This window comes from Cupressus sempervirens, chromosome 1 (genome assembly GCF_028749045.1).
Source record: "Cupressus sempervirens isolate cs-2001-9-10 chromosome 1, ASM2874904v1, whole genome shotgun sequence".
In the NCBI taxonomy this organism is placed as follows: domain Eukaryota; kingdom Viridiplantae; phylum Streptophyta; class Pinopsida; order Cupressales; family Cupressaceae; genus Cupressus; species Cupressus sempervirens.
The window spans coordinates 379,605,735-379,677,823 of record NC_143118.1 but is presented as its reverse complement, the minus strand read 5'-3'; the positions used below and the strand labels follow the sequence as shown (position 1 = coordinate 379,677,823).

Genomic DNA, 72,089 nt, shown 5'->3' with positions numbered 1-72,089 from the left:
TCGTTGTAGTTATATAATTTAACAAGTGCCACGTCATGGCATGTACTTGCCTAATAGTTATTAGACTAATTAGAAATTAAGATGTAATTTAATTTTTTAAAAGTTATTATACAAAAATTAGAAAAATAGAATTAGTATGGAGTTAAGTTATAGTTTTTATACTAATTAAAAATTATAATTTAAATAATAAATTTAACACTTTTACTAAAATATTATGTCTTTATAGTAAATTGAAAAAAATTCTAAATTTGCATTACATTTATAAGGGTATATAAAAATTCTAATATTGGTTAAAATAAAGACAAGAATTTACTAATTTTAACTTCAATTAAAATAAATTCTAATTAGGCACAAAATAATTTAAATATTTTATTAGAATATATATAATTATACAAATATACATTTAAAATAGTTTAATAAATTATTTAATTTTAATTTTAAAAAATGAAGTTAGTGAAGAAAGTTCTAACCAATCCTTCTCTAGATTTAAAATTGTATAATTTATAGATTATTGCATATCAAAATGTTATCAAAATCAGCTAGCTTAGGATTAAGCCAATAAACTCTTTTATCTTGAATTATTAATTTTGTTAATAATATAATTATTTCTTATTCAATTTAAAAATTGTGATATTGAAATCTATTTAAAAGAAAATTTATGTCAAAAAGTATGCAAGAATCTAGCCAAAAATAAATGAACATGGAGGTAGCCTCTGAGAAAAGGGGTCGTATAACACTAAATAAAAAGAACCAATTATCATTCAGATAAATAGTATAGATAATATATGATAATAATAAATTTATATAAAAACTTTACAAATATTGTATAAAAAGAAAAATAGTTCATTTTCATTGGTTGGTTGATTCTAAACTAATTCACTTATTGTGCAAACTGAATGCAATAGTACTAGCCTACCGACAAGTACAATAATATACTAACTATACTCATAATTTAATGCGAGTGGGACCCACGACCCACAGGGCCACCACACCATTCACCGGTGCCATTGGATGTTTATAGATCAACGATCGAAGTTGAGTTTTGGGATGAAAGGAAAAAGAAACCCTATCATTTCAAACGCATCTCAAAAACATGACACGTGTCACTAAACTCCTTGATCGACTAACAAATAACAATGTAGTTTCAATTTGGTGATGATGTGACACTGACATGTCTGACTCGTGATGTGAGTCATCCTGATACTTGACTAGCTTAGTTAATGTGAGTGGGACCCACGACCCACGGGGCCACCACACCATTCACCTGTGCTGTTGGATGTTTATAGACCAATGACCGAAGTTGAGTTTCAAGATTAAAGGAAAAAGAAACCTCGTCATTTCAAACCCGTCTCGAAAACATGACACGTGTCACTAAACTCCTCGATTGACCAATAAATGACAATTTAGTTTCAATTTGGTGATGACATGACACTGACACGCTTGACTCATGATGTGAGTCATCTTGATACCTGACTACCTTAGTTAATGGGAGTGGGACCCACGACCCATGGGGCCACCACACCATTCATCGGTGTTGTTGGATGTTTATAGATCAATGATCAAAGTTGAGTTTCAGGATGAAAGGAAAAAGAAACCCTATCATTTCAAATGCATCTCTAAAACATGACACATGTCACTGCTCAGTTAACACAGTGACATAATCACATTCGACTTGCACCTAACAGTGACGTTATGAATGACATTAATACATTATGATGGGTTAGGTAACACTAGTGGTCCACGATTCCACTCACATTTAAACTGAAAGTGTACTGTGTGACAAGTGTGATGACTATAGACTATAGAGTATAGATTCTACAATTTTGGCGCATTAAGTTTCTTTAATTTTGCAGTTATACATGGTCTGCAGATTTAGAAATTAGAAAGGGGTTACAAATTACAATTTACAAAGTTACAGTGCAACAAAGTTATGGATTCTTAATTTCTAGGTTGAGGATTGTGGTCTGAGGAAAGCAACAGACTATAGTCTCCAGACTCTCAGCTCTCTACAAAAATTGAAACTAAGGGCAACGTGAATGTGAACGGGTAACTGTAACTACTAAAATCCTGAAAATTTACATCCTGCATTTTAAATTTTACAACTTTACTATTTAAATTATATTAAAAAAAATAGTCTGTAAAGTTTTAATTTTGAATCACCCCTGTAGGCTTGTAGCTGTGTTTAAATATTTACCACGATGGGCAAAACAAATACCAAGAATAACATGGGAAAAATAACAAAATTCCACAATATGCTTAAAACACCAGGTTTCAGTGATTTATTCCATGATATACATGATCTTGTTATTCATGGAAATAAGGGTATAATGGAGATAAGATTTGCACTTGAAAACAAGTGGAACGATCCAAATAAGGCTTCAAAATTTTGTCCATTTAACCCTAGTGTAAATGCAACCGCAAACAAAATTGCACCGTGGCTAGCTGGGTCGGCACACATGGCACTACCTCAAGTATTCCCTTGCCCAAAAATTTTTATGCTCTATGCCAAAAATTATGATGAAAATAGAAAAGCAATTGTGAATAAAATTACTCAGGAGGAAATTTTTTCCATAACTGAGAGTGAATTTGCTAGTCTGTTGAACTAGGGTTTCAACAGCAATAGTCAAATGTACATATTGACCTGGGAAAGCTGGCAAATGATTATGAAAAATTAGATGCAGAATAGAGAGATTCTTATATTAGAGGAATAACAAGCAGTTGTAGGCTGAGTCCAAATCACATGCCTCCTTATCTTTTTGAATTTTTACTGCCATCGGCACAGGAAAATATTTTCTTGCTAGCATTTTGTTTGGGATAGGATAGTAACAAACAAGTGGATGCCAACATTCTTGAAATGCTTTATCATATTCATTTTTAAAAAGAACCAATAAGATATCATTTTATTGAGCACATTGTTTGTTGCATGCAAGATCAATTACTAATGATTCAAAGAGGTTCAAAGAAGACATTTAGATTCACAACCTACTTGTGCTATCTTCTCCTAGCAAAGTATCATGCATTATTTGAGGCAAACAAGCTTTGCAGTCAGACTAAATGCCAAAATCCAATATATGAGTGGACACCTCAGATAAGTATGATTGATAACAGAAGGAACTACAAAAATTTTGTAGACTTCTTTTTGGCACCAATGTACCATAAAATTACAGGCACTCTAATGCCTAGATTGCCTGTTACTTGTACAAATTGTATTCAACTCAAAAGTGAACTACAATTGGCTAACTGGTACTTAATGAAAGAGTGCACTGTGTTAAGGTTTTACGGTTCATGGGTAGAACCCTACAAACTTCCAATACATGTAACAGAGAGGGTATTTGCATTGGAATATGTACAACAAATGGAGAGCACAGATGTACTCTTTCATGGTCAACAAAAGAAAATGATATTTCCCTCCTTGCCATTCTCATTTGGAGGGTTCACATTTGAGAGAAGAGGATTCAAAGTGGTAGAATCCTTTTTTCAATTTTTCGATTTAATGTTGACAGTCACTAGCAGTATGATCCACTGAACATAATTGGAGAAAGGCTTAAGGGCATTGGGACTTCTGCAAGCAAACATCAACATGAAAGTATGCCTTTGATTGAAAATTTTAAAAACATGGACTCTTAGGAGGAGGTCAAAAAATAGATGGAGAAATATGCTTCTGAAAATAATATGTCAATATAGGAATTGTCAGCACAAATAATGGCATTGCACAAACAGAAAGGAAAAGTGCAGGGCATGACATCGTCCAATTTCTACAAGAAAGTTGATAAACCATCTACAAAACCTATTCCAAAAGAGCTAATGAAACTCACTCTTTCAAGTATGGAATGCTGACGAGAATGCAGGTCATTTACCATAACATCAAAAAATTTTCCCTTCCAACCAAAGAAGAATGGAACATACTACAGAAACTTATAGTCTCTATGTGAAAGTACTTTCAATTTCAATCATCTCTATATCTTTACTATATATGAATATGTTTCATATTATCCTACATACTATAGTCTAGACTCTAGAATTGAGTTTAAAGTAACAAGTTTGAACTTTTTTTTTTTGAACAGGATCAATGTTGCAGTCTTGCAGATGCTATTGCCTATGCTAAAATTGTGAATTTACTAAATCGACCTGTCAAATGCAGAAATGTACAACTAAAGTTGTAGAGATTTTTTAGACTTGTAGATGTCTTACTGATTTAGATTTTGAGACTTTACATTAGGCAAATCAACTTGAAGCTATTGTTGTTCCCTTTTCTCTATAAAAGGGAATTCAAGGTCATTGGCTTACAAGAATTGTACCATATTAGCTAAATATTGCAAATGAAAACCATTAATAATTATTAATTGTGGAATTGAATCTATGATTCTATCTAATTTTCATGTTTTCCAATTCAATGTATGTTGAATAAATGAATAAAATAGAAAACAAAATTTCATTCAAGAATTTCAAATTCAAATATGAATGATAATTGATGACATGATATAAACTACACTCTACAGTAATAATACTCTTTGTTCTCAAATTTTAATGATGAAACATAATACATTCTAAATTCTTGCTTTTCTAAAATGAACATTGAATGATAGGATATCATATAGTAGTTAATAAGTTCAAAAAATACCTATTGGTTGCCACTGCTAATTTAGCAAAAATTTCTTAAATTTTCCAATTCATCTCTATGTAGTCATCATCATCCAATTCTGGTAGTCCAGTTGCTTCATTGTTCTCTTCATTTTTGTTTGTGTCTTCTTCAACTTCAAGTTCACTCTGACCTCCACTTCTATGACTCGGACTCCAGATCCCATGGCCAGTGCCATTGCCAAATGTACTTGTCCTTCTTGGAGTCACTATAGGAGATTGGTTAATGGTGTTGCCCAGTCCCACCCTTCTTCTTTTGCATCTTTTCTTCCAGATTTTCATTTCTTTTTGAAAAGGAAAAGTATTGACATTATACCTAGATGTGTATACCAGGTAAAAGCACAGATCTGTGTCACCGTTTGTGATACCAAAACCTGTTTTGGTCAAATCTCATTTCTCTATCAAAACTAATTTTTTTTCAAAAACTAAAAATACCCTTTTATAGATCTCAGATTCAATACCATCATTATATCAATTTTTGAGTGTTTTGATTAGTTATAATATGTTATAATCTCAAAGTATTATAAGTTGATATTTCAACATTTTAGAAGATGCTCCCTCAAAAAAGGAAAAAAAATAGTAAATCATATCAAAAAAATTTAAAAATTATATTTATCTCTAGAGGAAAGAATTCTCTTCACGAATATGCAATTTTTTTTCAAGAAGGTATAGATTTGATAGGAAAGTTTTGACAGGAGGAAAAAACTGTTGGATTCTGATAAGGTTGAACTTGATTACTTATAACAAAGAAAATATATATCAAAAAAAATTATTTCTTTTCTTGTGCACTACCTATACATGTCATCTATAAGATATTTTCAAATCAAAATAAAAAAAGATGATTTGCATATACTTGTTTGACGGGAACTACACCCTATATTTTTTACAGTTAAAAAAGGGACTTCAAAATAAAATAAAATGAATAAATTCTTACTCAAAAAAATTATAAAAATTATAGGCATAAAATTCATCCAATTCTACACATTTCATCAGTTTACATCATCTTCATATTTTAAACACAAATACCATTTTTTTGCCACTGATGTTGAACTGTCACATTCTGATATCACATTTCTTTATAAAAGGTGACACAAGTTTGTGCTTTTACCCTACCCTCAAGCATGATTCCAAATTCTTGTCTAGTTTGTTTCTTAGCTTTGATTTTAGGAAGCCCAAAGCATTGAAAACTCTCTCATCCTCCATTGAACCCAATGTTATCATGGTTTGACATAGATCAACAAGCTTGAAGTACTCTGAAATTTCTTCACGCAACAATGTGCTCTATTTTAGTTCTTTCCAAAGCTTTGTTGCCGAGCCCTCTTCATGTGGGTTACACATTAATTGATATTGATGCTTCATGGTCCTTGCAAAGGTGCTTGATTGTTGTCTAAGAAGACCCTCATCTAATATTCTGTTGATAGTCACTCCATTGAATTCTATAGATTTGCAAAATTCCTTTATCAAAATCAACAGCCTTCTACAATAATCTTCCTTATTGTTGAAGGACCAATATTGAGGAAACACAATTCCCATGGCCTCAATCAGTTGATCATATGGGAATCGTGATATTATTTCAGAGGAAACTCTATAGGCTATGTCCCTTGTAGTAGATGCTATAGACTCGACGATCTTGGTAAACTCTTCCCTTGTAACTCTTGTAGCTCACTTCTTTGGGGCACTATAGTACATTGGTATCTGAAATCCCCTTACATAAACACATAAATCTCTATTTTCAATGATCTCTAAATAATTATCAAGATCATCCAAATCTGTTAGCTTCTGCCAGTGATTAAATCTATCATTAGATAAATTTAGGTTAGTATGATAGAGACTATCGAGGGCTCGGCATGACATTTTATGCAACTGAGCATATTCTACAATATACATGGCTCTTTGCTGGGCTTTTTTCATAATTAGCCTCATTTCTTCTAGCATGGGAAGAAGAGATGCCAAAGTCTAAAGTGTCTCTTTATTTCTTAACCTTCGAAGCAGGTCGCCCCATCTCTGATTTTCTACATTGTCCCAATTTTCGTACATCAGTCCAATCAAAGATTGATATTCGAAAAATACTCGATGCGCTGGTCCATCCAAAGAGATTCATTTGGTATCAACATCTTTTAGAAGCTTGTTTCCATTAGTAATTCCATCAAAAAAGTGTTGAAATTCCCTAAAATGGTTGGGACTTCGACAAAAAATATGCATACAACTCTCTTACTAAATCTTCAACCTTGTAACTAAAGGAAACTTCTTCACAACTCTAAAAGCAAGATTCATCCTATGGGCCATACAGTGAATGGCAACAACATATGGTGAACAAGAAGCCTACATCTTTGTGCAAAGACCATTCCTTTGACCTTGCATTACTGAAGCTCCATCCGCTCCAACACAAACCAACTTCTTCGCTATTGTCAATTCATCCATAGCTCCATATTCAATAAAATTGCTCTTTACTAACTAAAATAAAGTTTCTACTATCGCATTGTCTCTCAATTTAGCAATAGATAGTAGATGTGGTTGGCGAACATTATTTTGTACAATATAACCATGCATGCATACCCATCACATATTATCTATCGCTGTAACTTTTTCTAAGGACAATGCAATAAAGCTTGACTCTTTTATTTTTCTTTGTAGATCCTCTATTTCAACCTGCGCAATACAACTTGCCCATTCCCATCCATTGTTTATCGACCAATGACTGACAGGATAGTTAGGAACTTTAAGAAAGTGTAAAAAACCACTCATTTCTAGATAGTCTATCATTGGACGCCCTCTGCTCAAAATATAGAAAACATTACTTAATTGAATAACTTTTCCACGTTCTTCTACTTCACTTGCTTTTGCAAAAATAACATTAATAGAACCTTGAACTTCACCAGGCTTTGTCTGAAATTTTTGAAACATATAATATTCTTCAGCATTCCTTTTATGTTGGCATTGCTCCTTTGTTTTATATATTACCACTTTTATTTCCTTACCATCTACAGTTGAGGTTTCGTAAATCTTACCAGCATGTTTCTCTATGGTGTCTAGTTTAAGCTACAACCACTTTTCCTTTTTATACTTCCAACTACAAATTGCACATCTGCATTCTACTGGTGGCTCCCACTGATGATCAATTTTTTTTTTGATTTTCCTCTCGCTTTAGTGTCACTGTTACTATTAATTGCACCATCATCATCATCGAAGTCGATTGATTCATCTTGTTACTAGTTATTTACTGGATATTCTTCTTCAAGGTCATCTTCATTAGAGATATCAAGTTCTGCAACTCCGTCACCAAATTTATTAGGCTCCCCAATTTGTTGAATGGACTCCTATGCAAGTTGAGATTGTACAGGCTCCTTTGATGATGTAGCTTCCTTACTTTGACCAACACTGTTGCGTCTACCCCTGCCAAAGTATGAAGATATATTTTTGCATTTCGTTGGCCTCTCTTGGAAATCTCCACCTACATTAGTCCTACTCCTCTTTTTATTTAAATTTGACTATGACATCTCCACCAAATTAAGGCTACAATAAAATACTATGGACTCATAGTCGTAGTAATTCTGGTTCTCTACTGATCACAATACTATGAAAAAGGCTCCTTCTTTTGGCATGTTTCAATAATGAAACTCATGTCTTAAATAGACAACTACAAATAAATTGTTTTCATTTTGGCGAATGGGTCGACCATTACAAATGATAAGAACTAATATTTGGCGAAGCCCGCATAATTTCAAGTAATTGAGTGGGTGAATAGGGCAAGAATTTGGGACCCCATTGTGTGTGATGCATGGCAAATTGGGCCCTAGGACAAATAAAAATTTCACATAGGAAAATGGGAATTTGGCGAATGATGATCGTTGAAACAGACACTCAATTAATTTCATGGTGAATAAGAGTAAACATTAAAGAGAAATATGGGTGAAGAACATGAATACCAAATTGAAATTACGTAATAATAGTGGTGAATGTTCTGACCACTATATAAGTATTTTATAAAATTTGGGCAAACCGGTCAACTAGTATACAGTGTTTTTTTGCCAATTTCTATAGCTCGATCAGGACATATTCACCAATTGGCGACTAATCGCTACTAAAAAAATCCTTGACTACCAAGCCATTGCCTCAAATAAAATGGCTTCTCCAAAAAGGAAAATATCATCTAAAAACTGCTCATAAGTAGTGGGAGGAATATTAAAGACAAATTTAACACCATGAATAAAGATGGAGATCTTGAGTCTATTCAGGTTCCTACTTAGGACATCCACCACAATTATGAATAGATGGGAAGAGAGAGAGAGGGTTTCCTTTCCTAAGGCCAATTCCTATAGTAAAGACCCCAAAGGAGCTCCATTAAAAAGAACAACATAACTCATAGAGGTTACATAATTCATAATCATCTTGTGGAACTTTCTAAAAAAACCAAATCTAGTTAGCACTTTTTCATGGAAGGACCATTTCACCCTATCATAGGATTTAGAAATTTTGGGCTTGAGAACCATGACCATTTTATCATTAACATTCATAATATGTAATATCTCATAAGTTTAAATAACCACATCCATAATATTCCTCCCACCAAAAAAGACTTTTTTATTTATTGAGATGATTTTCTCTAGGATTAGCTTCATTATGTTCACTAAGACCTTGGTTATAATTTTGTAAATAGTATTGTAGAGACTAATAGGACAAAATTATTCCATACAAATGTGGTTTTTTTATTGGAATGAACACAATGTAGGTTTTTTTATTCTTATTCACAATGATTCCTATTTTGAAGAAGTGACAAACTACTTTGAAAACATCATCTCCAACAATATCCCAATATTCTTGGAAGAACAATGGAGGGAACCCATCAGGACCTAGAGATTTGAAACCCTAGGAGGAGAAGGAAACACATCTAACTTCATCTCTAACAACATTTTTAGACATAGCAATATTGTCCTCTAGGGGGGGGTAAGCTTAGGAATGCAACCTAACAAGTCAAAAGTGTCATTAGCTCCATCATCGATCGCTTCCCTTTGATGAAAATAGTTGATAGATTCAGTGTTAATGTCATCTTCCTCTAAAACCATCATATCATTGACAACTTTAAGAGATCTAATTTTTTTTGTACTCTTGGCCCAAGATAGTGTTTCACAGTAGTAAGATGGAAGAATTTAGTATTCCTCTCGCTGTGTCTAAGCTATTGGATCTTAGACCTTTTTTTCCAAAAGGTTTCTTCCTAAGAAGAGATAGTTAGCCATTGGTCCCTATAAGATCTTAATAATTTTTGAGAGTCCATATGATTTGGATTATCTTCAAGTTTCTTTTGAGAAACCACTAGTTTACCTTCTAAATCCTTTTTCTTATCAAAGATGTTACCAAAGGACACTTTGTTCCATTTCTTAACCTTGTCTCTAATCACTCCTAGTTTAAAGTTTAAATTAATCAAAGGATAAGACTTAGCTAGAGTTTTCCACCATTCATATATCAAGTCTCTTAATTTTCTATTGGATTGCTACATAATTTCAAATCTAAAAGGGCCAGAAATTATTTTTCCTAATTTCCATTCAAGGAGGATAGAACTATGGTTTGACCTTGTTCGAGGTTTAGCTTCCAAGTTGAAGTCATCAATATTACTCTAGTTAGAAGAAAGAAAAAACCTATCCAATATAACTTGGATAAGGCTTTTTTCTTGTCTCCTATTGGACCAAGTAAACCTCACCCCTTTAAGGTCCAAATCTATCAACCCAGTAGACTAGAAGAAATCTCCCAAGTCCACCATACTATCAGAGATTTTTTTAGAGACACCCAATTTCTTTGAAGGATGTAGACGAGTGCTAAAATCTCCAGCTAGCATCCATCTAATGTTATGACTATTACTCATCATATTTTCAAGGAAATCCCATTATTTCTATCTGTTCCATCTTGAGTTTGAAGCACAGATGTTTAGCACATTCCACTACCATATAGTAATAATATCATGACAATCTAAAATGATGGAGTTCTCATTAGAGTGTAAAAGAGTACCTATTATTTTGTTCACATTCCACACAATCACCACGCTACTAGAAGAACCATTAGATTCATGTGAGATTGAAGAGGGACTGAGCCAAACGTGGGACATTTCCTTGTCCAAGTTATCTTTACTCATCTTTATTTCTTGAATGTGAACCATATCAACTTTAGATTCAAGTAAAGAAAACTTTAACATATGTTACTTAAGGTGACTATTAAATCCTCTAACATTTCAATAAAGGATTCTAACCATGAAATTATTATTAATATGGCATTTAGAAGACAAAGAAAGTTCAAGCAAATTCTAATTTCAGAGTATGTGGAATGCCAGCAACGGTACTTATTATATTTATCAAATAGAAAATTCTGGTAGAGTCAAACATTAGTCTATTGATTTGTAGAAGGTCCAAGACCCTAATGAAGATCCAAACTAAGCTTAGCTTCCTACATTTGTGAACCTAAATTATTATTACCATTACTGTTACTAGTATTCTCTTTGTGTTTTTGTTCTGCATCTGCAACGACTTCCTGCTGTCGAATCTTGAGCAAGTTACTCAAGTATATTGGTTGGAAGGGCAAGGGCAGTGCTGAGAAGCTTCCTAAATCATTTGATGGAGACTCCAAAAAGTACTTTTTGGAGAAGATGACGTGATTGAGGAAAACCCAGAGCCAAATTCTTTGCATTGTGGAGTGGCATAACTCAATGGATTGCTAGCAGGCAGGCTGGTTGCAGAGCTTTTATTAATGGCACAAGATGGGTATTCTACATTGTAGCCAAAAACATCAGGAATGGGTTGAGTAATGGGAATAACTATGTTAGAAGACCAGGGACAATGAAGATCGGAGCCAGGAAAAGGTTGCAGGCCATATAAATTAGGTTTACTGCCATAAAAGTTAGGGTTACTCCAAGACAAATACGTGTTACTGCCATATAAATTAGGGTTACTGCCACATCTCCTACTGCTTCTACTGGCCTTAATGAGAGCTCTCTTTGCCTTATGTCTCTCCTCCTTATGAGCTTTCTGGTGCCCTCCCAGGGCCTGTGAATTCACAAACTCTCTGCAACAGTATTCGCATTCGTACTTTCGGGTCTCTGTAGTCAATCCAGAGGAGTTACCGCCAATAGAAGCCTTCATAAAGTCCTTACTTTTCTTACTATGATCCATGGATGTCTCTTTCTCTACACTGCATTCACATATGTTCTTCAATTCATAGCCAAACAGTTTGAGAGGAGGCTTAAACTTAGGCCCAAAGGTTGATCTCAACCCTTCATTCACCCTGTTGCTTCTTTGATCTAATTTATTGACCCTTGATTCTCTATGCTCAGCTATCTCCTTCCCCATGGAGGTTTTTTTTGATACTATTCAATATTGTTGCTTTTTACTAGTATCACGATATATGAATTTCCTCTCACACATTGAAATGATTGCCAAGGGAAGTATACTAGTATTTGTACTGGTTATTCATTCGCTGTCCTTGTTTTCCATTGATTCTTCTTTGCATGAAGTATAGAAACTAAAATCCATAATAAAATGTATTTATCAAAGAAGAGTGGTGGACTGACTGCATGCTGCTTGGATGGTAGGCCATATAAACCCGAGTTGGGTAAGCGTTCTGCAATCTTCACCACGTGTCTTCTCCAACATTAAATTGTCGAACCTCCTCTTTCCTTGCTTAATAATGCTTGCATTTTAGACACAAATACAATGACATGCATCTAGTTTGGTCAAAGATATTTTTGGCGTGCTTTGACTGTAGTGTGATTGGAAAAAAATTCAATTGCCTGACGGGGCACTAAAAATAATAAGAGTTAAATGCTCTTTAGATTCATTCTACGTTTTTCCAAAGTTAACGAGGGGTTCACTTAGAAGAAGCTAAATTCTAGGTCATCGGACAGAAGCCTTTATTTTAAAAAATAAATTCAATTTTCATATGACATATGATTTATACTTCTCCGTGTTCTGAACTCTTAATTTCGTATCCATGATTGTATAGTAAAGGAGGTGGATGATAAACTTCTAACTATCTCAGATAATACTAAAAGAGATGGAAACAATGAATCTCGAGGCCCCAAACTCTATGATAGTAAAGGAGAGATTGAACAAATGAAATCAAGAAATTACTAATAAAAATTTAAAACTTTACATATATAGTATATATGTATATGTTATATGTATGTACATGGATACATATATATTTATTTATGTGAATAAATGTTTTTATTAATTTTAAAAAGTTTTACATAATTATTAAGTAATTTTTTTAAAATATAGTAGATAGACATTTAAAGTAAATAATTCAATGAGTGCTAAACTTAGGTTCAATGAGTGCTAAGTGTGTCATTCATTCTTATGAGAGATGGGTTCATATGAAACACTACTCATGAAACATAGGTCAGTGAGGTTGACTAAAAAACTACACAGCCAAATCTCGATAGCAATATTACAAAATAATTCAAAATTAATATTTCTTAAGTCTTTTTAGATAAATTTATTTAAGATATCTACAATATTGATAAGTTGTTTTATATTTTATCTAAAAATTTAAATATACCTAAAATACATAACTATTTAAAATTGATATTTATTTTAAATTTAAATATTTAACAATTATTGGAACCTAGTTAGAAATTTTCCAAAGATGCGAATGGTAAACTAGTTAAAGGGGAGTGGGACCTATTTATGTTGTTTCATCTATTAAGTTGATTTGGAGGTGTGTTCTTACTACTGTAATGGAATATACTTGGCTTGACAAGGGATATGATAGAGCTCATACCAATCACTTTGTGCTTCTTAATCACTTTAGATATATAAAAAAATGAGTGTTTTCCCTTCTATCTATTGTGTTCATTGTCTCATAGTATTAATGCTTTAAGATTCAATCCCAACAAACCCATCTTGCATAAGTATTTGATGAGGATGATCCATATTTATGCAAAAAAAAAAAATTCCTGGCCCTATTCTGAGGAAGATTGAGAAACATAGTGGAAAAATGGCCAGTTCAAGAGAAAAGGTGGGTAAAGGTATTTAAGGATTTTAGGGTAATTAGGTATGGGTTCCACTAGTTTAACTAAAAGGAAGAAGAATAAGGTCAATTATTCATACCTTGTGTTAGAATCTAAAGAAGAAAGTAAATATGAAGAGAACAAAGAGGAGATAGACACGAAAAATTTGGGGGAAGTTGAAAATTGTGAATTAGTGGAAATAGTGTTTGGGGGTTGTAATTTCATGGCTTCCCCTCCTTCTTTATGTTTGGGTCAAAATGAAATGAGTTCTCATGTGGTACTAAAGGAATAATGAATTCAAGCTAATCATGATGATACGATCTCTCCTATTGTGATCAAGGAAAAAGAAATTCAAATCTACCATCATAATGTTGAGGATGAGGAGCTAGGACAAGTCATTAGGCTTTTTGACTTTGAAGAGTCAATTAGGCATGACTTGTTCATCTCTCTAAAATATGTTGAAGGTATCGATACTGAAGGTATGTCTCATGGCCTAAAACAAAATGATATAAGGGACAAGTCTTTCTAGGAGGAAAAAGAGAAGAGACAAGTGAGGATTCCAATGCTACAAGTGGTTGATGAGGAGTTCAACGCCAAGCTAATAGAGGAAGACATAAATTATTTGGTCATTGATCCTTTTCATGGTGTTTTACAAACTGCTAAAGTTTTTTCCCTCCACTCACTTAGTCTAGATAAATGGGCATTTCATTCCATCAAAATATTGAATTTAAAATGTAGAGATCTTAAAGGGAAAATTTAGGAGATGCAACATAAAGAGGAAGAACATGGTAAAAATAAGGAGGTAGAGTGTAATGTTACCATGTTTTAGCCTTTACGTTCTCCAAAGTCTAAGTGGAGGATAAGAGAAATTAAAGTCATTCAATTAAAAATTAAAAGGTGACTTTGTATTAATAGCTTCTAGGGTATATATTAATTATTGGAAGGACAGAAGGCTCTCATGATTTAATTAATTATTTCCAAGGAGGGATTTCTAGAGAATGCATTAATTATTGGAAGGAGGAATATTATAGCTCTTGTAATTAATTAATGTTTTAGTTCCTTCCAGAAGGATAAAGAAAAGGATAAATAGGGCTGAAAGTCTCATTGCTGATCATCGGATGATTATGACTTGCATTTGATAAGAGCTTGGATGTGTGAATCACACTCTTTTTTTTGGCAATAGAGGATGTCCATTCTATGTTGTAAAATTTTAGACGTCATTCTCTTAGGGTTTGGCCTTTGGAATACATCTCTTTGTAATTGATTGCAGCATTCTCAGCATTAATATAATTTTAGCCTTGGTTCAGCTTTTGGGCATTCCTGGGTGCTCATTATAGTGGTATCAGAGCTATAAGTCCTACCATCCTATGGAGGTCTTAAGAATTTCTGTTTGAGAATGTGATAAGGGCTTTATAATTTTTGCAATACTAGAGCAAGACAAAGTAGGAGTTCGGACTCGCTTAATGGACAAGATAGTTCATTTGTGTAGAGGGACATACAATCCAGTCATACAGACACAGAGGAGACATTCTTTGAACAAGATAGCAATATGGGTGATCGAGATGATAGAAATACTAGTTTTGACCAAGAAAATGTAATATTCAGGTTATTGGGTACATTAGAGGAGGGGCAGGGAATGCAACGGGGGAAAAATAGGTGAACGAATATGATGTTGCAACTAATGGCTAGACAAATGGGCATCAATATTAATCTAGGTGATGCCAACAATGGAAACAAAAATAATAGGGGTAATGATAATGGAGGCCGAGACAATATTAATGGTAATAATGGACATGAAAACAATGGAAATGAGGTTGATAACTTTAGACATGTTGCATGACAAACTCGAACAACTAGCTTGAGACATCTTCTACCCACCTTTCCACCCAGAGAACCAGTTCAACCGATTAATGAACCACAGATTGTAGAGTTATAGGATCAGTTTAGGAGGGATTGGGAGGCCAGTGGGCCAAAGTTTCAAGTGGATATCTCTCTCAAAGATTACTTGGACTTGAGGATGAGAAACATGCCCAGATCAGGAGGACAAAGTCAAAACTTTGAGTTGAGAAAGAAAGTGGGGAAACTTTCTTTACCTTATTAAGATGCTTCAGGGAAGATGACCGCATGAGCTTGGGTGCAAAAGATGGATACATACTTGCAGCTAAATCCCATGCTTGAAGAGGAGGCTATAAAGTATGCAACTATTCACTTGGATGGACCAGCACATGAGTGGTGGCACCATGGCATGGTAACCTTGGGACATAATCAGATCACATCTTATGAGGAGTTTACTGAGAAGCTCATAGAGAGATTTGATAGTAGGGACCTTGAATTATAGTTTAAGGAGCTGGCACAACTCAAGCAATGGGGATTAGTTGAAACATATATCAGTGAGTTTCAGAGGTTAGCTGTGTTGGTCACATATATTTCAGAGAGGAGGTTAGTAGTGTTGTTTATGGATGGACTCTCAAAACCCTTGCAAGGATGGGTCAAGGGACATAACCCAGGTACGTTGTAGGAGGCCACTAAAAAGGTTCATGACTTAGCACCTTCTTCATCTAGGAGCAGATTTCAGCACAAGGATTCTTATATGAAAAAGGACAAGAAGAAGGACAAAAAATGTTTTCACAAGGATGCTCTGTCCAAAAGAGATAAGTTGGATAATGACACCTTGAATGATTTAAGAAAGAAAAAGTTATGTTTTCATTGTAGAGAGCCTTGAGATTTATCTCATAAGTGTCCTCTCAATGCTAAGGAAAATCAAATGGAGTATTTCTCAGCAAAAGAGTCATAGTCAGAGAGAGAGAATCAACACTCAAATTTAGATGAGGATAGCACTATAGAGGAGAGTAGCATTCCAGAGGATGAGAAGTCATTAGCATGATTAACAAGGGCTCAGAAGGCAATCACATTTAAGGTCAGAGGTACTATCCAAGGGCAGAAAGTGATCTCACTCATTGACACTGGAGCTACACATAATTTTATAGATTCACAATTTGTAGCCAAGAGAGGTCTACAGATTGAGGAGAATGCCAGATTTAGAGTTATGGTAGCTAATGGTGACAAACTATTATGCACTCAGAAGATATCTAATCTTCACATCAGGTTTGGAGATGGCTATGAGTTGGAAGATGAGTTCTATGTGGTAGACATGGGAGACTATGATATCATCCTTGGCATGGTATGGATGGCCTCACTAGTAGAGTTCACACTTAACCTAGCAAAATTGGAGATGAAGTTTCAGTATGAGGGAAGAAATGTGGTACTTAGAGGACTTTTAGATGGGAGTTGCAGAGTAGTTTCCTTGAGGAGAATGCAAAAACTTTTTCGGCATAGTAACATAGAGTGGGCAGCAAAACGCTTCACTATGCCAACTTCACAAGAGCCACAAGTGAAGAGTCATCCACTAGAGATTCAGGATATACTTGATAGGCACACTAAGGTATTTGGAAAGATTTCACATGGGGTTCCTCCTAACAGAGGGATAGAACATGTTATTGAGCTTGTAGAGGGAGCCAAACCAATCATGATTACTCCCTATCATCATCCTAAGAAACATAAGGATGAGATAGAGAAGGAAATTAAGGAGTTGTTGGAAATAGGGCATATCAGGCCTAGTAAGAGTCCCTTTTCTTCAGCAGTAGTGTTGGTAAAGAAGAAGGATGGGACAATGCGCATGTGCATTGATTATAGGGCATTAAACATGAAGACCATTAAGAATAGATATCCCATCCCACGAATAGATGAGCTAATTGATGAGTTACATGGTGCATGCTTTATTAAAAAGATTGATCTACGGTCAAGGTATCATCAGATCAGGATGAGGGAGGAGGACATTGAGAAGACAACTTTTTGGTGTCACAATGGCCACTTCGAGTTTTTGGTTATGCCATTTGTGCTAACCAATGCCACTGCTACATTCTAGAGTTGCATGAATCAAGTATTTAGGGAGCAACTTAGGAGATTTTTTTTAATTTTCTTTGATGACATTTTAGTTTTTAGTAGGACTTGGGAGGAGCATTTAAAACATCTTGAGATGGTGTTGTCTACTTTGGAAAAAGAATCATTATATGCCAAGGAATCTAAGTGCAAGTTTGGGATGATTGAGCTACTATATTCTTGACATATTATCAGTGTAGAGGGAGTTCGGGTAGATCCTAAAAAGATTAGGGCTATTTTTGATTGGCCTACTCCAACAAATCTTACATAGCTTAAGGGATTCCTTGGTCTCTATGGATTTTATAGGAGATTTGTTAAAAGATTTTCACAGCTCATTACACCCTTGACAGACCTTACCAAGATAGGGGCCTTCACATGGACAGATGTAGCTCAAAGAAGATTTGATCATTTCAAGAAGGTGATGTCATCATGTCTAATACTAGCTCTACCAGATTTCACAAAGCCATTTGAGCTTCATTGTGATGCATCAGGAGATGGCATCGAAGCAGTCTTGATGTCGGAGAAGCATCCCATTGTTTTTGAGAGTAAGAAGCTTTGTGGAGTGGAGAGAAGCTATTCCATATATGATCAGGAGATGTTGGCTATAATGCATGCATTGGCTAAGTTTAGGTCCTACCTAATTGGGGAAAAGTTTGTTATCAAAACCAATCACAACAGCATCAAATACTTCATTAACCAACGTGATTTGAATGATAGACAACAGAAGTGGATCACGAAGTTGCGAGCTTATGACTTTGACATTGAGTTTGTCAAAGGTAAGAAGAATGTGGTTGCAAATGCCTTATCCAGGAGGCCTCATATTTGTGCTCTAGTTGAAATTACAGTAGTTTGGAGAAATAAGATCATAGAAGAATATGCAAGGGGCACTTGGGCTTTTGGAGTAATTGCAGGAACCATACATGATGATCACTATATGGTGATGGATGGGTTGATAAAGTTTTAGGGCAGGATATATTTGATTCCTTCATCACAATTTAAGGAAGTAATACTGAAGGCATTTCATGGTGCACCTACAACATGACATCTAGGGGTCTTTAAGACCTACAGGCAGATCCGTGAATGGTTCACATGGAAAGGGCTCAAGGATGATGTTCAAAAGTATGTTAGGGAGTGTACAATTTGCCAGTAGAATAAGGGAGAGCACACATATCCTACAGGGTTGTTACAACCTTTGTCCATTCCAAATAGGAAATGGGAAAGTATTTCTATGGACTTCATCACCAGGTTACCATGAGTACAAGGGAAAGATTGCATCTATGTGATAGTTGACTGACTGACAAAGTTTTCTCACTTCTTCGCTATTCCATCCACTTATACAGCAACATAGGTGGCTGATCTTTTCTTTAGAGAGATATTCAGATTACATGGGCTACCTACTTTCATTATTAGTGATAGGGATGGTAAATTCATGAGCACTTTTTGGCAAGAGTTGTTTAGGTTGTGTGGTACTGAACTTACACCTAGCACTAGCTATCATCCATGGATAGATGGGCAGACAGAGATTGTGAATAAATGGGTGGAAGGATATCTTAGGAACTATGTTACTACATTGTAGAGGGCTTGGGTCAAATGGTTACATATGGGAGAGTACTGTTATAACACCACTTATCATATATCCATTAAGATGACTCCATTCATGGCAGTGTATGGTTATGAAGCACCTAGCTTCTTGGATCTAGTTTTAGGATATAGTAGAGTGCCCAAAGAAAAAAACTTCTTCAAGGATAGTTAGGATATTTTGAGAGTGCTCAAAGAGAATATACAGCAAGCCCAAAATCAGAAAAAAATGTATGTTGACCAGCACCAGATAGAGCATAATTTTGAAGTTGGGGATATGGTTTACTTGAAGCTACAACCATATAGACAGTCATCACTCAAGAAAAGTGGAGTAGAGAAGTTGAAGCCTAGGTTTTATGGCCCCTGCAAAGTGATCCACAAGGTGGGTGAGGTTGCTTATGAGATAGAGCTTCTAGAGAATAGTCGAGTGCATAATGTGTTTCATGTGTCAAGGCTTAAGAAAGCCATTAGAAAAATATTTGTGCCTTCAGCAAAATTACCACCATTAGATGAGGAGGGAAAGCTTGTATTAATTCTTGAGGCTATTCTGGATACTAGGGAAAGGACTTTGCGAAGTAGGTTGATTGAAGAATATTTAGTCAAATGGAAATATTTGCCAGAGAAAGATGCTACTTGGGAGAGTGAGCAGGTGCTACAAAAAAGAGGACTAAGATTGCTTGAGGGAAAGCAATTTCAAGGATGGTAGACCTATAATGTTCCCATGTTTTAGCCTTCACGTTCTCCAAATTCTAAGTGGAGGATAAGAAAAATTAAAGTCATTCAATTAAAAATTAAAAGGTGACTTTGTATTAATAGCTTCTAGGGTATGTATTAATTATTGGAAGGACGAAAGCCTCTCGTGATTTAATTAATTATTTCTAGGGAGGGATTTCTAGAGAATGCATTAATTATTGGAAGGAGGAAGCTTCTAGCTCTTGCAATTAATTAATGTTTTAGTTCCTTCCAGAAGGATGAAGAAAATGATAAATAGCATTGAAAGTCTCATTGATGATCATTGCATGATTATGACTTTCATTTGATAAGAACTTGGATGTGTGAATCAAACTCCTTTTTTGGAAATAGAGGATGTTCATTCTCTGTTGTAACATTCTAGACATCATTTCCTTAGGGTTTGGCCTTTGGAATACATCTCTTTGTACTTGATTGCAACATTTTTAGCATTAATATAATTTTAGCCTTGGTTCAACTTTTGGGCATTCCTAGGTCGCCATTACATAGAGAAGAAGGGTAAATATGGGATGATCAATGAAACAAAGAGTAAAATTGAAATAATGCAAAACTTGACAAGAGATGCACTAGCTAGATGTCAAGGTTTGTTAGAAGCTATTGTAGAGTGCATGAATAGGGTGTTGGGTATCTTGGAGTAGGATAAGAAGGTGAAGCTATTTCTCGACCTAGAGGAAGCTAAGAGGGAAGATGTGAATGATGGTCTTGGAAAATGTACCTAATCCAACACCAAGAACAAGAAAAATAAAGAGACTTGAATTAAAAAAAAAGACATCAAAGAGGTCACAAAGAAGAGCAAAAGTGTTTGCTAAGAGCTGAAAGATAATGTGGAAGAATTAGTCTAGCTTCTTCTACTTTAATGTAGTCTCTTTCTTTTCTTTTTTAATCTCTAGTTAGACTATTTTTCCTCTTTGTGTATTGGTTTAAGTGCTTACTATAGCCAAGTCTTGTTGGAAGTGGATGTCGGTGTGTTTTTTGGTCAAAACACCACTTCATTTTAGTACTTTTAAAATTAAATTATTTTGTAATATAGTTGGGGTTTCAGGTCCCATGTAAAAAATCTATTTTATCTTTAATAAAAAACAATTATTATAACCCTTCCATTTAAAAATATTAGTAAATTTGGATATGTATCTTAAGTATGTCTTTCTACCAAATATTTAGAGATATTGATATAGGATCTTGTTTTCCTTATTATTTATTATACCCACATTTTTTACTTTTATTAATTTTTATAACACACTTATTTTAATTTTAAATGGGACTTTTAAAAGTTTATCTTGGTGGACAAGTCAGTTGAAAGAAATGATCTAGTCCAACATAAATATAGCATATTTCATAGGACACTAAAAGCCAATCCATGTGCTAGGGTATTTCCTCAAGAATGTCAATATTACAATAGAACTTTCCAACCATAATAGTGAAGACCTCAGGTATGAGAAAGATGAAATCAATTTGTGTTCTTTTTATAATGAACAAATTGATGTTGAATTATAAATCATAGAGCTCAAATACATCACTTAGTTGGCATAAAAATACATGAACTTGTAATATAAAGAAAGGGTGGTAGAAAATCAATAACTATAAATGGACTAAAATACAATTACAAATCATTTATTATTTAATAAATTTTAATGAAGGAAAAAAATCTCTTGCAAAAGAATTAGGACCACTATATAGAAGAAATGCATGATCAAACACCATGTCTAGATACTTTTTAAAATGGCATAGTAATGAATTTAGAAAAAAAATGAGTATATTAATCACTAGAAATTATAAAATTTTATATAAGGGCACATAACCATCTTAGAACTTATATAATAATTTTTAATTTGTCCTTTACCTTATGATGGACTCTTCCTTCAAACTTTACATTTTTTAGTACACTAGTCACATATTTCAAAGTTTAGTTCCAAATTAAGGATCATGTAAGTAAATCTATAATTTTATTTATTTATTTTAAATTATTAGGGGTGGGGAAACTATATTTATAAAATACTATCCATATTTTGCATACTAGTGAATCCTTTTATTTAAAAAGGAAAGAAAACTTCATGACTAAAAAGGGGATGAGGTAGATAATTGTTTTTAGGAGAAAATGTGAAAAGGAATAATTTTCTATGAGTATTTTAGTGTGGCTTAGCTTAGTCAAAGTGGTATATTAAATTTCTTAGTTTGATTTTCCAAAATCAATTAATTATTTTATATATTAAAAAGGAACCAAAATGTCGGCTGACCTAGAACATAAATGCAAAGCTTAAAAATCATTCGAGAGACACTACAAACATATTAACCAACCTCATTCCTTAATATAAGAAAAACACCAAAATAAAATGTTTCAAAATGTACTCCAACTAATATCTACAATATTCTCATCATTATACATAAGACTAGCCCAAAACTTCCTATTGGGAATTGAACAAGTCCAAAAAAGATCAACACAGAAATTCCCCTAGGCTAAACAAAGACTAGCAAACATAATAAAAAACCAAAAATGTAGCACATAGGCAAGAGTTAACTCTCCTTGATTTTGTTCGTTGGGTTCTCTAGTAGCAAGCATAGCTAATCATCTACCAAAATGTCATATAGCAAAGGGGTTGTTTCCATGTCCTTATCCTTAGTGGTGGCCTCCTTGCTCACCTGCAATAGATTAAGAGTAGTCATAACCAAATGCATGACCTTAACAAAAATGTTAACAAACTTATCAAAATTTTCGTCTAGGTGCTCATTCTTTTTAATCATACTAGTGATGGTCTCCTCCAACTTGGCCATATCCACTCTCACCTAGTATTTATTAGTTTTCTCCATAGTACTCACCTCCTTCTAGATGTTTCTCCCACTAATATTCCCCTCATTTTGATCAGTGCCTCCCACAAGAACCCCGCTTGAGTCTTTCTCATCAAATTACCAATTCTAACAGGAGATGCATGATCATTCCCTATTCTCCCATAACTCCTTCCTTCCTAGACTCTGGTGTGTTGGCCTCAGTTTTAAACATATTAGATACCCAAGAGGATAAAGGGGTGTCTTATTCCCCTCCCATAACCTCCTCATCCTTCCCTTCACTACTAGTCTCTTCCTTCTCTTTTTCCCCAAAATTCCTCCTAGTAGCTTTCCTTCTAGGTCTAGAGGGCCAGTTTTCTTTCTCAAATTATTAGTGGACTAAGAATTGTCATGTCTTTCCTTACCAAGGGTAGCCAAGGGTTTTTTTCTCTATATTTTACTCCACCTACTACTTGTTAGAAACAATAGTCCACCAAGATAACTGAGAGGGAGGAGGGGGGTGGGGGGTGAATTGGTTAAATTTTGTATCAAACTTAATTAATCTTAACTATTAAATCAAAGTAAACATCAACCATAATCAGATGCACATACACAATTACACCAAATCTATTAACTAGGGAATCACTTGATCAAAGGGAAAACCCTGGTGGGAATGATGACCACAAAGATATTTTGACATATATATTCCTTGTTAGAGGATGGACCCTATTAGGAGTCTATAAACACATTTAGTACATAAGATTCCTTGTTAGGAGAATTTGAATCCTTGTTAGGATATTCCAACCCCATTAGGAGTTGTGCCAACCTTGTTAGGAGTTGTAGAAGATAGAAGGACCCACTATCCAAATAGCTTCTAGGAAAAGACCATTGAAAGCACTATCCAACTAATCTCTCAACTATTCCTTGTAGAATACTTGTTCGTACTATTCTTTAACCTCTTTCTTCTATCCTTTCAACTGGACCAATCATTGTTAGACTTTTTAGACAAGGTCACAAACCTCAGATCCAAATATCAAACCTTAGACCTCAGAATAAGACCTTGGCAACAAAGTCCTCTCCAACTTTGCTCTATTCTGATTATCCTCACATATCAACCTGTTTCTCTTCTATTCCGCTCTTTGTGCTTCTTACAATCATTTATAAATTCATACATAACAAAGGAAAATTTTGTTCCTTTATAACGAATCCATAAAAAAATTCCCTAAGTCGAATATTACAGCTTCCCAATTAATTACTATAGGACCTCACTAAGAACATGTTACGCTTAGCGATAACATTAATCTATCGCCTTATAACTTGAATAACTTTCTATATGTGTAATATTATGATTGATAAAAATTAGCCACATCATCAATAACATGTCTTCTACATTCCTTTAACCTTGCTTCCTAGAATAAAAACTCTGCTAAGAGATATAACAAGTTTACCAGAGCATACTTCTATAAACTCTATCCCAGAATAGTCTTCACCAAAACTTGCATAACTTCTTTAGAATTAATATCTTATAATTTTTAGATTAGATTAATATACTAGACACTTAAGTAGTAGTATCTATATAAAATCTCACTTAGTGAAAATGCTCACCAATCTATCAGTACCTACTTGATCTTTATCGTTGTTCTTCTATCAGATACCATAGAAAATTGTTATGTTTCAACATCAATGAAAAATACAGTCATAAATGTAGCATATCATCATGATAATGATCTAATCATGTTTCTATAATACTCCCCCATAGAAGTATCATTAAAATTCACATTTCCAATTATTCCCCCTTTGGCATTGATGGCAACATGGATGAAAAACATCTAGTTCCAAGAATATCAACATTAAAGAATGTTATTCTTTCTTTTAAAATCCTCTTTATTAGTCATTCTCCCCCATTAACATCAATGTCAAAGGTTTCAACAACCATCTATCTCTGCAACAACTATCTCTAACTTACTCAAGTGTCCAAAGACACTATTCAAAACAATATCTATCAAGAGTCCTAGATGACTCTATCCATCACAGATACTCCCCCATATAGGAATCATCAATATTCAATCCAGAAAAAAAATAGTGCTCTATATCACTAGACTGATGCACTCTTGCATCATCTACTCATATGTAAGTAGGGGCATAAACCCTAGCACACCCTGAAAATACTCAAAATTCTCTTTGGGAAGAGGCTTGGTGGAAATATCTACAATATGCTCTTTCATGCTTACATACTCCAATTTGATTTCCTTTTCTACAACTTTCTCTCTCAACATGTGATATTTGATAGAAATGTGCTTAGTTTTAGAATGCAACATTGGATTCTTAGATATATTCACTATGCTTGTGTTATCACAATGTATGACAACAGGTTCACTGAACTCTATCCTTATATCCTTCAACATTTGCTTCATCCAAACAACTTGATTACAATTGTTTGTTGCTGCAACATATTATATCTCTGATGTATTCTATGAGGTAGAGTCCTACTTCTTTCTTAACCAAGAAATTAATCTTCCTCCAAGAAAGAAATCTCCACCACTGGTGCTCTTTCTATCATCCATATTACTTGCCCAATCAACATCAATATAAGCATATAAAGTGAAATCATTAGATCTGTCATACCAAAATCAAAAATCTGATTTTCCCTTTAGATATCTAAATAATGTGCTTCTCTGGAATCAAGTTAAAATCTTGCAAAAATTCCAGTTGTATTTGCTATATACGGCCTTTTACGAGTTAGATATTATAATTGTCTAACCATAGATCTGTACTTCTTCTACTCAACATTAGGTGTCTCATCCTTTGTCGATAACTTATGTCTAGTTACCATAGGTGTTCCAACTGGTTTACATGTTTCCAAACCAACCCTCTTCAATAGATCTTTCAAATACTTAGTCTGAGAAATAAAGATTCCTTCTTTATCCTACGCAATCTATAATCCTAGGAAGTATTTAATCTCTCCTATTATACTCATTTCAAATTCCTTCTTCAGTAAACTTATCACTCTCATTATCATCTCGTCCAAATATGATATCATCAATGTAAATATTACCTAAATCATCAATCCATCATCTATTTCTTTCTAGTATAGATTATTTTTTGCCATACCTTTGCCAAATCCAAGTTTTGTCAAATGCTTGTCCAAGCTTGCATACCAAGTTTCGGGTGCTTGTTAAGCCATACAATACTTTCTTTAATCTGTATACCATGTCCTTGTCATCTATTAAAGGAAGACCTTCAGGTTGTTCTATGTATACCTCTTCTTCAAGTTCTCCATTAATAAATGTTAACTTGACATCCATCTGATACTTTTTGAATTTCTTATGTGTTGCATAGGCTAAGAATAACCTCACTTCTTCTATTCTTGATACAAGAACATAGGTTTCATCATAGTCTATTCATTCTTGTTGTGAGTAACCTTTATATACAGATCTTGCATTGTTCCTTACAACTTCACATTGTTCATTCATCTTATTCTTGAATACCCATTTTGTTTCTATCACATTCTTGTCTACTAGTATGGGGACCAATTCCCATGTCTCACTATATGATCCAATTTTTCTTTCATAGCTTGCTTCCAATAGTCATATTTGCATGCCTCCTCTACATTCTTTGGTTCTTCTTGAGATATCAAACATAATTCTTCATTGATTTTGGTTCTTGTCATCACACCTTTATCTCTGTTGCCAATGATCTACTTTAGTGGATGATTCTTTGTCATATTCTTACTAGAAGTAGGGGTTGTTATCTCAACTCTTATTCTATTCTAGGTTCTAAACTTTGTTCCTACCTTAGCTCTCCTTTATTCTATAAATTTATTGTTAGTTTCAAAGAATATTTCATTGTTCCGTGGTTTAGTAATAACAACATTCTCATTATCAGAATTGTAGTCAACTACTCTTTCTTGTATCCTAAATTTCTCATCAACTCTTACATTTGCACTTTCAACAATAGTCTTAGTTCTCATATTATAACATCTATAAGCTCCACTTTTGGATGAATAGCCAAGAAACATACCTTCATCATTTCTAGCATCAAATTCACCAACATCATCATCTCTTTTGATATAACATTTGCTGCCAAAATTTTTGAAATACTTAACTATAGATGAGTGACCAAACCATAGTTCATAAGGGATCTTGTTTGTGTCTTTCCTAAATTATAATCTATTCATAGTGTATACTATTGTATTCATAGCTTCACTCCAAAAAATATTGGATACATCATTCTCAGCTAACATAGCTCTTGTTACTTCTATTACTGACCTAGTTTTTCTTTCTGTAATGCCATTTTGTTTAGGGATTCTAGGAGCTAAAAAATACTTCTTGATTCCATTAGCTTCAAAATAGATATGAAACTCATTTGAAGTAAACTCCTAGTATTTTTTTCCAATACACACTCCTCGCAAATAGTGTTAGCAGGTTTTACAATCTTAGGCAAATCTCTAGCTGCAAAAATACTATTAGTTTTCACAATGTTGTCATCGTTTATATGACAAAATATCTTATGCCATAACAAACTGTCATCTACCTTTGCAACCAAATATGTCATTTCAGTGGGATTCACCTGAAATACATTACCTCTAGATTTGGTTCATGTTCTAATTACCTTTCCATCTTTTTCTTTGATCATACATGTCTTCTCTATAAACTATAGCTAATAACATTTATCTACTAGTCGTCCAACACTCAAAAGATTGTGTTTCAAACCATCAACAAAAAATACATTCTTAGTGTTAGTCTTATCTTCAAGAGTTATAGATCCAATACCTTTAACATGGAAAGCTGAATAGTTTCCAACTTTGACAATGCCTCCATCAAAACTTTTGAAGTCAACAAACTTGTTCATATCAACAATCATATGATGTGAAAAACCACTGCCAATTATCCAATCAGATTTTTTTTCAGCTTGTGATAGCAAGGCCATTTTCTCTGGACTTTCTTCTTTAATAGCTACAAATCATATTTCATCATCACTAGCACTTACTACTTGTTGATTAGAATCATCTTCTTCATTGGCATACAAACAATCTCTATCTAGATTCTAGGTTTGAAATTTCCTTTATACTTTTTCTCTCTTTTAGAACACTTAGATGCATAATGAAAAAATTCATTACAAGTCCAATAGTTAAAGATTTTCTTACCAGAAGGGCTACTCCTTCTATCTTTCTTTCCTCATCAAATCTTCTACTACTAGAAAAATCTCCTTTAGCACTTCTACTTCTTCATAAACTAGGTCAAATGTTTAGGGCACTGAAAGTTGTCTATATTCTAGATAGTTTTCTGGACTATCTAAACTCATTCTAAACTACTTCTAATCTCCCAAGTAGAGTTTCCTTTGTGAAATCTTTGGTACAAGAGATCAAGAACTATATAATTTAAACTTCTTACTTAAATGATGACATTAAGCTCTTCAATGTCTTCTAGATCACCTCATCATCTTCCTTGGTTCCTCCTTGAGATTTGATACCTATAGTAATTTTTGATATTCTGCATACATATGTTCTTATAGATTCTTCTTCCATCATTTTAGCACCTTGAAATGCACAAATCTAGCTTTGTAGCCTCAATTTCTTAGAATTTTTATCACTTTCAAAACTATTTTCCAAAGCTTTCCAAATCTTATCAGAAGTATCAAGTGTTTTTACCTAGTTGTACTCAATTTCACGAAGTGCAGGCAATAATGCTTATCTATCTCTCATTTCACACATGAAAAGTTCTCTCTCATCCTTGATACAAGTTTCCAAAGCACTTTCAACAATAATTATCTTTTTTGATTTTGACAAGATCCAATATCTTGGACCCATACATAGCAAATGTGTCTTCATCTTTTCCTTCTAGCTGTCATAATTTGTTCTATCAAACTTTAGACTAACCTTTCTAAATAAGTTTGTCATGGATCTCCCAAAGTTGTTAAAATTTATCTTCAAGGACCTAATGCTTTGATACCAAGATAACTGGGGGGAGGGGGGTGAATCAAATATGCAATTAAAACATTTATCAACTTTAATTAATCTTAACCATTCAATCAAAGTAAACAACAACCATAACAAGATGCATATACACAATTACACTAGATTGGTTAACTAGGGAAACCCTTGAGTAGAGGGAAAAGCCTAATGGGAATGATGCACATAAAGATATACTGATATATTTATTCCTTGTTAGAGGATGGACCCTATTAGGATTCTATAAACACATTTAGTACACAAGAGTCTTTGTAGAAAATTGAGCTTCTTAGCAGTGAAACCGTACCTCAAAGCTCCAAGAGGACTCTCATTTCTAAGATTTCAAGTAAAATCCTTCACTTTATAGCTAAGGAGAAACCCTTGTCCTTAGTTTCTTTAAAGGAAGCTATGCTTGATCGAACTCATCCCAAAAGAAAAGCCCCAATCAAGAAGCCTCCTTTCTAAATTGCAAAAAAATAACTAGGACAAGGAGAGTTCCTTCATTGATGTCGTTAAAGATAATTCAGGAGAGGATACTAACACTTAGGAAGGAAGAAAAGAGGATAATTCAAATGAAAATAAGACTACTTCAACAAAGAGATTAAATGTCTCACCAACAATTGGAAGGCTATTGATAAAGATAAATGAGTTTCCTAGTATATAGGTTTTAAAACATTCTTACTATGTTTTCCCATTTCTTTTGTAAAGCTAAACTCTTCGATGGTTTTATGAGTTCTTATGCTGTTTATCTTTGGATATTTTCCCTCTCTACTTTAAGGCGTAAGATGTTAGTAATTATTATTGGTAGGTTTGTTTTGAATAGTGGTGGCATTAATAGTACAGTGGTGACTTTAATAGTATAGTAAAATTAGTGTGTGATCAAATCACTAGTTAGATGTTTCTTTAATATTATTTTGTTAGGTGATAATAGTTGTTTCTTCTAGATGTAATGAGCTGAAATTGTTCTCTTTGATTTTTATTAGTATATAATTATTTTATTTGAATTGAGGGAACTCTGCCAAGATTCAATGTGAGCTCTTTTGTAGGGAATAAAAGACTTTATGACTATCCTTTGCCGATGTTGAAAAATTGAGGGCTTTTTGTGCTTGCTATTGTAGGGATCGGGTTTGGAAGTGGTTTTCTCAACCTGGTTGTGATTTTTGTTGGAAAAATTAAACGTTGAAGAGCCAGCAGGTTGTCCTCGAGCCCCATGCCCATCTACCCTGTCAGGTCACCTTAGGCATCCATGAACAGTAGGCATTTATTTTTGGTAGGTGAGATTTTGAATTTGGATGTTGAGAGGGAAAGATATGAAAAAAAGGAATGTTTATTCATTCATTTTTAGTAGAGTTCAAGTAGATCATGCAGATCAGAGAGTAGTTACAGAGCAGAGCAAAAGAAGGAAGGAGAAAAGAAGTTTGTGCCTGCAGTTGCACGTGTTTCCTTTGTTCTCTCTATAAGTTTGTTATTGTTGAACTTGTCTTGTTGAAGCAGTGTTTGCTCCAAGCACCATTGTATGTAGCCATTAGAGTTTCAAGTTTAAAGGTTTTTTGAAGTATTAAAGTTGTTTGAAGTTTTATCAATTTTAGGGTTTTTTGGTTGAAGTCGAATGCTCCCAAATTTTGTAATAGTTTAATGAAAGATTGAATAGAAGGCAAACATGCATACTTGAATCCATTGCTCTTCCCTTGTATGTTGCATTTGAGTAATTTTTTTGAAAGCTTAAAGCTTTGGCTCTCTAGTTTTAATGGTGAAAGCATTCACATTGGAATCTCTTAAGTTATAATTTTTCAGTTGAACAGAACACTCGGCACCTACTGCATTTTTATGTGCCGAGCTCTTCAAGCGGCAAGCATTTCCTTTGGAGCCGAGCTTACTCGACATCCATTGTTGTTGAGTATTATTTCTTTGAGTGCCGAGCTAACTCGGCACCTGTTGTTTGTCACTCAGCACCTTCAAGTGCTGAGCAACCTTTCACTCGGCACCATCAAGTGCTGAGCAATCTATGACTCGACACCTTCAAGTGCCGAGCAAAACTAGCACTCCACACCTTCACGTGCCAAGCAGTTTTTAAGTGCTGAGCAGATTTTTAGGTTTAGGGTTGTGAGTATTAAATTAAAATTTTTAGATATTTCTCATAATTTTTACAATCGTTTGCATTTCAGTAGATTTTAACAATTCTGTCATTTTTTTGTTTTTTTTTTATTGGTTATAGAGGAATGTATTCTTCATATATTTTCAGATCATGTTCTTGAAAGCCCATTTTTTTAGGAGAACCCGCAATTGTTTTAAAAATACAGGGCTCACATTTATCTCAACATTCTGTTTGAGTTCTTCATAGGCGAATTGTAGAACCTGCATGGGAAATGTTTCATCACACTTAGTTCGTTGATGGATAAAAGCACTCCAGTTGAGATGAAGACATCAATATTTGATTTGAGGAAGCTCTCCCTACCATCTACTAAAAAAAGTAATTTAATGATCATGTTCATTTTTTTTTGGTTATTGCAAAGAAAGTGGGGGCTTTTGTTGTTGCACAATTGTCTTGAATTGTTATGCTCATAATATTCATTAGTTATGTCTAATAATAGTATAATTAAATACTTCACCAGTAAATAATTTGGCGACGTATAGTAAAAAAATCATCTTTATAAGTTCCATCTACAAATTTGTGAGCTGCGTATGCGATTAAACATGAATTGAAGACATAGAATCAATAAACTTTTCAATCCTGATCGATGAGGAATCTTTTACTTGATTAGACAATTTCACAAACGTTTCTAGCAAGCATCTGAAAACAAAGAATCAATAGATGTGGAAATTTTTCATACAGAATCCGACAGCTTTGTGCGAGTGTTTGAATGAATAAATATTGTACGAAATGAATTATAACCATAGTAGATAATAGCAGATGTCATAACAATTGCTGGAGAGCTTTGGGAAGCTGTGTTTTTGCGACAAGATAGTTCATTCTGTCTGATGGATGGAAACTGTCCCAAAATACATACACAAGATCGACGCTTCCAGAAGCCCTGTTCCACAACATCCTCTCCGCCCTTCTAAAAACCCTGTACCATTTCAACAACAATAGAAAATATATATTAATGCTCACTAATTATTTTAAGAAGATTCTTATCGTATTTCATGATCCATATTTCTTTACAGCTCTCTTTCATTCGATAGATTATGGAATGATGGATTTATTGATATAAACAATTGAACATTATTTTATATCTGTCTATTTACATGAACGATCAGAGTTGAACATGACAAGATATGTAGTTAGAACGAAAGAAGTCCAAAGTAAAGATGACGTTCACATATCTCACCATACTTCGCTGGGAATCTTGCAGCGTCATAGAGCTGGGGGGAAATGTCTAAATAGGCAATCTTTATGCCATCTGTTCCATTAAACATCTGCAATAGTTTCAGCATTTCCGAATTAAAAATCATCGCCTCTTCGTTAAGTTTTTCAACCCAAGTCTCCTTTCCGAGACCGTACAGTGTTATTTGCGACGGCAGGCAGCCAAACGGAGGAAGAGATGCCACCGCCACTCTATGTACGCCCAACTTTCGAAGCTCCCGATAGTCATTGCTCCCGATGATTATCAGATAAACAACGCCCGATAAAATTCTTAAGGCGTTTGCAGCGCCTACTACGCCGGCTAAATCCTCTTTGTATTGTCTGTAGAGCTTTAACTGATCTTCTAAACTTAAGACACTCTGCAGATGGACTAAGTTTAATCAGTTTCTAAGTAATATGATTTCTCATAGTAATGAAACACGCGAATTACTGACATAAAGTTTGGCAGTGCCATGGTATAAACCAGATCCTCCAGAAGCAAATGAAACTCCTCTAACAATGTTAACTCCTTTAACATCCGGGTCCAAATAAGCGACCGTTGCAGAGCCCAGTCCAAGCATGGATGCTACGAAGGACAACACAAAATTAATGCGAACAAAATATAATTGAAATTACTTTTAAGTCATTGAATTACAAGAAGAGGAAAATATGAATCAGATAGCCATACCGACGTAATCTATCGCTATGAATCCATTGGAAAATCGACCAGTTGGCTTTTTCCCAGGGAAATCTCGTCCATAGGGAGGATGGTTGCTCTTTGCTAATGTGAGGAAATAATTGTTATTTCCTGCGTCAACTGTAGAATCTCCGAACGATATTAAAGCAGGGATTACCGCAGAATCAATACAAGAATTGCCGCTATCAATAAATTATCCATCTCTTTCCAGTGATATACGGTCTAACGTCTGACATATAAGTAAGTGACATGAAGTCCGTTTTGTCAAAAAATAATAAGCACGTAAATGGCAGTGATTTCTCCTCAATATTTACATTGCAATGCTCATTTACTGCCTTGCAAAGTACGGTAACTGTCGTACACTCTCAGAAAACTTTATAAACTCGGTTAATTCATTTTTTACTGGACTTCAACACAACGCCTTTGTCCATATTCTTACCAAGAAAAAATTGATGTTTATTTAGGTCGGTAGGAAGTGGGATGATTTTCTAACCTAAGCCTTGACTTTAAAGCCAGGTTAGTTTTTAATTGCAAAAGGAATTATACAATATATGTTATCATTTATTTCCCATGGGGTTGAGTTACTTCTTCGTTTGACCTCTAAAGGAGGGTGATGATGTACAATTGTTACTTTCTATTTATGGCAGGATATTATTATATTTGTTTGATGTATAGGAATAATTAATTTTTAACCTTTTTTTTATCTAAATATATAGATTTTTCTATAAATTGTAATTTTGCTACTTTGTTATTGGCTGTTGGAAAAAAGAGTAAGGAATAAATTTAAATTTATTTAAAAAAATAGTTAAAAATAAAAGTTTCTATTATTCTTTGGTACTTGAAGTTTTATACATTCAAGGAATATAAGCACAATAATGGTCACACAATTCTACAAACAACTATCTTTTTTTAATTTAATGCACTCCTTAATCATATGATCTCAATCCATAATGTCACTGATAACTGCAAGGGTTTCCACAATACGACGTTCAATGGGAAGTTTTGTGGGCTATAACCCTTTTTATTATTCCTTGGATCTGAGATCTTGTGAACACAAGTAGAATCACTAGAAATTTAAGAGTAGCATATAAATGTCAAAGAGGAGAAATATTTTTAGATTTGGTACTAGAAAATTCTTGCAAGGAACTTGAGTTTTCCCAATGAAACTCTCACTCTATGCCGAGTAATCTAACTCATAAAATATAGAATAATATCAAGTTTCTAAGGACTCGAACAGTAGATTAGGTACAAACTTCAAAGTCCTTATCCAAATGCAAGTTTTATAACTACCCTTAGAGTTACACATAACTAAATCCCCTAAGATGTATATTCCTTTTGATGTGGATATAGATTTGCTTGTATTCGATAGAGAATACCCTTATGCACATCCACTAACGGTACAATTATTTTTTCACTACCTGTGTTATGGTTTTCTCCATTATCAGGTCCCGCATTTTTTATTAATGAGTGATTTCTAATTATCATCCATTAGAAACCTGACCATTTTATTATTATTCATTATATTTTTGCAATTGTATAAGTAGGTAGAAGCAAGAAGTTGGGTCTCAATTCTACGAAAGTCCATAGATTGAGATCATGATCTTTCAAAAATGGCCACCCATTTTTTAAAGAATAGGTACCCGTATTAGGCTTGGGTGCCCAATCTGAAATTCAAAAAATGGGCACCCGTATTTTTAAAAATTTGGTGCACTTTTTTTATTTTCAAAAAGCAGGTACATTTTTAAAAAAATAAAATAAAATTAATTTTTTAAAAATGGGTACCCATTTAAAAAATATTAAAAATGGGTACATGATTTTCAAAAATTAGGTGCTGGTTTTTTAAATATTCATTTTTTTTACCAATTTAACTTTTTTCAAAACAGACACCTAGTTTTTGAATTTTAAATAATGGGTGCCCGTATCTTACAACATGGGACGGGATTTTTTTTCTCATGCCTCAGATTATGGTTCGGTATAGGCTTGGTGAGACCAAGCCTATGACTTGACCTCTCAAGTTTTGGCTAAGGCATTGAACTGACAAGTTCACACCTTGCCATAACTTTTAGAGGGTCTTCCCGATCAAATTTTTTTTACAAAACAAAAACTCATTAGAGCTCTCACTTTTTTGATTTCATAAATATAAACTTTATAGTGTTATGATTTTATTTACTATTTTTACATTATTTTTTAATCAAAGGTTATACCTAAATGTAAACTAGTGAGGTTCACTAAAACTTTAATAACTTTTTTATTTTATGTTATTTTTTAGATTAATCTATGTCATCAACCTACATGCAAAAAAGAATTTTTGAAAGAAGTGGAATTTTGATGAAATTATGGTGTCCATACATAAAAGGTTTTAAAATTTACATTTATAGAAAATTAAAAATTAATAATAATAAAATTATTCAATTAAAAACTAAGGAAAATTATTATCATCAATCTTTGGTGTGTTAGGTAACTTCCATTGAAAGGATTTACAAAAAATTATTTATTTGTGTCAAATTATGGTGTACATACACAAGTGTGGTATGGTCCTGAAATAGGCATTTTGAAAAAGTGGATTTTAAAGATCCATACCAAAAAAAACTACCATATGGGTACACAAATAGGCTACATATTCAAAAAGTAGATTCCAAGAACTATAATTTTTATTTTTAAATTTTTTTTATATTCAATGTCTAAATGCCTCAAGTTTTGACATCAATTCACGAGAAATTTTAAAAATAAGGAAAACACTTCCACTTTTTGTCCAAAAGTGAGACCCAACTTCTTGCACTTACCCAAGTTCAGGGTTATAATTTTTCTTCCATACTCTTTTTCAAGATATTTGGTCAAGATTCTTTTTCATCTAAATTAGAGTTCCTTTGAGACAACCTTGCCTCACAAATTATAGTCATGTCTTGTTTTGTAAACCTAGAAAATAATCACACCAATAATTTTGGTGAAATCATAAAAACTATTGAAAATTAGCATGAGTTAGAAAGAGATTGAGAAATTTATGCAAAAAGTTGTTTGAAATCTAGATTGGTTGATTAATTGTGAATATGCTTTCAATTAGACCAACTCAAAAAGAATATCTATATTTGATTTTTCTTTGTTATATATATATATATATGCTATTAATTTTTTTAGTTAGGCATCTATAATTGTTCACAAATTTAATTTAATTTTCAATCATTTTGTTTATATTCTTATAGATTTTTATGTATTTTTTTAATGAAAATTTTGAAATGGTCCAAATATATGTGTACCCATAACTAAAATGTCTGCATTGGAAAATGCATCCAAAGACTCACAAAAATTGATATTTTACACAAGTCCTCTAATAATTGAAAGATCATTGGATTAAATTAATTTGTGGAAGTGGCATTGCATTATAAATTGGAATCCCTAGTATTTTTATTTTTCTTTAGTTTTTACTATAAGCATGATAAGTCATGCAAGGCCTCATTTTAACAATAACAAAATTTAAAAAATTCTTTAAAAAAATGTATTTCTAGTGTCAACCAAAGCGTTTCCCATGCCTACTAGTGCAAAGAAAGAAATTGAGGTGAAAATCCTTTGGTATTTGTATGCATTTTCTTAAGATGGGAATCAAAGGTCCTAAGTGGAAAAAGATGTGTGCTATTGATTTGGAGGATTTATTTGTTGTAGGGGAGCTCTTCTATGGCATCTCAATTCCATTGACTTTAACTAAAGTTTAAATAAAATTGTATATTTGAAGTAATGTTTTAAGGTTCATTTATTGGGTACATTTCTTAGATCACAAGGAGTTACAAGAAAAATTTATATTATATTATTGACAATATGATATAAAATATTTACCACTTATCACTAATTTGAAATAAAACATGATAAACATTCAAATTAAGAATAATGCTTAATTATTATGAGACTTTAAATAAATCAACATTTAAGATCATACTTTCTTACCCATATCATATCATACAAAGAACATCCATCTAACACAATTCTTCTGTCTACAGTCTTCTTTCCTTATAATTTGTGATTGTTTATTATTGAGAATTGATATATACATCTAATATCTATCAATAACCCTCTACAAAAGAACTAGTACTACACCTACCTTTCTCCTAATAAGCTATTGGAGGTTAAAATAATTTGAGGTTCTTCTACAAATTGGTTAGATAGGGAAAAAAAAAATGTTCAAATAAGTGTAGAAATTTTGAGCTAATAAATATATTATTTTAGAACATGATAGTATAATACAATACAAAACTATTTCATATGTATCACAATAAAGGAGGTAGTAAAGATAATTCAAAAAATAATCTAGATATCTAACTAGAAGTACATTAATTTAGTACAAAGACTAGATAAATAATACAGGCTTGAGCTACTAGTAGTGTTTATTATTTAATAAATACATATTATACTTTTAATAAATTTTAATATAATTCATATAAATTGTCAAAATTTAGTATTTCATCTTTTTATACCTTGGATTATTTTAGTGCAAGGATTTAATTCATATGTAATTAAATAAGAAAGAGTTATGTTACACATTATTCTGTATTTGTTCCTTAAAAATCTATGGTAGTCTTCAAGTAAAGAATTATAGTTTTGGGGGGTGGGAAAAGAAGAAGAGACTTGATTTAAAATTTGAATCATTAACCTAGAGAAATTAATCTGCATTTTCAAGAAGGATAGAGGATCAACAAGAGAGGAGTATTTTCTTACTTTGCCATTGAGAAATTTAACAAGAAAAGAAACTCCAATTGAGAGGTTTCATCCACTATGTTTATATTAAACTATCTCATTTCAAATGACAAGAAGTCTTGGAAGGAGGAATGTAAGAAGGGATGTTGGTTCTCTATGTGTGAACCTTGGGCTCTATTTGAAATACCCAAATTTTCTTTGATTCTACAAACTATAAAAGGATTTTAAAAATAAAACTCAACATGAATGACAAGATTAAAATATGTCTTTAGTTTACTAATGGAATGTAAGGCCTAAAGTCTATTTTTCCATCCATACTCTAACTTTCGGCCCTTTCTTGAGGTATTTTTCTCACATCCCATTTAGATCCTAGGCTCCAAACATAGCCTAGAGTATTATTTTACAAATATCATTTTTTTCTTATTACTTTCCCTTTTACAAACAAACACTTGAAAATTCAACACTCTTTCTTAGTGGGCCCTACATTCCAACATGAACTTTGAACCTTATGTTTTAGTTCCTTGATCCCAATCTCATCATCTATTCAATACCCTATGAGATTTTTTTTCTTTCTACATATTTGATCATAAATCCTATAACATGCTTGGAATTAAATACCTTAGACAATAATATCCTATTCCCTTTTAGAGTTTTACCCCTAGCAATTATCTAATTCTCATCATTTTTGATAAAGTTTGTTCCAAGAGGGACATGGCACATAAAACTTGAGGTTTTAGTTCAAATTTTTGATCCACCCCACAACATTATAACATAAATTTGATCTTAGATTTCCAAGTGGACATTCTCTCTTATGGCTTAGAACCCACTATTATGATTTTCAATTATTGAATATTTCAAATATAGTCCTAAGCTTAGCCTATGTATTTCAAAGTTCCTTGTTCAACTATGAAAAAATTAAATTATCAATTTTAATCAAATATTAAATATTTTAAACCCACTTTATTGAAAAATTAAATATTTAAAAATATCAAATACATTTTACCTATTTAAAGCCAAAATCCTCAAGACACACCCAACATCACAATTTTTGGGTTCCTTTTGAAATGTGACCATTGAAAAAAAAACTAGTATTAAACTACATATTTTAAGAATACATTTTATCATAATTTGATATATATCAATGGTATATTTTCTTCCACCTAGCCACACTTACTGTAATCGAGTTCACCTAGGTCCCAATAATGAATGTTTATATTTTCTTCCATCCTTGATGTTTGTTACAACAAAATTAAGACATGGACTAGATGCTATTTGTTTGTATAGGTAATTGGTTGAAGCCTAGATTATTATTGTTAAGAGTAATTATCATTGTGTTAATTTCAAGTAGATTCAAACCCAAGACCTCACTAATGAGAGACTAAAAATTTACCCATGTGTTGTAGGCTCTTTCCTATGGGCTAGATGTTATTATAATAACACTAGTTAGGGATTTATTTTATAGTTAATAAGGGAATATTATCTTATCATTTTTTAAAATTGGCTCAATGTGTTTAATATTTTTATTTATATTAATCTGAGTATGAGTATCATAATAAGGTAGTGAAAGAGAATTGAATTAGATGCAACAAAAAAAATGAATACAAGAAGGGAAATTTGGCTCAATTTCTTATAAACAATATGATTGAGTTAAATAAAATCTGTATTTGGTATAATGGGAATAATAAGCACTTTTAGGTAACTCATAGGTTATAGCATATGAATTTTAGAAGCTTTATTGGGAAAAAGGGAACAACTTTGAAGATAATGGCTTATGAAACTCATATTTATTTTCACCATTTAAAAAATGATATAGAGACTTCCTTAGGTTGTGAATTTGTAACCACAATCCAATTGTCCCAAAAAATATTCTTGAGAACATTTTGAAGAGTTGGGCCAAATGCTACAAAATTCTCTATTAAAGCATGTCTCAATTCTTTTTCAAGATCAAATTATTTCATTTTAGGCTTCAAAATAAGCTTTTAGTGTTTTTTATAGACTTCTTGAATATTTTTTTTGATTTATTTCAAGCTCTTTTATGTAACTATAATAGTAATTTAATAATTATCTTCACCTTATTTTGTTTGAAATAATCAACAATTTTTATGGTCGTGTGGGTTAAATGCATGATTGCCCAATATAGAGAAAACAAGGAAGCTATCAAAACTAACAAAAAGAGTAATTCTTAGATTAATAGATAGAAGTATATGATCTTATACTCTTTTATAATTCATCCTAGTTGTATTCCTTCTTATTATTTGTTGAACCTTATTAGAGTCATAAAGATAATCATTATAAGTGATTAATGTATAACAAATGAACCTAGTGATCCAAACAAAAGTCTTGTGACCCCTTGAAAAAAGAAGAATATTTTTTAGTATTTCCAAGACTTCAATATTAGGTAGACAAAGAGAACTAAGGATCAAAGTTATAAAAGTTGCTAAAATTGGATCTACAAAACTAGCATAAGAAATCCTCATAATATTGTTTAGAAATTAAGTGAGAGGGTGGTAAAGCAATAAATTTCAATCTTGTTACAAAACTATTCATTCAATCAGATTTGCAACTTTGAAATAGTCTTTTAAAATATTTTGAAATATTAAAATTGAATTAAACATTCCATAAATAATTCATAGTATTGAAACTAATTAGTCTAAATTTTTATATATAGATTTATTCAATTATTTTAATATAACTATAATTAAATGCTATTTTCCTTTGTGCTATCATTGTGCCATGAAATATTATATAGTAATACAAGGACACATCATTCCATCACACCCATATATACAAACCAAAACACAGCTCTCTCTTTTTTAGTTCAATAGTTATGCATTCATGCCAGTGCTAATTTGACATTAACACTGACCAATCAAATCAAAAAATTTAAAAGATTATATGAAATTTCAAATGTTTATATCTTTTTCTAATTTTTCATTATTTTATAAATCACATTTTTCATTCATTCTATTGGTCCATACTATTTTTGGTGGGGGAGAAAATTAATTTTCTTCAACAAAAATACAAATAATTTCTAACAACTTCATCTTGCATTAATTACAACTTTATCTTTTCCACATTTATGACAAGTTGATAAAAAAATTTCTTTCAATTATTTTATCTTCCACCTCACACATGTCTAATCAGTATTAATTATCACAATCTATTTTTCTTAGCAAGTTTAAATATAGGGTTAAATATTTTTAATCTCTTATTTTAAATTTATTTATTATTAGTTTTACATTGATTTTTATTTTTGACTATTTGATATGACTTGTTTCTAAAACTTCATGAAATGCATAATTTATCTTTATATTTGAATTTCTAATTTTTTTAAAGTTTTCTTTTTTAATAAAAGTAGTTAAATTATTACTATTGTTTTACTTTTATAAAAATTAATTTAAAAATGTTATTTTTTAATTATATTTTATAATAGTGTTTGTAATATGTATAATTGATAAGTGTTACAATTTATAAACTATATCATTTATCCTATTTTCTCTCTATATTATGTTGATATCACTATATCTTACTATTTTCTCTCTCTTTCTTTTCCTCCTCTATATTATTTATCCTTTTTTCCTTTGCATATAGGTTTATGTTGTTATTGTTCTATACTGCTATTTATCTCTATCTATATCTCTATCCTAGTTTTTGTCTAGTGCTAATGATTAAAAATAGTGTGCATTTCATTTGATAATCAAGATGAGAATAATACATAGTTGGGGAAGTTTTTCCAACTACTAATGGTTTTCTAGTAGCATCCATGGTATGCTTAAACATATAATGTGATACTCCAAATGCTTCATCACTTCCTCAAGTTCTATAATTCAAATATTGGTATGGATATCTTTCCTCATTGCACATATTTTAAGTTGTCAATGTAGAAGGTGCAAATTTGTCTAAAGCATATGTATTGATCATAGTATGATATTAAGTACTTAGTGCCATGTTGGGGACTTTGGCTTCTTATTCTTGGGCTTAAATGACCAAAGATATAATAATATAACACAAGAACTTAACAACAAAATATGAGCCATCCTATCAGATCACAAGTGCATTTCTAGGATGAGAATTTAATAACAAAATATGAGCCATCCTATCAGATCATAGGTACATTTCTAGGAAAAAATTAATGCATTCACAATGTTAATTTAGAGCTATTTAACCTTATTCTCACTCATCTACACCTCTACAAGCATTATGCGTTAGGTAGGAACTATGACGCATTGTGTCTCTTTTTGAATAGTGATAACAATAATATGTATCTAAATTAGAAATACCGACCTTATCATCATGAAAAAAACCTCATTGGAAACCCTTATTTTGGATAGATAGTCCAAATTATTATTATTATTATTAAATATAGAAGTTAAATACACAACTTTTCAAAACTCTCCACTCCATTTTATTTAAATCTGTATATTTTTTATAATGACATAGCTATCTCGGCATGCGGATTATGATGTCTAGATCTGCTAAAGGTTACATCAGAAATAGAATATATTTGATTGGGCCAATTTCTAGGATGATTTCAGTACAGACAAGAAAGTCCTACCAACGGCAATTTTTATGCCACAATGTGCTTCCTTACAAGCAGGCGAAACGTCATATAAAACTAAAACTAATCAGGAGTCTTTACATCCGCAGAAAGATTAACTATTCCCTCAAAAAAACTTATTCACCTCCTTGCACTTAACTAGAATATTTCCCACCAGTGTAAGTAATCGATGTTGTTGTTATTATTATTATTATGAAATACTACTCACCATGTTGAAAGCTACACTATAATGTAGTGTTTCATTTTCAAGACATATACATATCGCCCAGTTAGTTTCATATTTACTAGCTCTGCTAATTTGTTAAAGCTGAATTGCTACAATAAAGCTAGTTTGCTAAAGTGATGCATTTAACTGCTAATAATGTCGACATCGTTTATACATGCAACTACTATTGCATGGGCGTTTCGCTTTAGATGTAAGCATCCCCCTCTTAGTATAAATTCGGGCTTGCTTAATCAAAGATATATTAGTAATATAAATTATACAAAATTATTTATCGTACATTTAAAAAGTTAGAATATTTTAAATAATCATCAAGAATATTACTATTTTAAATTATAAATAAAAATTCTAATAATTCATTTAAATTTAATCATAATGTAAAAAATTTAGTGATGGAAAATTAAAATGGCAAGATTGTTTCATATGTATGATTAAGTTTTTTGAATTGTGATTGATACAAGAATATAAGACTGAAGTAATATTTTTCAACCATAATCCTAAAAATTTAATCATAACCAAACCTATGGAATAACCTTATCATTTTAATTTTATAATCAAGTTCATTAGTTTTATCTATTGAAAATGAAAAGTAATGATGCTAACCTTAACATGTAAGAAACTTCTATAATTATTATCATAATTGTGAGTTATTATAAATAGAAAAATTATTGTACTTCTATTTATACACATCATTCTAAATTTATCTTATTCAGACAAAATTGAAGGATAGACAATTGGTGAAATTAAAAATGATTGATTTTGATATTGGATAACCTCTAGACTAACAATCAACAAAAATTATAAATTCAAAATCTCACATCTAACTTTCAAACAAAAACATGATATATGCCAATTTAAGAACAAACAAATAATAATTAAAATAATAATTCAACGATAAGATAAGAGATAACATATCAATTCTAATATCTAATAAAATTTAGCATCGCTTTCAAATTTTTAGAAATTATTACAAATATAAAATAATAATTAAAACAATAATTCAATGATAAGATAAGAAATAACATATCAATTCTAATATCTAACAAAATTTAGCATTGCTTTCAAATTTTTGAAAATTATCACAAATATAAAATAATAATTCTCATTGATCTTTTAATATGAAAAATGATGATAAATTGACATTAAAAAAATACAAAATAATGACTAGTTGACTAAATATAGGTAGTGATCATTTTAGAAATTGTCCTTAAAGATAGGAGCACTCAAAGTAAGGAGCACTAAGAAATATCACAAATATAAAATAATAATTAAAACAATATTTCAATGATAAGATAAGAGATAACATATCAATTCTAATATCTAACAAAATTTAGCATCGCTTTCAATTTTTTAGAAATTATCACAAATATAAAATAATAATTCTCATTGATCTTTTAATATGAAAAATGATGATAAATAGCATTTAAAAAATACAAAATAATGACTTCTTGACTAAATATTGTAGACACCTAAAAAACCTTTAGAAAATAAAGTATTTTTATTTTCTGAAAAAATCTCTGATGACATCATCATTTATTAATTAATTATTTAATTAATTAATTAATTAATTTTTATGCCATTAAATCCCTTTATCTTAATTAAAAATATTTAATTAAGGAATCCCTCCCTAAAATGTTTAAATCTTATTTAAACATTATTTCCTTATTTATTAATTATTTAATTAATAAATTGACCAAAAATCCTAAAATAAATAAAAAATTTATTTTTTGCCCAAAACTTGGCCAATTTCCTTATGACCAATAACCTCTTCCAAAATCTTCTAATCCTTCTTTAATTTCGATTAAAGGCTAATCTCATCATTTCCTACCCCTAACCCCAACTCAAAATATTTAATTAAAATTAAATATTAATCCCCATGTTTATTAAAAAAGTTTTAATAAATATCTCCTCAACCCAAACCCTTGAAATAAATAAAACTTTATTTATTTCCTAAAAATCTAATTTATCCTCATCCTAGAAAATTCTAGACTATTCTAGAAAGTCTTTATCCTCATCCAAAATCTAGACTCTTCTAGAAGATGTCTTTAAACCTAATCCTAATCCCCTCCTAACCTTGTCACATTCCTTAAACATGGGTTAAAACTTACTAACCCAAGCCAAAGTTAACAAATATCTCCTCCTTCACCCACCCTCATTAATTGCCATCCACTTGCCTATCCCTAAGCTAATCCTAAACCATCCTAATCCATCCTCTAATCATTTGCACAAGCCTAAACAAGCTTAAAACCTTCCTAATCAAGTCCAAGTCGAAATTGCTCTCATCACCCTCAAAATATCTCAACCATAAAACTTTATGAAGTCCACTAGGTCATAAATGACTCTTACAAGCCCTTTTATTGCTCTTACAAGTCATTATGAGGGTCTTTATGAAGATTTTATCCCTTGAGCCTCCTTTGTTGACTCATCCTTCCCCTTTCTTCCATCCTCTCACCATGTGACATGTGTCACTCCTTGATTGGCTATAAGGAAGCACAATCCATGTGCTCTCCTCTCATGCAATCTGAGCCCTCCATAAGCTTTTTCCCATCCTTGCATCTTAGCCCTCAAACCCTCAAGCCTCTTGCCTATAAATTGGATCCTTCCCCTTTGCAAAATAACACAATCCATGAAGTAAAATCATAATGCCATTTTGAGAATCCATTTTATATCAAAACCATACACTCACATCCAAATTCCAACTCCATTTGAAGCCCTTTTTGAAGCATAAGCTTGAGCATACATCCTATCTATTTAGACAAAGCCTCTCAACAAGAGAGCTTCTCATTGAGAGAGTCCATTAATGGCTCATATTCTCAATTGAGAGTTCATCTTAGTCTATCTTGAAGTTTATGAATTTTGTTTAGTTTGTAGAAGCTTTATTTAAATTTGGTTTCTATTAGCATACTAACATTGCTCATATACATTTTGGCACGCCCGGTGGGACCTCGCATGGGTCATCTTCATTAGTTTTTTTAGTCAAGTTTTGTATGTCATTTGCTGATTTTGGCTAATTTTTCTTGTTTTTGTGATTGGTAGGATTGTATAAATTGGTTTTGTATGTCCACATGAGCATTAAGAAGACAAAGGAACTCATAGTCTATCTCATAGTATTTGCAGATTTTTCAAGCTTATAGGTGGACAAAGCACTTGGAATTCTTCTTCCTCTTCTTGTCTATATTCTTCTTATTCCATCTACTTCTTCTTCTTCTTCTTGTGGGAGATCTTGGCCATTTTTTTTTTAAGGAAGCAAAATCATACACACTTCTTTTTAGTGCTTAAAATAAACCCCCAAATCATACTTAAATCCATTAAAAAATTAAAAATTTGCAAAAAAGAAAAAATCTTTTAACAAGTGAAACTAAACCAATCTAATCATTTGCATCCTTGCAACATCAAGGTTTTAGATGCATTCATGCAAAGTTAGGAACACTTCATTTTTGGGAATTTAAAAAGAACTTCAAGTTTCCATTTCAAAAGGTTCAAAATCAACACTAAGTGCACACTAAAATCTAAATCAAACTCAAAGCATCAATCAAGGATAAAATGAACCTCATTTGCAAATATGCTAAAGTTCTTTTAAAAATCTCATGAAAACTAAGGGTCCTAAATGGTTGCCAAAATTGTCCTAAAAAGCTTTGTTATTTGTTCCAAACAAATGTCTTGTTGCAAAATCTTGAATGTTTCTTAGGTTTTTCATGCATCAAAACAATCTAGGAATATCATTTTTGGGCTTAAAACATGCAAACTAGAACACAAAATCTTGAATGAAAAGCAAAGTCCAAAGAGTCATTTTCACTTTTGAGTCCAAAAAAAAAAAAATCTTGAATGATCTAAGGTTAAAACAAAGCACTTCAAAGTTCTTAAAACAACACACAAAATCTCAATCTTGAATGCTCAAAGGAAAAAACTTGAATGCTTAATCACTTGTCTTTGAATGCATGTTGCTAAAATCACTCTTGAGTGCCATGGATTAAAATCAAAGTTTGTTTTTTTATGAATGCATGATTAAAACAACAAATCCAATATTGAATGCCAAGGATCAATTAACCATTGCAATATCAAACACTTCATTTGGAGCTTCTAAAATTGAACAAAACAAATCTCTTTTCCGCATGCAATTTAGGCAAAGTTTGATTTTTGGATTTTTAAGAGACTTTGTTAAGTTAAATACAAATTTGAAAAAATGAATTTGAGTAGTTCCTTGGACTCACCTCTTTTCTAATCACCCATCAATTTAACCATTGGTTGCAATCTCAGCGGCATTCATAGGGATGGGTCTACTTGAAAAAGGTGTTAAATGTTCGACAATCTAACTCACTCACTTGGTCTTTGAACTTTTTCTTTAACTTTATCAAAAATTTTAAATGACCAAAAATCTAGATTAAATCGATCACACTTCAAGTTTGGGCACTAAAAATTGGACAAATCTTGACATCGAGGGCCTCCAGGCGCGCGCTTGAAATCGAATCTCATAGACCTTTGTTTTGGGCTTAAAATAAACTCACACTCAATCTTGAATGCCTAAAAATCAATGAACATTGCATGGTTTTGACACATTTTCAATGACGCTCACATTTCTTATGTTGACGATCTCTCGACTTTCATTATGCTAATGCCGCTGTCAAATTGGAATGAACATTGTATACCATAATCACAAGTGTCTTCAATCATAGCTTACAAAATCTAAATCATCAATTGGAAAAAACGTGTGTCTTTTAAAGCCCAAGATCATGTATGTGGTCTTGTTTTACACTTTTTAGGAGGCCTACTTGGGGATTTCATCACCCCTTGGGACAACCTCAACTCCAGCATTCCGGCAGAGTATAAAAATTGGGAGGTGAATCGAAAGACACCTCTCTTGGAATCAAGATTCTTGTCACTCGGGCTAAGCCTCAAGGAACTTTATACCCTTGAGAAGTGAAAGAGGAGAAGTGGGTTACCGCTCCTCTCGACTGTGTGACATCTTTTTGGTTTCATCTACGGACTTGGGCCTCATGTACCTTGTGTATATCGAGGACTCCCTAGCTAAACCAAATTTCATCCTTGTAGAAAGCTTCCTAAGATGTTGGTGTGTTTGACGTGCTTGCTCAAAACTTTTGTCTGCTTGTTTGTTCATAGCTTTTGAATGAATGTTTGCCAATTTTGTTCGAAATCCCAGAAAAGCAGAAATCTCCCAACTCAAGGCATACTTAGCGTAGTCACTGCCTTATCAAAAAATCATCCAAGCTCCCACGATGCAACTGAATCTATCTAGTTCTTTGCCTTAGAACAATCCCAAATCCAAAGTCCATCCAAATCATCCCCCCAGTCAGCTAGCAACCCAATCCAAAATCACCCAAGCCTTTAAAGAGTTGTTGTCACTTTGCCAAAATTTGCTATCCAATAAATCTATCCTACCAATCAACCAATCTCACCAAGGTTATCCCTCTGACAGAGCATTGTCTAGGGTAATCTAGCTTTGTCACTTGCATCCCTCATCACCTTGAGCTAAAGGTTGGGATCCACAAGTGGTCAATCTCGTGTCATGCCCATAGGATCATTAGTCTATCCTCAAGTTGACACAGCCACCACCAAATCCAGTGCATAGGAAAGCAAACCTCTCACCTTTTGACAACATGCCCTTGAAGACTTCCATCCACAGGAAAGCCAAAAATCTCCAGCCAATCCTCCTTAGGTCTGTCATGCAGCTTTGACTCTCCCTAGGAAATCTTTCATCAGCCAATCCAAAATCTGTGCTTAATCCAAATCCAACCATGAGCTTCCGTGTTCATCCATACACAAGACCCCATCCCCATCAAACTCATCATCAAAGCATGAAGTACCAATCCTATCATGATGTGTTTGGTCGCATTGTCCTTGCTCCTGCCACCTCCTATTCCAATGATGATGAAAATCTTGTTGACTATGACGGGTATATTGAAAGCCTTAGAAACATTCCCCCAAGCATCCCCCAAAATCCAAGAGTTATTCCAAACTATCTAGTCATGCCATCTTATATTCCAGCTTCCCCTCCATCACCCCATCAACCAAGCTTCCAATATTCCACCCCCATCACACTAGCTATTCCTGTCAATCCACCTGCACCTTCGACACACGAGTCTCCAAGGAATCTCCTAGAGGAAATACAAGAAAAGTTGCCTCCAACAGTCAATAATCCATGTCATCTAATCCAACCATGTGAAGTAGTCAGTGATGAAGCTTCCCCATCTATAATATCACCTCCATCTCCCATAGCTATCATCCCCATACCATCCATCAAATTGCTTAAAATCCTTCCACTTCCCACAAGCATCAAAATCCCACCACCTGTCAAATCCCTCCAAATCCTATCCACATCGCCTCCAAGCATTTCCCAAATCTCTCGTAATGACCCTTATGCATCCATCTTCTACTCACCCATCTCCACTACTGAATCTCCCATCTATCCATCCGTTGCCTTTGAAGAATCCATCCCTTCACCTCCTATCGCACCATCCACTCCAAACCAATCCTATCAAGATCCTGCCCAAAAGCATGTTGACATCCCCCAAAGCATAAATGAAGATATCATCGTACCATGTCTTCCATCCATAGTGTAATCACCATCTCCTCCATCTCCAAAACCTCAAGCCATATCTCCTCCACTACAAGATATCTTGTCATCCCACCAGCTACATCAAGATCCTATCCTTCCATCTCCCCCGCTCCATGCTTCCATCTTACCACCTATCCAAGCTATTCCACCATCTATAATCTACCCTCTTGGTTCACTTACATTCATCCACGGTGGCCCTCTCTCAGCAGAAGAATTAAGAACAGTATCTCCCTATTGCAATACACCTAATAAATCACTTCTACCATTTTCTGCAAGCAAAAAGTTTCCTCAGCTTGTTCAAATGCTCAATCGATGGCATTATCAAGGTCAAGGTTTAGGACCACAAGAGCAAGGAATCAGAGAGCCTATTATTGCACAAAAAAATCTAGGATTTCATGGTCTTGGATATCTATCCAAAGGCTCACCATCTAAAGGTGTTGGTATACCACACCCCCAAACCAAGCCTATCTCCAAGCCCACCATGCCAGCCTCCCATCACTCCTTCAAGAAATCTTATGTCATCCCCCCTCCACCATCTTTGCAACCCAAAACAACCTACCATATCCCCCCTTCATTTGCTAAATCCATTTTGGGTCCCTATGTCCCAAAATCTACCATCCTCCATCCTCTTATCATCCATCATAAAAATCCTATTCCATCCATTTCTATGCAAGATCAACAAAGGCACATATCAGGGCACATCATCCATCATCATCCCCCTACATGCTCTTTCATATCCTCTCCATCTCACAAAGCTTCTCCTAACCATCTTCCCAAAGCTTACCACAACAATGTGAATGCCAACTTCAAAATGCATAAAGCTAAAAATCCACATCCTAGGCAATCATATGTCTATTCTAAAAGACATACTCCAAAAAGGCAAAATCCAATCAAAGAATGCAAAACAATGCAACAGCCTATGAAAAGAAAATTCAAAACCATGTGGATCCCCAAGAAAAAAGTTGAAACCCAATGCATAATGGCATCCACCATTGCTAATCCCCCATCTAGTGACTCATGTCCCCCATCTCCTAACTCCATCTTGGGTGCCTATATCCCCAAGCACGCTTCCACAAATCCTCCATCACGCTTGCATCTACCATCTATCCCCCATATGCTCTTTTCACACCCGTCCCAACATGTGCCAATGTTGCTCTTGCAAGCATCCCCATCTCATGCTCCTTTCCAACCTTTTCATCCCTCCATCTCTTACCATCAATCCCATCTAATCCAATCTATTGCATAAATCACACATCCAGTGTACCAACAACTAGCAACAAAATTGAACATTCCAACAGCTAGTGAAAAATCCCAAAAAAGCCAAAATAGCTGAAGAAAGCCAAAATCATTCTAGCTAAGTCCAAAGTCAAAAAGTCAAAAAAAGGTAAAGAAAAATAAAGCGTCCACTGGTGAAAACTTGGCAATTCAAGCGCCTTGGACAAGTACCATGATGAAAACTTGGCAAACAAGTGTCATGCGTAATCTCGCCATCCCTAGCTTAGCTTATCACCCTCATGCTTTTGGTCATCTCTTGACATCCAACTCCATCTTCCAATCTATCCACCTATCCTCCATCCTCCAGCTTCCATCTCACACCATCCACTAATCTTATGTAGCTTCAGCCAATCATCTCAGCTATCATCCATCTCCCTAGCCCCTTCAGCTTTTTCCATCCTAGCTTCAATCCTATCACATCCATCATAAGACCTCCTTCCGCATGTTATCTTCTAATTGGGGGCACTATATTCCTTGGAGATCTTGTCTTGTCCATCCTCCCTTGTCATTGGTATCTAGCTCTAGGCTATCCTCATGCAAACCTAATGTCATCTCTTTATATCCATCATAATCCTAGCTATCTACCATCCTATCCAGCCATCTCATCCTGCTCCTCTAGCTATCCTTGGTCACAAAATCTCTCATCATCATTGGATGCATCTTGCCAAATCCATATCTTTCGCTATCACCCCACTCTTTAGCTTCTGTCTCTTGCACCAACTTGAGCCATCCCGCTATCCTCTCATCCTGAGCTTTTTATCCATCTATATCATACCTATCATTGGTTCGTTAGCTTGTACCATATCTTGGTCAGCTTCAGCTTGTAAATATTTTGGTCTGTCAGCTTGTACATCCTCTTTAGCTTAGTACCATTGTATCTATCTAGCTTTTGTGTCAGTTCATCCTTGATCAGCATCTTGTACACATCGCCCAAATTTTGGTTAGATATTCCAATGCATCCTTTAGCTAGATTTCCTGTCACCAAAGTGTTATCTTTCTTAGTTCAGCTTGCCAGATGCATCACTCATCCAAATCCACCAGCTTAGGTGCTCTCTGATAGGTCCTTGCAGGATATAGCTTTCCTCATGTCTGATCTTGGTCCCTTAGTACCTCGTCCTACCCATCTCGTTGGCAAATGGCTCTCTTTTGGATTTTCACTTTCTTTTGATTTGGGATCTTCCCTTTTGGGTCTTGAAGTATCTTTTCCAAGCAATCTCCTTGTTCCCTCCTCAAGGTTGCCACGATCTTCCATATCATGGTATGCTGCGAATGGGGCAATTAGAGCATAAGGTCTTGCTCAGGTCTTTCGTTTTTTTTTCTTTTTTGCTTGTGGGTTCTCCAGTGTCGTTTCCACGCTGCTTCCTCTAGGATTCATGTGTGATGCTGGGGCAATCCTTGTGTGTTTTTTTTGAGTTAGTTTGTGAGTCCTTTGGACGGTTGGTGAAAAGGCCTTGATGTTCTTGGTAACCTTGGCAATTAACCAACAGTCCTATAGCAAATCTCGTGCTCAACTACATGGTGGTACTTCTCTTTGAAGTATCCCCCTGCTCAAAAAGCTTCAATGGTTTTCCTTCATCTCCATTATCCCCCATCCATATCCAACATTCATCTCTCCTACCCTAGCTTATGCATCAGTATCTCTTTGAATCACTTCTCACCTTTAGCTTTAGGGATCCACAATCCTAGTCTTAGGGATCCACCAATCCAATCAATCCACCAAGCCTCATCTTTCGAGATCCACAATCCTAGTCCTAGGGATCTCTGAAACTCATCTTCCACCAATCTGACTCTTTGAAATCCTGTTGCATCAGCTTTATAATCCCCTCATCCATCTCCCTATCCTGGATTCCTTTTTATAGTGCTATGCTCCTTCATCCTTCACCTTCCCTAAAGTCTTAAGCTTGCTTCCTCTTCTGCATCTGATTCTCCTTTATCATTCTCCCATAGTGAGAGTTTGAGCTAATTCAGCCCCTTCTCTTTGCCAATCTGAGTCTCCTTGCTCATCTCAGATTCTTGTACTTTTCAAGAAGCCATCGAGCCTCGCTTTCTCTCCTCGCTACCTTCTTGAGGGGGCATCTCACAGTCCATTCTCTCCTCTTCTACTCTAGCCTTGGGCATCTTATTTTCTTATCTTTGATGCCATGCCACTTGCGACATCACATCAAAGAGGGGCAAAACGTAGACACCTAAAAAACCTTTAGAAAATAAAGTATTTTTATTTTCTGAAAAAATCTCTGATGACATCATCATTAATTAACTAATTATTTAATTAATTAATTAATTAATTTTTATGCCATTAAATCCCTTTATCTTAATTAAAAATATTTAATTAAGGAATCCCTCCCTAAAATGTTTAAATCTTATTTAAACATTATTTCCTTATTTATTAATTATTTAATTAATAAATTGACCAAAAATCCTAAAATAAATAAAAAAATTATTTTTTTCCCAAAACTTGGCCAATTTCCTTATGACCAATAAGCTCTTCCAAAATCTTCTAATCCTTCTTTAATTTCGATTAAAGGCTAATCTCATCATTTCCTACCCCTAACCCCAACTCAAAATATTTAATTAAAATTAAATATTAATCCCCATGTTTATTAAAAAAGTTTTAATAAATATCTCCTCAACCCAAACCCTTGAAATAAATAAAACTTTATTTATTTTCTAAAAATCTAATTTATCCTCATCCTAGGAAATTCTAGACTATTCTAGAAATTCTTTATCCTCATCCAAAATCTAGACTCTTCTAGATGTCTTTAAACCTAATCCTAATCCCCTCCTAACCTTTTCACATTCCCTAAACATGGGTTAAAACTTACTAACCCAAGCCAAAGTTAACAAATATCTCCTCCTTCACCCACCCTCATTAAATGCCATCCACTTGCCTATCCCTAAGCTAATCCTAAACCATCCTAATCCATCCTCTAATCATTTGCACAAGCCTAAACAAGCTTAAAACCTTCCTAATCAAGTCCAAGTCAAAATTGCTCTCATCACCCTCAAAATATCTCAACCATAAAACTTTATGAAGTCCACTAGGTCATAAATGACTCTTACAAGCCCTTTTATTGCTCTTACAAGTCATTATGAGGGTCTTTATGAAGATTTTATCCCTTGAACCTCCTTTGTTGACTCATCCTTCCCCTTTCCTCCATCCTCTCACCATGTGACATGTGTCACTCCTTGATTGGCTATAAGGAAGCACAATCCATGTGCTCTCCTCTCATGCAATCTGAGCCCTCCATAAGCTTTTTCCCATCTTTGCATCTTAGCCCTCAAACCCTCAAGCCTCTTGCCTATAAATTGGATCCTTCCCCTTTGCAAAATAACACAATCCATGAAGTAAAGTCATAATCCCATTTTGAGAAGCCATTTTATATCAAAACCATACACTCACATCCAAATTCCAACTCCATTTGAAGCCCTTTTTGAAGCATAAGCTTGAGCATACATCCTATCTATTTAGACAAAGCCTCTCAACAAGAGAGCTTCTCATTGAGAGAGTCCATTAATGGCTCATATTCTCAATTGAGAGTTCATCTTAGTTTATCTTGAAGTTTATGAATTTTGTTTAGTTTGTAGAAGCTTTATTTAAATTTGGTTTCTATTAGCATACTAACATTGCTCATATACAAATATAGGTAGTGATCATTTTAGAAATTTTCCTTAAAGAAAGGAGCACTCAAAGTAAGGAGCACTAAGAAATATCACACATACAGATTTAAGGGATACTATTTTCCCTCCACAATAAGTAAATTCAACATTGGCATCATCTGATCTCAACAGAACCCGGGGACAATTAAACATGAAAATCGATGTCAATACTTATCATCCTTCACAAGGATTGAGAACCAGTATAAGTGGTCAGAATATTGTGTATCATGTCGTCAACATCATGCATGGACGTGCCTTCGTTGATTCCATCTCCATGGTCCATTACTGCTCTTTTGGAAGCATCTCTCATGGCCGCTGCTCTTTCTCTCAGTCGCCCGCCTCTCACTTCCGACATCAACATCTTCACCATCCTCTCCACCTTCTCCTTCCCCAATTCTCCCTCACTTCCTCTGCACATCTCCACACACACGCCGACCTCCTCTAGAAGCTTCAAATTGAAGTATTGCTTGGCTGCGATGGGCCATCCAATCATGGGAACTCCCTGGCTCAGACTCTCTAATGTCGAATTCCACCCACAGTGACTCAAAAATCCTCCCGTCGAAGGATGAGACAAAATCACACGCTGGGGCACCCATTTCTTAATAACCAGTCCCTGATTCTTGGCCCCCATTCGCTCTTCGAATCCATCTGGAAGAAACTCTGAGGAAAACTTTGCAGTCAATGGCACCCCAAGCGGGGGCCGTGATGTAGAGGCTAGTGGAATGTTACGATTCCTTCATAGTTTAATAACTTCTTTCCTTCTTTTTTTGATAGAAACTTTCCCCTTCTCCAATCACTGATCACTGTTGGACCCATTTCGCTCTATAGACCTATCAAAGGTCAACTCCGAACACTTTAGACTCCACTAGACTCCACATACTAATGTCTATACTCTTGGAAATCTTCCTCTCATGCAACAATGCATATTTGATCATATGTATTATGACTGTAAGAGTTGATAAGAAATTCAAGATACAAGAAAGAATAGTTGATTACAATTTAGATGATGATGTTGTTATTAAATGAAGGAATGATTAAGTATTCCTTGAGACTAACAATGATTTATAGAATGAAGGAGAGAGAACGTAGGAACAAAGCTTAGAAAACTTAAATAGAGCCAAGAGTTGAGATAACAACTCCTACTTTAGGTAAGAATATGACAAAGAATCATCCACCTGAGAAAATCATCAGAAGTAGAGATAAAAGTGTGATGACACGAAGTAGAATCAATGAAGAACTATGTTTTATATCTCAAGTTGAACCTAAGAATGCAGATGAAGCATGCAAAGATGACCATTAGAAGCAATCTATGAAAGAGGAATTGGATCAGATATTAAAGAATAAGACATAGAAATTGGTCCCCAGATCAATAGACAAGAATGTGATAGGAACTAAATGGGTATTAAGAGAAAAGATGAATGAACAAGGTGAAGTTGTAAGGAACATGCAAAGACTGGTATGTAAAGGTTACTTACAGTGAGAAGGAATAGACTATGATGAGACCTATGCTCCTATGGATAGAATAGAAGAAGATTATTCTTAGCATATGTAGCATATAAGAAATTAAAAGTATATCAAATGGATGTCAAGTTAGCATTTCTAAATGGAGAAGTTGAAGAAGAGGTATAGATAGAACAACCTGAAGGTTGTCATTTGACAAATGACAAGGACATAGTATGTAGACTAAAGAAAGCATTGTATGGCTTCAACAAAGCACCTAGAACCTAGTATGCAAGGTTGGACAAGAATTTGACAAAGCTTGGATATAGCAAAGGTATGGTAGATAGAAATATCTATTAGAAAGAAATTGATGATGGATTGATGATCTTGGTAATATTTGTTGATGATATCATATCTAGAGGAAATGATGATGAAAGTGGCAAGTTTGTAGAAGAAATGAAGAAAGAATTTGAAATGAGTATGATAGGAGAAATGAAATAATTTTTAGGATTACAAATTATAAAGGATAAAGAAAGAATCTTTCTTTCTCAGACTAAGTATTTGAAAGATTTACTGAAAAGGTTTGGTTTGGAAACATGTAAACCCATTGGAACACCTATGGTAACTGGACACAAGTTATCTACAAGGGCTGAGACAACTACTATTGAGTAGAAAAAGTACAAATCTATGATCGTAGGATTGCAATATCTAACTCACACAAGGCCACATATAGAAAATATAGTTGGAATTGTTACAAGATTCCAAGCTGATCCTAGAGAAGCACATTATGTAGTAGTCAAAAGGATATTTAGATACCTAAAGGGAACACCAAAGTTTGGATTTTGGTATGTTAAGTCTAATGATTTTACTTTATGTGCTTATAAAAATGCTAATTGGGTATGCATTATGGATGATAGAAAGAGGACTAGTAGTGAAGCCCTCTTTCTTAGAGGAAGATTGGTTTCTTGGCTAAGCAAGAAGTAGGATTGTACCTCACAAAGTATAGCAAAAACAAAATATGTTGCAACAAAAAAAAATTGTAATCAAGTTGTTTGAATGAAGCAAATGTTGAAGGATATAAGGATAGAAATCAATGAACCTATTGTCATACATTGTGACAACACAAGCACAATAAATATGTCTAAGAATCTAGTGTTGCATTCTAAGACCAAGCACATTTCTATCAAGTATCACATGTTGAGAAAGAAATTTGTAGAAAAGGAAATTATATTGGAGTATGTGAGCACTAAAGAGCAGATTGCAAATATTTTCACTAAGCCTCTTCCCAAAGAGACTTTTGAGTATTTGTGAGGTATGTTAGGGGTTATGCCCCTTCCTACATTAGAGTAAAAGATGCAAGAGTGCATCAGTCCAGTGTAACAGAGCACTATTATTTTTCTAGACTAAATGTTGATGCTTCCCATATGGGGGAGTATCTATGATGGATAGATTCATCTAGGCTTCTTATTGGATGTTGTTTTTGAATAGTGTCTTTGGACACTTGAGGTGAGTAAGAATTAGTTGTTGCAGAGTTTGGTGGTTATTGAAACCTTTGACATTGATGTCAATGGGGGAGAAGTTTAGCATGAAAAACAATTTGAGTACATTGAAGGGAGAAGTATAGTATGGAAAATAGTTTGATGTAAAGGACATTGAGGTAGATCAATGGGGGAGAATGATTGATGAAGAGGATTTGAAAAGCAAGGTTAATAGTCTTTTGCAGTTGGTATTCTTGGAACTAGATGTTTTTTTATCTATGTTGTCATCAATGCCAAAGGGGGAGATTATTGGAAGCATGAATGTCGATGATATTCCTATGGGAGAGTATTGTATAATTATGATACAATCATTATCATGATGATATGTTACATTCATGACTGTATTTGGCATTGATGTCCACATAAAAATTTTTTGTGGTATCTAATAGAAGAACAACGGAAAGATCAAGTTGGCATAGACAAATCATTGAGTACATTAAATAGTTAGGTTAAAGAGAGATGATACTAAGTGTCTAGTATATGTAGCTAACCTCAAAAGCATAAAATATTAAGTTTGGAAGAAGTTATGCAAGTTTTAGTAAAGATTGTTCTGAGATAGAGTTTACTGAGGCATGTTCTAGTAAACTTGTTATATTTCTTAGCATAGTTGTTATTTTGAGAAGCCAAAGTTAAAGATGTCAAGAAGACATGTTGTTGATGGTGTGGTTAAGTTTTCTCATCATAATGATACATATAGGGAAAGATATTCAAGATATAAGGTGAAAGATTAATGTTATCACTAAGTCTAACGTGTTATTAATGTGCTCCTATAATAATTAATTAAGAAGGTAACCATTAGCTCAAGGATTTTTTTTATGGATTCGATATAAAGGAAGGACATTTTCCTTTATCATAAGTTTGGCTATATGGAAGAGAAGTAATTATAAGTAGTACAAAGAGTAGAATATAAAGTTGAGAAGAGTAGAGTAGAAGTGAAGGAAACTTTATTGCTGAGGTTTTATTGAGTGATCTGAAGTTGGATACTTGGATCCAAGGTGTGTGACATGGTCTACAAGGTCTGATAGTGATTGGTCTAATTGATACGGTAGAGGAAAAATGTTTGAAGCATAGTACATACAATTATTCTGCAAGGAATAGTTGAGAGATCAGTTGGATAATAAGTTCAGTGGTCTTGCCCCAAAAGCTATTTAGAAAATGGGTCCTTCTATCTTTTACAACTCCTAACAGGGTTGGAATCTTCTAACAAGGATTCAAAATCTCTTAACAAGGATCATATGTACTAAATTTTGTAATAGACTCCTAACATGGTCCATCCTCTAACAAGGAATATTTATATTAGTACATCATCTTATGTGCATCATTCCCACAAGGGTTTCCCTAGTTAGCATATCTAGTGTAATTATCTATGTGCATCTTGTTATGGTTGTTCTTTACTTTGGTTGAATGGATAGGATTGTTTAAGGTTGATAAATGTTTTAATTATTGGATAACTGATTCACCCCCCACCCCTGCCCAGTTATCTTGGTGGACTATTATTTCTAACATCACTATGACAAGACTAAATGTTCTCATCAAGACCCTTGTAATACTAAAGTTTAGATATTTGAAACACAATATGTGTGACATAGTAATATAGTGGTAAAATAAAGATTCATTAAGGAATTTGATTGCAACAATAGTATAAGAGTATGGAGATTTAACACAAAGAAAAAGTCCATTTTCGTCATATCATTGTATGTGGATTTTTGATCTATATTAGTGTTTTTGGAAGTTATAGACAATACCAACACAAGGTATTTTGAACATGTAGCAACATAAATTGTAAGCCTATAGCTATTACATTAATATAGCAATGTTAAATACATGGTTACTAACCACAAAAGCAAAACAATAGAAAGATTTCATGAAATTGGTATAACAACAATCCAATACAGCTCACATAATTTCATTTCCTCAAATCCCCATAATAGGGGAAGAATAGAATACAATTTAGATATTTTCCTCATAAAATCTGTGGAAGTATGTTTGGTGTTTTAAAATAAACAACTAAGTTAGTCTTGTTAATAAAAAGGTTTACTCACATTCCCATTCAAATGTCTAATGATTATATGGTAAGTGGACTTGAAAAGAGCAACCCATTGGAGTAGATGGTTGTGGATGTTTTAGATATCCTACAACTAGCCAAAAATGAAAGCCTAAGGGTAAAGAAGACTATATTTATTCTCAATCACTAGTGAAAAAAGGCATAGCTCAAACTCATTGCAACCCATATGCAATCAAGAAAGAAATAGTGTATTAGAAAAATAGAAAATCTTTCCTAATTTGCAGCAGACCCAAACAAGGGAAAATCAATTAGAGAGTGCTCCATTTTCCTTAGGTTTTAGCAGTCACCGTTGTTGGTACTTGTTAAATCTTTGAGTCAACTGGAATGGAGACTACGAGGTAGCTTCTCTTAACCATGCCCCTTCCTAGTGAACAACCTACATACAAGAATGATAATGTACAACTATGTTTCAAAATGAATATAACGTATTGAATGTTTAGTATCATACCTATAGATCCGACATTACTATGTTGTTTGGTATTATTAAACAAATCTTTTACATTTGATGCTTCAGATGTAAAAAGAGAAAATAAAGATATATTTTCCCACCTTTGGTTATAAAAAACCTATCAATTAATGATGTCGTAAGTAAAATAATAATAGATTATCATAGTATAAAGGAATCTTTCATTAATAACCTCTCCATTATGTTTTAAACATTCAAGAATCAAATTAACAAAAAATAGAATGCAACATTATTTAAGCATCTAATTCTTAAGTGGTGTGTGGATGCAACTGTGAGATCCTTTTACTCATCCCCTTCTAAGAGGCTAACCCTCTTTACCTCAACCACACTCTCATCCCTTTGATCCTATAACCACTCAAACACTCATAACAATCAATAAGTTAGTAATCCAAATAGTATATTTAAATACATCATTAAATATAATCATGAGTGGCATATATCATAGCATCATATAAAATGAAATGTGACACCACATAACATCCATCTGTGCATCAATTAATCACTAATCAACCCTCAAAAGAGAAACTAAGTTACAAACTTAGGAAATCAAGTTAAATATTTCTTAATTTTTCTTCAAACAAAAGGGTTGACCAGTCTAACTTTGACTCAATCATCATATAAGCATCCAAATAAGCATTTTCAAGCATGTTGACAAGTGAGATGAAACATCCCTCCCCTCTAGGAAAAGGCATTGTCCTGATGTAAAATCACAACAAAAATAAGCATGCACACACATCCAAAATTGATATCTAGCTAAAATAAAACAAGCCATACAAAAATATGAGGAAAGGATTTCTATAAATCCTCCTCATCCTCCCAAGTGGAACTATATACACCAAATTGCTCCCATTGGACCTTATACTAGAGGACGTCCCTGTCTCATACCTTGACAATATGCTGCTCAATGAATCAGGTGGGCTTAACTACCATCACTCTGGATCATGTACCTTAAACACATGCTAGTCAAGCACATGAGATATCTTAAGATGATATGGCTTAAGAAGAGACACATTGAAAAAATTATGAATGTGGGTGAAAGAAGGTGGAAAAGCAAGCTAATAAGAAACTAGGTTGATAACTTCTAAAACCTCAAAAAAGCCAACAAATCTCAGTGAAAACTTTGATCTGATAGTAGAATGTTTGATCTAACTACTTATAATCTGGTATTTCTGATTTTAGATCTCAATTTAGTCCATCTTTATCCTTTCTAATCTAATATGAAATTGATGTATCCTTGATCCTCTATTCTACAAATTGATTATGCAGTTCTATCCTTCTAAGTCACCTTGAATTTATACTGATCAATTCACCCCTTTCAATTCCTTGAAATCTTTGCTAGCATCAGCTCCTCACATACATTCTCTAATTCTCTCTCTCATACTTTAATTATGGGGCTTCATCTCCCTTTAAAAATACTTTGGTGGTTTAGGGTTAGGTATGAATCTACGATTGAGATTCATTCATTTTTTCCTACTCAATTCCTTCAATTTTTCTGATTGGTTGCATGTTGATCACATAGGGAATCCAAACAGATTTTATCTTATCTTCAAAGCTTCAAGATCTATCCATTAGTTGGTGCAAAAATGATTTACATAGTTGTTTGTGCCATCATAAACAACTAGATCCATTCTGTGTTACTCAACACTTGATAATACTGATGCTCAACACATATTGTAATTCTATCTAACTTGGCACTTGAACTTTCTCTACATCTATTGTTCACTTAGCACTTGAATTGCTTGGCACTTACTATTTACTCAGCACTTGATTTACTCAGCATCTATACATATTATACTTGGCATATGTTACTAGTTGGGCATGAACTTAGTAAAAAGCTTAAGTGTGTTGACACTCAATTATCAAAACCAATTTGAGATCAAAAATTTTTCCAACCCTTCATGGTTGTGAAAATATATCCTATTCTAGTACTTAAGTACACCATCATCATCAAAAGAGTAATTAACAAATCTTGAATCAGAGGCATCGATGTCCAATACTAACTTCACCTATTCGTAATGGGTATCTCAAAGAAGGTATTGAAGAATATACTCTCTCATATGAGTTCAAGATGTAGTGATAGTGGTGATATGCCTTCTACAATTAAGTGCATCTGCTACCCTTTTCTCTTTTCCTTTAATATACTCAATTCCAAAATTGTATTCACTGAGGAATTCAAGCCACTACCTCTACTTGGCATTCAGATTAGGTTGAATGAAAATATACCTCAACCCCATATGATCAGTTTTAAGCTCAAATGGCTTCCCCAACAAGTAATGTCACCACGTCTGCAATGCATGTACTATCGTAGCTAGTTCTAAATCATGAGGAACATAGTTTAGTTCATGCAATTTGAGCTTCCTAGATTCGTAGGCAACAACCTTACTGTCTTACATTAATACACCCCCAAGCCCATCTCCTAAAGCATCTATTGTGACAAAAAAGTGTCCATTAGGATTTGGTATAATCAAGATCAAAGCGGTGGTAAGCCTTTGCTTAAGAAACTAAAGGGCTTTCTCATATGCTTTTGTCCACTCAAACCTTTTGCCCTTTTCCTGGAGAGATGTGATTGGTACTACTATGCTAGAAAATCCTTCAACAAATTTCCTATAATACCTAGAAAGACCCATAAAACTCCTAACTTCACTTATGTTCTATAGAGTTGGCAATTCAAGGATGGCTTTTATCTTTACAAATTCCACTGCTATGCCATTATTTGATAAAATATGCCCTAGGTAGTGGATCTCTTTCTAATAAAATGAACACTCAGAGATCTTCCCATAAAATTTTCTCTCTCTCAGGTGCTCCAAGACTATATGCAAGTGTTCTTCATGCTTTTATAAATTCTTGGAGTATATCAAGATATCATCAATAGATATCTCCATGACTTTGTTGAGACAATCTCTAAATACATTGTTCATCAGGTTCATGAAAGTAGTAGGCACATTTGTCACTCCAAAATGAAAGACTACAAAATCATAATGCCCATACCTAGTTCTAAATGTTGTCTTAGGTATGTCTTCATCCTAAATCTGAATTCAATGATATCCAGATCTCAAATCAATTTTAGAGAATACGGTTTCTCCCTTCATCTAATCAAATAGTTCATCAATTCTTGGGAGAGGATATTAATTTTTTATGATCACCTTATTTAGCATGTGGTAATAAATGCACAACCTTAAGGTACCTTCCTTCTTCTTAATGAAAATTATAGGAGCTCCCAATGGTGATACACTAGGTCAAATGAAACCTTTATCCAAGAGTTCATGTAGCTAAGTGTTCAACACATACATTTCTATGGAAGTCATATGGTAAGGAACCTTTGAATGATGTCATGCTCCTGGCACAAGATTTATGGAGAAATTGAACTCCCTCTTAGAGGGTAGTTCAAGAAAATCATCTAGAAACATGTCTCTAAATTCCTACAAAATAGGATGATCCTCTAGTCAAAGTGGAATATCTTCCAAATTCTTGACATGGACAACATATAACTGGCATCCCTTCCTCTTTGTTTTCTTCAATTGCATAGCTAAAAATTTTCTTCATTCAAATGATTGTTTGACACTATTTAGCATCACTGAGTGACCTGTGATATTATGGCATTCGATCACCTTATCCTAACAATTAACTAAGGATTTATGTTTACTTAACTAGTTGATTCCTAAGATGACATCATATGAGCCCAAAGATGCTACATACAAGTTTAACTCTATTTGAAAGCTAGGGAGTTCCAACCCACTGCAAAATAAGCATTGTTCTACCCTATGTTCAGCCCTATTACCATATTCTATAGTCCAAGGTTCAGCCATAAAACTGGCCCTAATAGGTATCTTAGCTACTATATTGGGATCTACAAAACATTCAATAGCACCAGTATCTATAAGAATAGAAATAGGGTAACCAAATAGCGTACTAGTCATCTGTATAGGAGTGGCTTGAAAATTTTCTTGCCTATGATCAACTACAGCATGGATGTGGTGGTATGGTGGAAAGTCCCTCTTGTTGGATCATTATGGACACTTAGCAACAAAGTGGTTACCGCCACATACATAAAATCCTATCCTAGGGCCCCTCCTATCATCATTCCTATTCTTTTCACCCCTATCATTTACATTCCTTCTATTTCTATTTCTTTTATTTATATTGTTTTGATTCTTGTTATTGTTCCAATTTTTCTTATTCCTATTCTTGTTAGAATTTTCCTATCCCTTATCCTTTATGTTTTTGATTTGTTTTTTCTTTCCATTTCCTTTTTTCTTGTCATCCTAATACCCCCTATTATCCTTATAAGACTTTTTGTCTTGGAACTTCCTTTTATAGTTCTAGATGGAAGATTTAGATGAGGAAGCATCCTTCAGTCTCTATTCCTTCTTAAGAGCCTTATGCAGTGCAAAATCCATGGTCTCAGACTCCTACATTTTGATCTCATTGTATATCTCAAGTCATAAACCCATCAAAAATTTTCAAGTTCTAAATAGCTCATCATGTTGATATTGAGGAACATACTTCACCAAATGACAAAGATGTTCATGGTATGTGTAACATTCATGTTCCCCTAAACTAACTTGTAGAAATTTGATTATTTCTTGTCATAGAATAGCTGAGGTAACCATTATTTGTGGAAAAGATGCAAAAATTCTTCCCACATTACCTCCCCATGCTGAAATTTCTTTTTAGCCATTGCACCATCCCACCAGGTAGCTACCTCACCCATCAGCTAAAATGTGGCCCAAATTATTCTAAATTTTCCTGTATAGTTTCACACCAAGAAATACTTCTCCTTGTTGGTAATCCATGCCTCAACATCTTCCCCTAAAGCTCTACCATAAAATGTTAGTGAGGTCACTTTCTTGAGATCTTTTCTCAAGTCAGCTACTGTTTATAACCTATCAGTATTAATGAGAGCAATCTAACGGTCATCATTGACCTTCTACTCTACCTCAGACCTCTTATGAGCCTCATCCAATAGATCATCCTCAAATTTATTCCTTAGTTCCTCCTCCTACTTATGTATGGCTCTAGAGTGCTGATCTTCATCATTCTTTATTGCATCTTTGTTAGTTTGTCTACCTCAAGCCTCATGCTCTATGTTATCGATTCTTTGGCCTTGTTGCTATAAAAAAGGCTCTTGTTGGGTCAACAATGTCAATATCTGATCTAACCTCTCATTAGGTTCCTCAGCTCATGCACCACTACTAGACCCACCTCTATGATTAGCTATTCTGGCCATGGTGATAACTCAAACACTTGACACACATGGGTGCAAGTTAGCATGGTAGCCCAAGGCCTAGGATTTAAACATAGCTCTAATACCATATGTAAGAATGATGTCCTAATAAAAAATGCCACATCACATAAGAACAAAAAATGCGAAAGAGAAACCAATCACAACTAGAGTTGAAAATTCAAGATCTCATTCGTTATCCATTAACTAATATGATAAAAACAATTAGTTTATTAACAAATTCAGTATAACACTAAGGTGTTGTTTTATATCGCATGAACATTACATCATATGAACTATGGTGTTGAATTACAATGTATGTTCATCTTATACATAAGGAAAAGTACATCTCAATATTTTAGGATTGCATTACTTAATAATTAGAGATCACATCAATTGAATGTTACTATTCATCATCTCTAAGATGACAATTACAAGACCATAAGAAAGGTTATCAAAAAAATTCATGTGTCCTGTAGTGTATCTAGTCTCCAAAGCCATCTAATGTCGTCCATCTACTATCTAAGACAGAAGCGTCACCTAGGTGCTTTTACCTCGCCAACCATAGAGTGTATACTCCCTCAAGATTCTTCTTGACATGTATAATTCCCTAACCCCATCACAAGAAGCCTAGCTTCCTAGAACAAGATGGATCAGATAGATCTGGTGTAGCCATGAAATATACTAGATACAACCATGTGCCTATTAGCCTAATAATAGAATATGGTATGGAAAAGAAAAAAACACTACACATCTACACATATGCAGTAAAAGAAAAATTGTAACACATCTACCCACATATAAATTTATTTTAAATAAGCATATCTATACATATGCAAAAAAAAGTGAGCATAGTCATGCATAGGCTATATGTCAGAACATGTTACTTAAATGCAATACAAAATGGCCTGGCCAAGCACAAAATTCATCAATATTACCAAAAAGAGAGACAAAACATAATAAATCCTACTTTTCAGAATTTGATAGGTTGAGAGAAGAAAAAACCTAATGCATCCATCTCCACCATCCCTTTTTCCACATTTCACCCTTCCATAAAGGATATAAACATCAAATACTAGGACTAGTCATTAAGAATTTACAACTAACATTGTCATTTAGCACTCAACAACCTCATTTTTTCTTAATAAGTTTTAGTATTTCCTAATTTAGGAGGCAATATCTCTTAAATCAGTGCATAGACCAATGAGCATTATCCATAATTTAGAGTATTGGATCCTTTTAACAAAAGTAAGGAACCTAATATTTGTCTAGTGTAACATTTAGTTTTCTTTGTACAAATTATCCTCATCTCTTACTATGGAAACACTAAATGTTCTCATCAAGACCATCGTAATACTGAACTTTAGAGATTCAAAATACAATATGTATCCCACAACAATATTGTGGTAAAATAGAGATTCATTATGGCATTTGATTGCAACAATAGTATAATAGAGGCCAAGTCCATTTTGGTCACACCATTATATGTGGAGTTTTGGTCTACAGTAGTGTTTTTGGAAGTTATAGAAAACACCAACCCAAGGTATTTTGAACATGCAGAAACATAAATTGTGAGCCTACAACTAGCACATTAATATAGAAATATTAAATATGTGGTTACTAAATGAAAAAAAAAACAATATAGAGATTTCATGAAAATGGTATAACAACAGTCCAATACAACTCACATAACTTACTTTCCTCAAAACCCCATAATAGAGGAAGAATAGAATACATCTTAGATATTTTCCTCATGAAATATATAGAAGTATGATTGGTGTTTTAAAATAAGCAATTGGGTTAGTCTTATTAATAGAAAGGTTTACTCACATTTCCATTCAGATGTCTAACCATTATATGGTAAGTGGACTTGAGAAGAGCAACCCATTGGAGTACATGGTTGTGGATATTTTAGATATCCTATAGCCAGCCAAAAATAGGAGCCTAAGGGTGAAGAAGACTATATTTATTCCCAATCACTAGTGAAAGAAGGCATAGCTCAAACTCATCGCAACCCGTATGCAATCAAGAAAGAAATATCATGTAAGAAAACACAAAATCTTTCCTGATTTGTGGCAGATCCAAACAAGGAAAACTCAATCAAAGGGTGCTACATTTTCCTTAGGTTTTAATGGTCACCACTATTAGTGCTTGTTAAAGCTTTGAGTCAACTATAATGGAGACTATGAGGTAGCTTCTCTTAACCATGCCCCTTCCCGGTGAACAACCTATATACAAGAATGATAACATACAACTATGTTTCAAATAGAGGAAGCTTTCATCAATAACCTATCAATTAATGATGTAATAAGTAATATAACAATATATTATCATAGCATATAGGAAGCTTTCATCAATAACCTTTCCATTGTGTTTTAAACATTCAAGAATTAGATTAACGCAAAATAGAATGCAACATTAATTAGGCATCTAATGTTAGAATAAATAATTAATTAATTGTTAATTATTTATTCTATTACTTAAGCTTACTTGGGTAAATGCATTTATTTAATATTTTGTATTTAATGCATGTAGTGGTTAGTTTTTGACAACACGGGAGTTTGTTCCCTTCTAGCATGTTCCACCTTTTGTGGATGTGTGTTGAGTTGTCATTCTTATCTTCTACCACCTTCCAGCTTTTTCTACAAGCTTCCTTGAGGTCTTTACAAGTGAGCTCTCCCTCTTTGTATTTTCAACATAACATAACATAAAGGCATTGTGCATATTGTAAATACATTTTCTTCTTGTGTTTGCACATATTGTCTCTCATGTCCATTTAGGGTTTTACCCTTGCTCCATGCTCTTCCTCTCCTTGGCTTCTCTTTGAAAAGTTTTCACATGTAGGTGATCTTGGGCATCTTTGAAGTTGACTTTCATCAAATCCAACATGGTATCAGAGCCTTCCTGCTGTAGCTTGGTTGAAGAATTTTGAAGCCATGATTTGAAGTCACAAACCCTAGTTTAGTTGTGCATTTTTTCTTCAAATCAAGGGATCAACAAATTTTCAGAGAAAATTGGGGCAAAATGAATATCGCCATTGGATCCAGAAGACCATTTGCAATCAAGATTCATATAAAACTTGTCACTTTTGGAGATAGAGCTCCGGGAGGTAAAAAAAAATTGTTCAAGGGGCTTTCCATACAGATCGTACGGATGCATGGCGATTTTTAAAAAAATTAAAATGGGGTGCAAGGTGCACCATCGTGGCACCGCCTAGTAGCCACCTCGGGGCTACCCCCACCCAACTCCTTTGGTTGCGTCTGCAACTCTTCTACTTCAGTTTCTGTCCTGCTCTACCGTCACTAGCCCCCTCCTCCGCCTCTACTGTCTGCGCCGCTACCCAGCCTCCACCATCGGCTAGAGCTCCGTGCCACCCCATTGACTATTCAATTTTTGAGCCACTTAGCCGCTAGTTTCCCTCAGCTCCAATTGTGGCCACCTCCGCCGTCTACATGTTTGCTCCATCAGCCCACCCACTCAGGTTTTCTACATAGTCAGTGCACATTCTACGTGTGACACGTGGCGCAGGTGCCACATGGCACCTGCTACATCAGCCTCTTGCCACATGGCATCCACATGCCACTACCACGTGGCTTCTTTTTTTGTGGTGACAATCACATGGCCGTCAAATTTTTTGCAGTAAAATGATGACATCAGTATGTCATCAGCATCCTTATTGCACCTCTCCTTCAGGGTCATTTTGGACCTACTCTTTATTTTTTGGCCATAACTTGAGCATACGGAGGTATTTTTCCGATCCAAAAGAAGCACCCAAAAGCTAGTTCTAAGATGGAGACTTTGGTGCAAGCATTTTAAGGTTTTGATGCCTTTTCATTGCCCATTTTTTTAGTTAAAGTCTGAAGTTATGTTTTTGACTCCGGCAAGCATATCTTTTGTATCCCATGCCTATTTTTTGAAAACTTTATATTTTTGGAAAGGTGGTTATGTCACCTTTTCAGAAATGTGGTCCTTTTCTTGAGTTTTTTGCCCATGCTCTTTCTATCATAATTTTGGTATTTTTTCTATATGGTGGATATTTTGAGTGTTTTAGGCCCGAGGATCATTTTCCTGGCATGGTTTCTCTTGTTTTTAGTTGTACTTTGTTTTGTTGCAACTTGTTTTTAGTTTTGATCATTGTAGCTATCATTTTGAAGAACTTTTTTTTATGGCACTGAGATAAAGTGCCACTTTTGCATTTTCAAGATTATGAACGTTGTTTTGAGTCAGTTGTACATGCACTATTTTCATAAAGCACCATGGGGAGGATAGTTGTTTGCTATTTTAGGCATTCTCCCTTTGTCAAGTGAGTGTCTCTTCCACGACATTAGCCCCATGCAGAGTCTGTTTGATCGTGTCTTTATAGGTGTCTATACCTCTTTCCCTCTCTCGTCGTTCTTGGTTCATTTGCAGGAGACTTTAGCCCACCTTCTCAGTTGCCTGTCATCACACCCCATCTGCATTAAGGGGGGGTTATGTTGTTGTTCTAATGCATCCATGGTTTGATGGTTTGATAGTGTGAACTATGTATTCAGTAGTTGATCCTATATACAAGGCGATTGCAGTGGCTGGCTACCTATGCATTTCAATGAGATGGATCATCTACCATATAGACATGCTCGATTTGTGCCTTCTTCTTCCATGGAGGTTCTTCAGATCAGCAATTTGGTACATTTGTGGCTTCTTCATGCTTCAGTGATGCTTCTTCATGATCACTTCTTGTTCTTGTTTTAGGGGACATTTCCCTAGTTGGAGGCTTCTTCAGTTCTTCACTAGGTTACCTCTTTTTGGGGGAGGGTTTTTCCCACGTGGTTTTCTCTCTTTCCCCACTTACAAAGTTTTCATTTTATTGCATTGTACTTGGGTACCTAAAATGGCCTCATTTCCGAGACCCATTCTGCATTCATCTTAGTTTTGTGAGCTTAAGGCATTTCCCTAAGTTGCACTTAAGGGGGGGTGTTAGAGTAATTAATTAATTAATTTATTATTATTTATTTTATTAATTAAGCTTACTTAGGTAAATGCATTTATTTAATATTTTGTATTTAATGCATGTAGTGGTTAGTTGTTGACAACACAGGAGTTTGTTCCCTTCTAGCATGTTTCACCTTTTGTGGATGTGTGCTGAGTTGTCATCCTTATCTTCTACCACCTTCTAGCTTGTTCTACAAGCTTCCTTGAGGTCTTTATAAGCAACCTCTCCCTCTTTTTATTTTCAACATAACATAACATAAAGGCATTGTGCATATTTTAAATACATTTTCTTCTTGTGTTTGCACATATTGTCTCTCATGTCTGTTTAGGGTTTTACCCTTGCTCCATGCTCTTCCTCTCCTTGGCTTCTCTTTGAAAATTTTTCACATGCAGGTGATCTTGGGTGTCTTTGGAGTTGGCTTTCATCAACTCCAACATCTAATTCTTAAGTGGTGTGTGGCTGTGGTTGTGAGATCCCCTAACTCATCCCCTTCGGAGAGGCTAACCCTCTCTACCTCAACCACACTCTCGTACCTTCAAAACTACAACCACTCAAACACTTGCAATATATAATAAATTAGTAACTCAAATAGTATAATTAAATACATCATTAAATATAATCATGAGTGACATAACCTAACATCATATAAAAATGAAATGTGACACCACGTAACATCCATCTATGCATCAATTAATCATTAATCCATCCTTAGAAATGAAATTAAGTTACAAACTTATGAAATTAACTTAAATATTTTGTAATTATCGTCAAACAAAAGAGTTAACCAATCTAACTTTGTCTTGATCACCACATAAGGATCCAAATAAGCATGTCTATGCATGTTGACAAGAGAGACATGACACTTTGGCTTTGATCATTGAAGCTTCTTGACTGACCTTTTTTTGGGCCATTCATCCTCCCATTGGAGTAACTAATGCATTGAATGAATTTCTACTAGAAGGATTTGAAGGGAGAATGATGGAGTTGAAACATGAGCTTCTTCTAATGGGTTGGACGCTATAATTTATTATCCTTTCTCATTATTCAACCTATAGATTTCTAAGCCATTGTGGATAGAATTCTATGCTTGAGAGCCTGAGCGAAGGTGTGCCTATGATTGGGTGGCCCATTGCATTGGATCAATTTTATAATTCTAAGCTTTTGGAGGAGGAAGTCAGCATGCGCATCAATATTTTTAGGGGCATGGAGGGATAATTTGACAAAGTAAGGTGGAGAAGATTATGAGGTTGTTCATGGATGGCTACTTGGGAAGTGAGATGCAGAAAAGGGTGAGGCAACTGAGAGATATTGCGAGGATTGTAGTTTTTGCAGATGAAAATGCATGCAAGGTTTCGTCAATTGCCAACATTGATGACTTCGTAAATGAAGTAAATCTCTTGCTTTTGTTACCTCAATCCTATAGTCCATGAAGTAGTTTTGTTGTTTTCTACATGGGAATTTTTGTGTTTGGGATGTGGTATTAGTGAAGAGTCTTGTGATGAAATGAAACACTTTTATTAGTCCATGTCCTATCTATAAGACACAAAACTAATGTTTTTGGTTGTGGTTCAAAATTTAATTTTTTATAACTAAAGGCATGGAGTTAATATTTTTGGTTGTGGTTCACAAATTAATTTTTATACCTAAAGTCATTGTATTCTTAAATTCCAAAATTAATTTATTTTAAAATAATTTCTACCCATTAACTGATTAATTTCGATTGACTTCCCCCATTTTTCTAGGGGTAAAATTAATATATTAATACAAAAATTTCTAAAAATTAAATTCCAAAAACTACTTCCAAACCTCTAGAATGTTGTTCATGTTGTTTACAGTGTTGGAAACTTGCCTCTATGATAAAACTATTGATTCATGCCTCCATGAACACATCTCCAAGCATGGAGCAATCTCATTATCGAAAAAAACAAATCACCAAATCAAATAACACATTTTCAAATCAACTCTACAAAAATATTTCAAAAAAATCATTTCAAATTGACAATGTGGGAAGCTATGCAACATATTAATTTAAATCTATTCTTTTCCTCGGAGGCTTGAAAGAAATTTGAAAGTTTCACAACAAATTATTTCAAATCAATTTGTTTTAAGGATAGATTATTTTCAAATCCATTCATTTTTTCACATGCTTATGAGAGAAATTTGCAACCTTAACAAGAAAAAATCACAAAATTGTTGTAACGTCAGCAAAAAAAATACACAATTTTCAAAGTTGTAGAAAATATTTTTTCAAATCCAATTTTTTTCTCACAGGCCTAAGAGAAATATGCGACTTTTCAATGTGTTAGTTCATGTATTTTTTGGAGAGTCATGTTTATTTTGATTTCTATTTCCTTTGGAACCTTTGGTTTGATTTCCCCTTTAGCCTAAATTATCCTAAGTACATAACATACAAGTTTTCCTAAAGCTAAATATTTCTCTTAGCTTGTTGTTAGACAAAACTTGTTCATTTAACCAAAGTTCTAAACTTTTGAACTTTCTAAACTATCGAACCTGTTGGAACTTTTGAACCCGCTGAACCACTTTGAACTTGGTTCAAACTAGTTGAAAATAGTTTGACACTTCAAGAACCTAGAGGATGCTATAGATATTAGAACTAATTTGAGTGCTTTTGATTTCAAATTTTATCAAGCTAGTAAAGGATTCGATAATAAAGGATTTTTTGGGAGAGTTCTAGAGATAGGAGATCATTTCCCACCTATACTCCACTTATAAAATTATTGGAAATATTGCATGAATGAAAGAGAACTTC

At 33.8% G+C, this 72,089-nt stretch overlaps 1 pseudogene; it reads right to left on the bottom strand.

Moving 5' to 3' along the window:
• Positions 1 to 31,521: 31,521 nt before the first annotated feature.
• Positions 31,522 to 67,726, bottom strand: LOC149577839 (GDSL esterase/lipase At5g03810-like; annotated as a pseudogene).
• Between the last annotated feature and the right edge of the window lie 4,363 nt (positions 67,727 to 72,089).